Raw genomic sequence first — 72,089 nt, forward strand, 5'->3', positions numbered from 1 at the left:
GACATGCGAGGGGTCCCCAATGGTTGTCTGATGAGTGTCACTTATCCAGGGCGTCCCCAAAGGTCTCATCTGGCTGCTGTGGGACTCGGGAAGGCCACTGGAGTGCTGAGCACTGCTTGGAGCAGAAGCCAAATATTTCATCACCATCATTTTGCAGCTAAGTGGGAAGGAGGGCCCCATTGTGTCAGGTGTGACCAGGTCTAGGTCATTCTGTCTTATGAAGGAGAAACTGGAACATGCCTCGTTTTTCTTCGAGGGGATCCTTAAAAACAAATTAGGGTTCATGTTGACCGAGAGATGCTTAATCTCAAGAAGTTCTTCTTTTTAAAAATATTTATTTTTATTTACTCATTTTTTCTTTGGCTGGACTGGGTCTAAGTTGTGGCACACGGGATCTTTGATCTTCATTGTGGCATGCAAACTCTTAGATGTGGCATGTGGGATCTAGTTCCCCGACCAGGGAGCAAACCTGGGCCCCCTGCATTGGGAATGCGGGAGTCTTAGCTACTGGACCACCAGGGAAGTCCCTCAAGTTAGCGAATGGTGAGGATGTGGAGAAAATGTCATTTGTCTCAACAGCAGGACTGCTGCCTCCTTTCCCCAGCTGAGACCACTTTTCAGAAGCACTTTGAAAAGCTCCTGTGAGTGGGAAGGAAGGCCTCCAAGGGCCAACTTGAATGTCAACAGTAACTGGTTGTTGTCACTTCCCCTGGGGTGGGAGTTGGCAGATGACCGCAGGGCTTTTGTTTCCAGTTTTGTGGGTGGAGGAAGGTGAGCCAGGAGGAGGCCTGAGCTCTGTCCTCCTTGAGGTCCCCAGGACCCACCCACTTCTCACGGATGCCCAACGAAGGGGCTCAGCTTCGGGATGGGGTGTCATTCTACCCTGAAGCTGGGACAGGCAGATTCAGGGGCCACCTCAGCTGGGTTGCAGAAATGAGGGGACAAAATGCAAATCTGCATCTTTCTCCTAATTGTCAATCTTCAGTGGATCAGAAACTCAAGAAGGAGAATTGGAGTGGGTACAGAAGGAGAGGTGGCTGTCCACCCGTGTCTGGTCTTACAAGGTCAACTCTGGGTAGTTTTCCTTCATGCAAAGGCAGAGGCAGGGATTCCCCTGTGAGGATGGTGCTAAATGTCAGAGATGAATCTTTTCCTTCCCTGGTTTATTTCTCTGTTCTAGTTTCAGATTTACTCCCCCACAGAGAAACTTACTTCAAGCCCAGTTGCCCCAGCCAGGTCTTTGTTTTCTGAATTAATCAAATAATAATAGTGCTCCCTGCCCCTACTGAAAGCCGGAGGCCACAGAAGATTCAGAGTGGGGAGGAGCCTGTCTCCTTCGAGGGGGATCCCAGTCGTTGGTGAATTTGGTGAATGAAGTTAGGCAGCTGGCAGCCTCCTGCTCCTCTGGCTCTCAGGCTGCAGCCTCAGCTCAGATTCCCGGCCAGGGAATCGCCCTGTCATTCTTGCCAACTCACTCTGGGGAGGCTGTGGGTTCTGGCAATTGGCCTGGCCCCGTCCCAAGTCTCGATGACAGCAGTCTTCGATGGAATCACAACTCCCTGCTCTGCCCTTTTATATTTAACTTTGGGCTTGCCTGGAGGCTCAGACAGTAAAGAATCTGCCTGCAATGTGGGAGACCGGGTTTGATCCCTGGGTCAGGAAGATCCCCTGGAGAAGGGAATGGCTACTCACTCCAGTATTCTTGCCCGGAGAATTCCATGGACAGAGGAGTCTGGCTGGCTACAGCCCATGGGGTTGCAAAGAGTCAGACACTACTGAGTGACTAACACACACACAGTTTATTCATTATTTTAAATTGGAGGATAATTGCTTTAGAGTATTGTGTTGGTTTCTGCTATACATCAATGTGAATCAGACAAAGGTATATGTATATCCCCTCCCTCTTGAACCTTCCTTTCACCTCCTACCCCATATATTTAACTTTTAAAATTGAAGTCTAATACATAGGCCAAAAAACCTTTAGATCTTGTTCAAGGAGAAATTTTTTAAATGGTGTAATCGTGACTTTCATACAAATATTAAATGAAGACATAAGGACTTCCCTGGCTGTCCAGTGGTAAGAGCACAAGGCTTTCATTGCAGGAAGCACAGGTTTGATTCCTGGTCAGGGAACTAAGATTCTGCATATTGCAGGTTGCAGTCAAAAAAAAGCATGTATTAGAGATCATATTTAACTCATTTAAGGAGAGAACCAGTAACACATTATAATCTGCTCAAAGGAGAATCCAAAGAACAGACAAACATATAGGTAGTCAGGAATGCTGGAATGAATTTGCTTAGTAGATACAAAATTGCTCAATATTGTAACTCCAAAACTCCACTGGACACAATATACGCATTTTTGTAGCCAAGAATCATTTGGGAAAAACATTTATTAGGCTGCACCAGGTCTTAGTTGCAGTGTGTGAGAGTTTTAGTTGCTACATGTGTGATCTAGTTCCTGGACCAAGGATTGAACCCAGGCCCTCTGCATTGGGAGCATGGAGTCTTAGCCACTGGACCACTGGAAGTCCCAGACAAGAATCATCTGATGAAAGGTACACAGAATCAAATAATCTAGAAGTGTGCACTAGACAACTCCCAGTTTTCCATTAAAGACACCTAATAATCTTGGAGATCTATTTCAAAGGATTTCAGTTTTCCCTTCAGCTCTAGTGTATGACTCCTCCATTTGTTGTTCCATAGTGAGTGCTCCTGTAAATACCATCCAGGACAAGAAACATACCACCACCATCATCATCTCTTTGGTGGCCCTTCTTGGGCTTCTTCTCATTCATTCATTCCTCTTGTCTTCCTCCCTGTAGGTAACTACTCTCAAGGTTTCCAAACTCAATGGCTATTTTTGTCTATGTTTGAACTTCTATCACTGTGATTGAAGAGCATATACTCTTCTATGTGTGGCTTCTTACCCTCAGCAAAATGTTGCTGAGATTCATCCATGCTATCAGCAACTCATTCCTTTTCATTACTCAATAGCTGTTCATTGGATGAACTTACCATTGTATAAATATCAATAACCTCAGATATGCAGGTGATATCACTCTTATGGAAGGAAGGGAAGAGGAACTAAAGAGCCTCTTGATAAAGGTGAAAGAGGAGAGTTAAAAATCTGGCTTAAAACTCAACATTCAAAAAATGAAGATCATGGCATCTGGTCTCATTACTTCATGGCATATAGATGGGGAAACAATGAAAAGTGAAAGATTTCATTTTCTTGGCCTCCAAAATCACTGTGGATGGTGACTGCAGCCATGAAATTAAAAGATGCTTGCTCCTTGGAAGAAAAGCTATGACCAACCCAGAGAGCATATTAAAAAGCAGAGACATTACTTTGCTGACAAAGGTCCATCTAGTCAAAACTATGGTTTTTCCAGTAGTCATGTATAGATGTGAGAGTTTGACCATAAAGAAAGCTGAGTGCCAAAGAACTGATGTTTCTGAACCGTGGTGTTGGAGAAGACTCTTGAGAGTCCCTTGGACTGCAAGGAGATCAAATCAGTCAATCCTGAAGGAAATAAAACCTGAAAATTCACTGGAAGAGCTGATGCTGAAGCTGAAGCTCCAATACTTTGGCCACAGGTTTCGAAGAGCGACTCATTGGAAAAGACCCTGATGCCAGGAAAGAAAGAAGGTGGGAGGAGAAGGGGATGACAGAGGATGAGATGGTTGGATGGCATCACCAAGTCAATGGATATGAGTTTGAGCAAGCTCTGGGAGATGGGGAAAGACAGGGAAGCCTGGTGTGCTGCAGTCCATGGGGTCGCAGAGTAGGACATGACTGAGCAACCGAATAGCAACAACCACTGTATCTGTTCTAGTATTGATGGGCATCTGAGCAGTTTCTAGTTTTAGGAAGTAATAGTGTTGCAGTGAATTCTTCTCTGTGTCTTTTGGTGCCTATGTGTCTGCACTTCTGTTGGAGTGGAATTGCTAGAGGTCAGAGGGTGGAGGTATGTTCGAGTTAGCAGATCCTACCAGGCTCCCAGGGGCTTCCCAGGTGGCACAGCGCTTGCCAATGCAGGAGACGCAAGAGACTCAGGTTTGATCCCTGGGTCAGGAAAATCACTTGGAGTAGGAATTGGCAACGTGCTCTAGTATTCTTGCCTGGAGAATTCCATGGACAGAGGAGGATGGTGGGCAATAGTCCATGGGGTCGCAAAGAGTTTGACGTGACTGACTGACTCCACAGACACACAACAGGCTCCTAAATTGGTCGAGCCAATCTCATTCCCACCAGAAGGCAGGACCTTTCTCACTGTACTGTATCCTGCTGTCTCTTACTGTTGTAATCAGTCCTTCTTTCTGGCTTCTAGCTCCAGGATTACTTTCTGAATTTCCCTAAGGAAAACTTCCTCCTAGGAAGCTTAGGTTTTTGCCTACAAGTCATTTTTATTTTTTTGGCTGCACCACGCAGCTTGTGGGATCTTAGTTCCCTGATCAGCTATCCAACCTGTGTCCCTTGCAATGGAAGCCCTTGAGTCCTAACCACTGGACCACCAAGGAATTCCCTACAAATAATTTTTTTTTGAACTTTTTAATTTTGTATTTGAGTATAGCCAATTAACAAAGCTGTGATAGTTTCAGGTGAACATCAAAGGAACTCAGCCATACGTATATATGTATCTATTCTCCCCCAAACTCCCCTCCCATCCAGGATGCCACATAACATTGAACAGAGTTCCTTGTGCTATATAATAGGTCCCTGTTGGTTATCCATTTTAAATATAGCAAGTGTATGTGATTATCCCAAACTCCCTAACTATCCTTTCCCCTTATCCTCCCCAGCAACAGTAAGTCTGTGTATCTCTTTCTGTTTTGTAAGTTCATTTGTATCTTTTTTTTTGTAGATTCCATATATAAGGGATATAAGTCAGTTATGGTCCAACTCTCACATCCATACATGACTACTGGAAAAACCATAGCTTTGACTAGATGGACATTTGTCAGCAAAGTAATGTCTCTGCTTTTAATATGCTGTCTAGGTTGGTCATGGCTTTTCTTCCATTTGACTGTGTGGATCACAACAAACTGTGGAAAATTCTTAAAGATATGGGGATAGCAGACCACCTTACCAGCCTCCTGAGAAACCTGTATGCAGGCCAAGAAGCAATAGTTAGAACCAGACATGGAATGACAGACTGGTTCAAAATTGGGAAAGGAGTATGTCAAGTCTGTACACTGTTGCTTTGCTTATTTAGCTTCTCTGCAGAGTACATCATATGAAATGCCAAGCCGGATGAATCACAAGCTGGAATCAAGATTGCTGAGAGAAATATTAACAAACTCAGATATGCAGATGACACCACCCTAATGGCAGAAATCAAAGAAGAACTAAAGAGCCTCTTGATAAAGGTGAAAGAAGGGAGTGAAAAGGTTGACTTAAAAACTCAACTTTCAAAAAACTAAGATCATGGCATCCAGTCCCATCACTTCATGGCCAATAGATGGGGAAACAATGGAAACAGTGACAGATTTTATTTACTTGGGCTCCAAAATCACTGCAGATGGTGATTGCAGCCACAAACTTAAAAGATGCTTGCTCCTTGGAAGAAAAACTATGACAAATGTAGACAGCATATTAAAAACCAAAGACATCACTTTGCTGACAAAGGTCTGTATAGTCAAAGCTATGGTTTTTCCAGTAGTCATGTACAATGTGAGAGTTGGACCATAAGGAAGGCTGAGCACTGAAGAACTGATGCTTTCAAATTGTGGTGCTGGAGAAGACTCTTGGGAGTCCCTTGGACAGCAAGGAGATCAAACCAATCAATCCTAGAGGAACTCGACCCTGAATATTCATTGGAAAGACTGATTCTGAAGCTGAAGCTCCAATCCTTTGGCCACCTGGTGGGAAGAGCTGACTCATGGGAAAAGACCCTGATGCTGGGAAAGATTGAGGGCAGTAGGGGAAGGGTGCGACAAAGGATGAGATGGTTGGGTGGCTTCACCAACCCAATGGACATGAGTTTGAGCAAATTCCAGGAGTTAGTGAAGGACAGGGAAGCCTGGTGTGCTGTAGTCAATAGGGTCTCAAAGAGTTGGACACAGACTAGCGACTGAACAACAACAGGCGCAGATAAGCTCGTCTCTCATTCAAGCGAAAACAAGCTCAGAAGGACAGTGACTGACTGTCTTGTTCACACTCTATTCCCAAGGCCAGTGTCTGGCACACAGTAGCTGCTTAGTAAATATTTCTCCAGTAAATGGTTCTGGCTGCAGCCTAGTCTGCCCAGGAGACAGGGAATGATGGACGAAGTAATGGTCTGGTGATTTGTCTATTTCCCTTTTTCCCCTGACCCATAAAATATAAGCTCCATGAAAAGGCATAAATTGTGTCTAACTTATTTACCATAGCACTCCAATCCCTTGCCCAGTCCCTGGTAAATAAATGTTAAATACATGTTTTCATTCCAAATACAGTACAGTTTTCTGGAACCACACGGGAAACAATACCAAATGAGATGGCAGAATCTTGTTGGACATAATGTGGTTCCTCGAACAGAGTCCTTCCCAGGCCTCCCTAATGCATAGAGTTGATAGAGACCTTAAATTAAATAGACTCTAAACATGACTTATCTGACAACTGGAGAAATCGGGAGATGGAAAAATCTTATCTCCTGGGTTAATTTCTCCCTCAACAGAGACATTAAAGCTGCTGGAATTAATAAAGATACATGGGGCCCCCGAGTTTCAGAACCTGGATATAGCTGTGTGACCTGGGCAAGTTATTTAACATCTCTGAGACTCCATTTCCTCTTGTGCAAAATGGGCACATGTTCAGACTTGCCTGGTAGTTCAGTGGTTAAGAACTGCCTGCCAACACAGGGGACACGGCTTCAACCCCTGGTCTGGGAAGATTCCACGTGCCTCACGGCAACTAAGCCCACATACCGCAACTACTGAGCCCATATGCTGCAACAACTGAAGACCACATGCCTAGAGTCCATGTTCTGCAACAGGAGAAGCCACTACAATAAGAAGCCCTCTTATCACAACCACTAACACAGCCAAAAATAAATCAATACATCTTTTAAATGGGCACATGTTCAGTAAAGGACTAATTTGCCCATAGAAGAGTTTGGCCCTTTGCCCCCAGTTTCTGGGAGATAAATTCTAAGCCCTTGGAATATTTCACCTAGTAAGTGTCTTTCTGTGTCCACCTGGGGGCCTTGGACCACACAAGATACTCTGTGCTAACTATGTGATATATGGTAGGGGACCTTGAACTTCGTGATACCAATTCAGCCTCTAGAGGGGCTGAAAACTAAGGTCAGTCACAAGAGTGGTCAGCCATGCCTATGTGACTGATCCCCAGTAAAAACTCTGGACCCCGAGGTTGGGGTGAGCTCTCCTGGTTGGCAGCACCCTGATACATTGTCACACATCATTGCTAGAAGGAGGTCATTCTGTCCGCATGACTCCACCAGGAGAGGATGACTAGACGCTTGTACCAGGATCTGTTCTGGGTTCTGCTCTGTGTGCCTCTTCCTTTGCCTGATCTCCATCTGTATCTTTTTCCCTGTGATGAATCAGAACACAAATGTAACAGCTTTTCTGAGTTCTGTGAGTCCTTCTAATGAATGACCGAACCCTCAACTTGAAGTTAGTGTCAAAAGCAAGGTTAGTCTTGGGGACTCCTGAGCCCAGCACCTCCCTCCTTGGGTACCAAGAAGAGAAAATGAGATGATGTACCTACAACATTCAGAATATGTGTTCAACAAAGATGTGCTACTTTTCTTTTTGGCCGAGCCATGTAGCAAGCAGGATCTTACTTCCCTGACCAGGGATCAAACCCAGGCCCACTGCAATGGCAGCAAAGAGTCTTAACCGTGGGACCGCCAGGAAAGTCCCATGACATGCTATTTTTCTAGTGTCCTCTATTTGGTGTGGTGGCAGGGCCTCAATTGCTGGGGTAAAATCCTCTGGCTCACTGCTGTGGGACCTCAGATAAGCCATTCCTTCCCCTAGACTTTGGTTTCCTCATCTAAAAGTCATGCTGTCATAAGGATGGGTTAATGGACACAAATCCCTGCAGGCAGGCCTGGCGCACGCTCTGTGGGCTGGTTTGCATTAGTAAAACAAGTGCTGAACTCTGATCCAGGTCCAACCCCAGTTCTGGCACTAGCCAGTCACATGACCACCAGCACTTGGCCTCCCAGTCCCTGGGAGAATGAGAAACTGAAATTCAGTCTTCTGAGACTTCGCTAGTGGTCGAGTGGTTGGGATTTTGCCTTCCAATGCAGGGGATGCGGGTTTGATCCCTTGTCAAGGAGGGAGCTAAGAGTCTACATGTCTCAGGGCCAAAAAACCAAAACATAAAGCAGAAGTAATATGGTAATAAATTCAATGAAGTCTTTAAAAATGGTCCACATCCAAAAAAAAAAAAAAAAATTTAAAAAAAAAAGGAAAGAAAAAAACTTAAAAAAAAGGAAAGAAAAATCCAGGCTCCTATAGAAGGCCTCTTACTTCCCAAGTGACCCAGTTTCACCAGGTTGCTTATTAGTCTACTTAGTGGGGAAATTGCCAGAGCCTGATGCAAGCCATAAAAACATCATTCATTTACCTGTGAAAACTTCAGACACAGGGATGGGCCTGTCCTGTTTGACCTGAAGGGGAGGAGCCCTAGGAACACCACAGGTGAACACAGATAAGACAAAGGAACAGGGAAGAGCCGTGGGTGAGAGACAGCTGCTAATGATCTAACTTCCTTCATTCAGTTCATTATATTTATTTGGAGTGCCCACCCTGTGCCATGACCAAGACAGGGAAAGACTCATCAAAAAACAAGTGAAGAAATAAATGAACAAAATAATCTCAGAAGATGATCCAGCTCTGAAGAAAGTAAAACAAAGCAATGCAATACGAGGAGTTTGGGTGGAGGAAGGTCAGTGTTAAAAGATAATTTAAAAAAAAGGTAACTTCATGACTCTTGTACTGATTTTTTTTAATGTTAATGATTTTATTTAACTAATTATTAATGAGGGAATCGGACAGAGGTTACAACCAGTTCAAAGGAGAAATCAAAGAATAGACACATTTATGGATGAAAAATGTTGGAATTAATTTAGAAATAGACTGAAATTGGCTTCTTCCACGGAGGGTGATGGAAGTCAATTGAACTGCCCTGGATGCAATTTATTTGTCCGTCCAAAGACAAGGATCACTCTCATTGCTATGGGTGCTCTACAACTTCCAAATGGTGTAAAATATCTCAGAAACAACGAAAGACGAGTCAGATAGCAGGAAGGGTGTCCTGTTAACACTGGAGACAGGCAGTAATCTTTTTTGCTTATTCTGAGTTTCCTGTATCAGGATGACAGAGGATGAGATGGTTGAATGGCATCACCAACTCATTGGACTTGAGTTTGTGCAAACTCTGGGAGATAGTAAAGAACAGAGAAACCTGGTGTGCTGCAGTCCATGGGGTCACAAGGAGTCAGACATGACAGTGACTGAACAATAATATCAGGGTAAAACGTTGCTAAGAAGTAGTATTTGAGCCAAGATGATGTGTCAAGTAGTCCCGAGAAAAACTCTGGGGAGTGGGTATCCCCAGCAGAGGGAACAGTAGGTGCAAAGACCCTAAAATAAGGAATAAGTCAGGTATGTTTAAGGAACTGAAAGAAGGTCAGTGGGGCTGGAGCCAGTAACTAGGGGCAGGTGGTGGGCACAAGGTGAGACGAGCAGGCAAGGGGCCAGAACAAAAAAAGTGTAGACTGGTATTTTATCTTAAGAATGGAGATTCTTGCCCTGGAGAATTCTGAGCAAGGAAGGGACAGGATCGCCCTCATATTTCAAAAGAATCTTGCTGTTGGAACTGTGGCTACTTAAAAATGACTTGTAGGTGCAAAAGCAGAGACATTATTTTGCTGACAAAGGTCCATATAGTCAAAGCTATGGTTTTTCCAGTAGTCATGTACGGATGTGAGAGTTGGACAATAAAGAAAGTTGACGCCAAAGAATTGATGCTTTTGAACTGTGGTGTTGGAAAAGACTCTTGAGAGTCTCTTGGACTGCAAGGAGATCAAATCAGTCAATCCTAAAGGAAATAAAGCCTGAATATTCATTGGAAGGACTGATGCTGAAGCTGAAGCTCCAAAGCTTTGGCCACTTGATGGGAAGAGCCGACTCACTGGAAAAGACCCTGATGTTGGGAAAGGTTGAAGGCAGGAGAAGGGCAAGTCGGAGGATGAGATGGTTGGATGGCATCACCAACTCAACAGACATGAGTTTGAGCAAGCTTCGGGAGTTGGTGATGGACAGGGAGGCCTGGCAGGCTGCAGTCCATGGGGTCGCCAAGAGCTGCACATGACTGAGTGACTGAACTGAACTGTAGGTGCACCCAGGTGTTCACTGAAGCACTGTTTACAACAGCCAAGGCATGGAAGCAAACTAAATGTCCATTGACAGAGGAATGGATAAAGAAGATGTGGTACATATAAACAATGGAATATTACTCAGCCATTAAAAAGAAATAATGCCATTCACAGCAACACAGATGGACCTAGAGAGTGTCATACTGAGTGAAGTAAGTCAGACAGAGAATGACTTATATGATTCATTGTATCATAGAAAAAGCGAGGGAATTTCAGGAAAACATCTATTTCTGCTTCACTAACTATGCTAAAGTCTTTGACTGTGTTCAGTAAAGTTCAGTTGCTCAGTCATGTCTGGCTCTTTGTGACCCCATGGTTGAATTAAAAATGACAGCTTTTTAGGTCTGTCTAGGTCTAGGCCATCATTATTACTACCATTATTACTACCATTACTACCATCATTATCACTACCACCATCATCACTACCACCATCATCACTATCACCACCATCATCACCATTATCACCACTATCTCTACCACCATTGTGACCATCATCATTGACATGTCATCATACAATCAGTTCATAGAAAGAAACTGAAACTAAGGAACTGGTACACGTGCACACACCCCCCCACACAGAGAACAGAAGTGGGATTCAAACCCAGGTGCTCTGTCTACTGTTACCATTAAGTCACATTGTTCTCCATCTTTCCCTATAAAACATGGTGGTGAGATTTAACGACCTCAAGGATCTTGCTGCTCAACGTGTGGTCCCTGGACCAGCAGCACTGGCATCACCTGGGAGCTTGTTAGAATTGCTGAATCTCAGGACCCACTTTGGACCTGCTGAATCAGAATCTGTATTTGAAAAAGACCCCCAGGTGATTTGTAGGCACCTAAAGATAGAGGAGCTGTGTCCTAAGACATATCCCCTCTGACTTTCTATGGTATGATCTCTGCATGGAGTAAAGGGTCCTTCTCAGTTATGACAGACAGTACGACTCCTCTGCGCCTCTTCCCAACCATTCCACTGAAGTAGGGCTAGGAGGAGAAGCATCTTATTGGTCAACAGATGAAGTAAAGTACATCTCAAACTATTGGGTTGACCAAAAAGATTGTTCTGGTTTCCACACGCTGATTTGGAAAAACCCAAACCATCTTTTTGACCAACTCAGTACATGCCTTTTGGATTCCAGGAGCCACTCTGGGGGGTTTGAGGCATGGCTGAGAGATCCTACATTTGCCAGGTAAGGGACAGTTGTTGTCTGGGCAGAGACCTCACCTAGGGAGAGATGCGTGTAGGTATACTGCACCCCAGGGCCTTTGCACTGCCTTTACCCTGCCAGGAATGTGTCTCATGGCTGGGACTTTCCTGTCACTCAAATCTCTGCTCAAAGGCCGCCTCCCCCAAGAAGACTTCCTGACTCTCCATCCAAAGCAGTCCCTGCCTACCTCCAGCACATATTACTTAAACAAACTTAAAATGATCTTCTATAATGTTCACCTGCTGTCATCTTCACTCCCCTCCAACAGAAGGGCTCTGCGAAGGCAAAGCACATGTGTTTCTGGTTTATTCCCGTGTCTCCAGAACCAAGAACACAGCCTGGTACTTAGTAGACACTCAATAAATATTTGTTGAAAGAGCGAAGAGCCCAAAGCCTTTCAAAGAAATGCCCATCTGGGGCTGATAATCTCCGCCATCAAAATTACCAAGAAAAATAAATGTATGATTTATTTTCAAGGGGTGATTTTTACACAGTTGAAGCAGGAAGCCATCTCATGCTTTGTGGGAGAACTGTGTCAGGAAAAATGGCAAAAAAAGGAGGAATGTTATCACAGAAAACTTTCAGCTATGGGATTGCCAACAGAAGAATGGGAGGAGGAGGGTGGGTACCACCAGGTGGTTGCCTGGAACCTTCCAGAAGGAACAAGGGTTGTTGTTTGGTTTTCAGTTGCTAATTTGTGTCTGACTCTTTATGACCCCGTGGACTGTAGCCTGCCAGGCTCCTCTGTTTGTGGGACAAGGCAAGAATACTGGAGTGGGTTGTGATTTCCTGCTCCAGGGGATCATCCTGACCCAGGGATCCCACCCGAGTCTCCTGCTTGGCAGGCAGATTCTTTACCACTGAGCCACCAGGGAAATCCAGGAACAACCGTAGAGTGTAAACTGCCTGCTTTCCTCTGTTCTCTCCATCTTGGGTACTGCAGAACAGATCCTTGAAATTCCTCTTCTCTTTTGCATGAAAAGAGAAAAATTGAGCAGAGTGGCTTTCTGGTCTCTTTCAGAGTCTAGCAACATCTCTCACGGCCCATGTTCATTCTGGAAATCCTTAAAGTACCCTGTGGGACTGGCCAAGCCTGAATCCGTCCTGGGAGGGTCAGCTGCACAATGACCGGCCAACCTGTGATGCCTGCGGAGTGGCATTTATGTATTAAAAGGCCACTTTTCGAGGAGAAATGCTGTGGATACATTAAGCTGTCGCCCATTCTTTGGAGAGCCATTATTAATGGAAAACAATAGATTAATAGTTTTAAAACGCTTGTTCAATAAGTAATTTTTATGGCTCTGGATAGAGCCCATTAAACATTTCTGTGTGTTATTATAAAGAAGTTTTAAGCGTAAAATCATAAAGTCAATAATCAGAGAATTAGTCACAGCGGCCAGCCACAGGCCATTAGTTTTAGGCGCTGTCAGAGACACCTGTGGCTTTCACAGGCGCGTTTCCTTTTCTTGCAGAAGCGCCAGGTGGGGCTGGAGAAATGACAGTGCCTGCTGCCTTCCATAAACTTGAGGGGACAGCAAGCAGGTGTGAGCAGCGGGATGCCAGGCAAATATTTACAAAGTGCAAACGTGAATGCAAAACTAAAACGATGCAGGTCAATTTGCACATCCAGGCTAAGACGCTTTATTTCCCCAGTGATCAACCTTTCAGAACTTCCCTCTGCCAGAGGCACGGCCTTGATCGCTTGCTAAAGATAGAGGTGGAAGCTGTGTGCATTTAAAAGGAAAGTATGTCACCAGAGAATCCCCTCCAGGTCCCCCAGAAAGGCTTCCAGAGCTGTTTTTTGAAATAGCACATTCATCTTCCATCAAATATACAATTGAGTCAAGGATTTGAAAAAGTAACCGTGAGCTTTTAAAAATGACAAAAAATCATGACAGAAGCAGTATGAAATAATTATGGAGACTAGAGAAAATTTAAAAACTACCTATAATCTCTCTATCCAGAGATAGTCCTTTGTGTGTTTCACTCATTCAACACGTATTTATTGACAGCCCTTTAGATGCCTGACTGCTCACAGCACCAGGGATGCATGTGTGCTCAATCATGTCTGACTCTTTGTGACCCCATGAACTCTAGCCCATCAGGCTCCTCTGTCCATGGGATTTCCCAGGCAAGAATATTGGAATGGGGTGCCATTTCCTCCTCCAGGGGATCTTCCCAATCCAGGGACTGAACCCATGTCTCCTGTATCTTCAGCATTACAGGCAGATTCTTTATCACTGAGCTGTTGGGGAAGCCCTGCTAGAGATGCAGCAATGAGCAAAAAGACTCCTTGGCCCCATGGAGCTGACATTTGTGGGGAGGGGGGAGGCGAACTTTAAATATAACAAAACAGATTAGAAGGTATCAAGTGCTACAGAATAAGGAAGCAGAGGTGTAGGATAAAGCAGGTCAGGGTGGGCCTCACTGAAAAGGCGACATTTTTGCAAAGACTTGAAGGAGGTGGGGGCGTGCGCTGTGCAGATAGCGAAGAGGAGTTCATGCAGAAGGCACAGCCAGTGCAAAGGCCCTGAAGAAGGAGTGTTCCTGGCATGCTTGAGAAGTAGCAGGAAGCCAATGAGGCTGGAGCAAGGGGAGGGAGGTGAGTAGCTGGGAGAGGAGGTCAGAGAGGTGAAGGGCCTTCAAGGACTTTGGCTTTTCTTTGGAGTGAAAAATGGGGAGGTTTAAGCAGAGCAGAGACATGATCTGATCTAGTTTTGAACTGGTTCCCACAGCTGTTGCATGGAATGAAGACAAATAGGTGTGAGGGAAGAAGCCAAGAGACAGGGAAGGGGAAGCTGCAGAAACCCAGGGCAAAAGTGGGGAGAAGGGGCTGGATTCTAGGTATATTTTGAAGGTAGAACCAATGGGAGGGCTTCCCTGGTGGCTCAGTGGTAAAGAATCTACCTGTCAGTGGAGGAGATGCAAATTCGATCCTTGGGTCAAGGAGATCCCCTGGAGGAGGAAATGGCAACCCACTCCAGTATTCTTGACTGGGAGACCCCATGGACAGAGGGGCCTGGTGGGCTACAGTCCATGGGGTCCCAAAAGAGTTGGACATGACTTGGCAACTAAACAACAACAACAACAACAAACCCATGGAATATCCTGTTGGTGTGTACCTTTCCAGACTTTCTCCTATTACTGCTATTTAAAAAATCTATTTCATGTAAGGGACTTCTAGGCAGAGCAGCCCTTTAGTTTCTATCTGGGTGTCTGAGATTTCCAGCCTCGCAGAGAAGTAGCCTGAGCAGTTTCAGCCCATGATTCTGTCCTCTTCTCATTTCAGGGACCTGGAGGCCCCCAAACGCTTGGATTCTTTTCCTGCCAAATGTGACCACTTCCTGCATGACAACCCTGATGGTAACTTCATTCTTTTTTTTTTTTTTTTAAATACATTTAGTTTTACTTATTTATTTGACTGAACCAGGTCTTAGTTTCGGCATGTGGGATCTTTAGTTGTGGCATGTGAACTCTTATTTGCAGCATGTGGGATCTAGTTCTCTGACCAGGGATGGAACCCAGGCCCCCTGCACTGGGAGCTCTGAATCTTAGCCACTGGATCATCAGGGAAACCCTGGTAACTTCATTTTACAAGCCTGATACTTAGCCTTCTTCATGCAGAAGAAGGTGGGTTTGGGCAGTACCAGACTTGGTGATGTCTCTTGGGTAGCTTCCATTCTAGGAGACCAAAGGTGCTAAGCCTGAGCTCAGAAGTCCAGAAAGGGGACACTGCTGCCCTTCCTCCATAGAAACCCAGCTGAGAAAGACGGACAGAGGGAAGATCAGGCCTTGCCTTCTCAGAGTTTATGGGCACAAATCTAGGAAGACTGCTAAGCCCAGATGCTGCCTTCACCAGGCAGTCTTCCTAATAATGGTTTACTCCTCTTCTGTGCACTGTACCTGCTTCTACCACAACATCTGCCACCCGGATGAATAACTTCTGCTCACACAGCTTTTCCTGGTAGGTCTGGAATGTGTTTGGGGAAGGGAGTCACCCCCACCATGCTTGCCTTAGGGCTTGGCACATAGTAGGTGCTCAATTAGTGCTTAATGGGAGGGTGAGTAAAATGCTGACTGACGGTGAAGCTGATGGAGCATAAGCTCAGGGTCCCGCACATGTGTGGTCTGTTACTCACAAGACCACATGACTCAGTACAATTTGCAAAAGTGTGATACATTTGTATTTTTTTCTTAAAAAAGCACCTTCTTCCAAATTGCACAAGCTGCAGACCCCGTACAACCTGGACCATGCCCAGGGAAGGCTCAGAGAAGCAGGTTTCAGAGCTGTGGTTGGAGGGGTGGGCTCATGCCAGCTAAAGGGACAGCAGATGCTTCTTTGAGAGTCAGGAAGACAAGAAGCCACCCTGATTTAGGCAGCAACTGATGGCCTAGGGGGCTTCCCTGGTGGCTCAGATGGTAAAGAATCTGCCTGCAATGAAGCAGACCCAGGTTCAATCCCTGGATGGGGAAGATCCCCTGGAGAAGGGAATGGCTACCCACTCCAGTATTCCTGCCTGGAGAATTCCATGGACAGAAGAGCCTGGTGGGCTACTGTAGTCCTTGGGGTTGCAAAAAATCAGACACGACTGAGTGGCTAACACTTTCACTTTCTTCTGATGGCCTGGGAGCCAGAGGGTTGCGGCTCCCTGAGCATGCCTGTTGCTTCATTCCATTGCTTGGCCCCCAGGAGGGTGTGAACTGCTTCTTGGACCCTCTTGTTTTCCTCTTCTGTTTTTCTCCTCACTTCCATTTCCTCTTTCCTTCATTTCCCTCCCTCCCTCGACCGAGCCCAGAATTTCTCCCAAGGGGATTGTGGTCCATAGTGGGTGAGAAATTTCAGTAACTCTCCTTTCCTTTCTCTTTCTCTTCCTTTCTGTAATCACTTTAATGTCCCCCACCCCACCAATACACACTCCTCTCAGGCCCCACCACATAGCACTGACCTGGGTATGTGCTGTGTGACTGACTGAGGTCAGCTCCAATATCCCTCATAGGAACCACTGCTTTGACGTCTTCGAAGATCTGTCTTGTTCTTGGTGAGTGCTGGAATGAGCCAGGCAGTCTCAGAGTGGCCATTTGCCTTTGGCTTGGTTATTTACCTACTCTGAGCCTCAACTGATTCATCTGTAAAATGGGAATAAGAAAGCCAACACTATGGGACATTGGTGAGGGTCAAGGGAGACAAGATATGAGGAGATGCTTGACACCAGTCAAGGGATGTTCATTCTGGCAAGGCTGGACTTTTCTGAAATCCACAAATGTCCCTTGGCTTTAAGGGCTTCTCTGGTGGGGGTTGAACTATGGGATTCTGGAAGCTGGACCCAGATTTTCATCCCTAGCAGCCTCAGCTCATTTCTTAGACTCTTCCTTGAGAACTGCCCAGCTTCCAATGGGTTGGTGTTAATCATATTTGCTATGAACAGTCACTGACCTATAATTGCAGCTTATTAATTATGTTTTCCTCTTTCATTTGCACACATGAATTTTGCTCTACTTCCAGAAAGCAAATTATGGGTTGGAAATCAGAATATTCCAAAGGAGGGGTGAAAAGGTTGAAGCAGAGTGACTGCTACATAATGAAGTGTCCAGTGATCATGTCCAGACGGTGGCAAGAATGTGTCTACTGCCAGCCCACATTCATTCAGCTAAAGGGCTCAGAGGCCTGAGAGTGGGGATGGGGTTCCCAGGCCGAGTTTCCCTCCCAGAGGCCATGGCTCCTGAGCCTCAAGATGTGGCTGGGTCCACAGGTGGCAGCTAGAGGTGACATGTGTTACAGTTCTTGTCTAGACATTCATGGGGACTGGCTGGATGCCTGGGTTCGCTGGGCTGTTGTCTGAGCAAGCTGGGAGGAAATGGGATGGAGTAGGGGTGGGGGTATTAAAGATTCTGAGCTAATTTCCTCCACTTCCCATCGTCGCTGGCACTGGAGATAGTTGGAAGACAGAGTTAAGCTATAGCTTCCCTAGTGGCTCAGATGGTAAAGAGTTTGCCCGCTATGCAGGAGACCCGGGTTTGATCCCTGGGTTGGGAAGATCCCCTGGAGAAGAGAATGGCGACCCACTCCAGTATTCTTGCCTAGAAAATCCCATGGATGGAGGAGCCTGGAGGGCTACAGTCCATGGGGTCGCAGAGTTGGACATGACTGAGCAACAAACACACTCACACTCATTGTGTCCTTGTCCTCTTTTTCCTCCATTGAAAAAAGTTGCTAGATTGCATGTTCCTTCTTGACCTAGGTAGTGTTGAGGAATTATAGACTTTTAGTCATAATACCTCCAATACAATCAGGTATAATGTCTCCATTTTAAAGAATAGGAAACAGAGAAATGAAAATAGTCTGGTGCAAAAATGCTGCTTATGACAGTCACCAGTCACTCAGCAAGTATTTATTAAACATCTACTATAAGCCAGGTGCTGTGCTGTTGCTAAGGGAATAGATTTGAATGAGACATGGAACCTTGCCCAGGAAGGGTTTATATTTGTGTTTTCTTTTATCGGCTACCTTACACAGCTTGCAGGGTCTCAGTTCCCTGACCAGGGATTCAATCTGTGCCCTCTGTAGTGTAAGTGCAAAGTCCAGACCACTGGACCACCAGAGAAGTGCTTGTAGTTGTGTTTTCCTCAAGTCTGAATTTTGAAACAAGTGTGCCTGGCAAGGAGAGTCCCCAGACCACAGCTCAGAGGGTCTGAGCTCCTCCAGCTCTGAGCCTGGCTCACTGCTGTCTTGGGCAGATGGGCCGGCCTCTCTGAGATTCTTTTGCTTCCCAATCTCAATGAGCAGGGGTAGAGCGGCAGGGCTTTCTCTGCTTACTTGTCTTTTTTTTTTTTCCCCCCTTTTCTCCAGATATTTATTTGGTTGCATGGGCTCTAAGTTGCGGCATGTGAAATCTACTTCCCTGACCAGGAATCAAACCCCAGCCCCCTGCTTTGGGAGCGTGGAGACTTCGCCACTGGACCACCAGGGAAACCCCGCCTACTTGCCTTCTTAGTGGCACAAATGGCCAGGCCAAGCCTTGTGCTAGTTCTCCTGAGAATGGCAGGGCCAGACCTCCAGAATCCCTAAGCATCGCCCCAGGGCGTTCTATTGACAGTCCTGCGCCGGTCACCTCTCCCCTGCAATGGGCCTGTAATTCTGGGAGCTGCCGCCAGGGGGACGGCATTGCCGGTGTCACGCGACATTGGGCCGAGTGACTGAGAAAAGCAGGACTCGCTCCCAGCCCAGGCGACCGCTTGGAAGCCTGGATACCCGAATCTCAGCATCCTTTTCCAAGCGAGGCGTGGGCGTGTGCGGTGGCCCCCCTCATCCCTGAACACAGATGCAGAGAGAAGGGCAGCAAGTACTCAACAGAGGACAGGTCTCCGCTGCCCTGGCCTCCCTCCCTACCACCCCCTTCCCCTACCTGAGGACCTCATCGAATTGACTGATTCATTCCTGGTGACTTCTGCAGCCCGCTTCCGCGTCTGCACCTTGAACTTGCTTTAAGTTTTAATTAAAGCCGTTTCACCGGCCTTGCCCTTGGCTAAATGCAGCTGTGGGCATGGGGCACATAGATATTTAATACTCTGCCTCTCCCCACTGAAGGCGCAGGGTGCCCAAGGGTGTACCCGAGCCATGCCCGCTCGCAGCGATCCGCGCGCTCACTTAAGTGTGCCCACAGGCCCCGAGCGGGAGGCCGAGCAATAACTATTCATTGCCCTGGGTTAAGTGTGCCCAAGGGCACCCGTAAACTCAATGCAGTGATTAGCGATTGCTCCCAGAGAAGACTGCCCGAGGTCCTGCGGAATGTCCTCGGCCCTAAATATAGCCTCCGCGTGGGGCCTTAAAGGGCACCGTGCATTTTTGCTTCGCTCTTGATCTGTCTTCCCTTCCTTCTTTAAGCAGAACTCTTTCCCTCCTCAAAGCCCAGCCTGCAGCGGCTCCCCTGCCTTCCTCCAGGTTGCAGCGGAGGACAAGATCCGGAACAGCGGGACAGCACTAGTGGTGGCAGAGGAAGCGCCGAATCCTCTCCATTCTCTCACCAAGCCTCAGGAATCTGCCCCACTCCTCTTTTTTTTTGGCCGTGGCACCCATCACGTGGTGTCTTAGTTCCCCGACCAGGGATCAAACCTGGGCCCCCTGCGTTGGAAGCACGTGTTCTAAACCACTGGACCACTAGGGAGGTTCCTCTGCTCCATTCCTGCCTCTCCAGTCCCCGAGCAAAGGCGGCACCTCCAAAGGAGACACTGGGGCTCACTGGAGGGGCTCCCTGGGGGCCGCTGTGAGCCTGCTGCAAGGACGGGCCCTCGGGGCCCAGGTGCAGCAGAGCTGGGGAGCTGAGAAGGCCGAGCTGGCTGGGGTCTCTTCAGGTCCCTTTTGTTTCTTTCTGCTCCTAGGAGCCCCTCTCTGTCCCTCCGTACGGAGGAGTTAGGGGGTGGTCTTGGATGGGGACGTCATCAAGGCAAGTCAGCCCCCTCTGGCCTCACGCCTCCCCACCTTGCCTGGGGGGTGGTCAGATGATCTCTGATGGACTCTTGTCTGTGACTCCCTTCTTGTGCGGAGACTGCCCTGCCAAAGTTTAAAGCAAATGCGAGGTGGAGTTTGGAGAAAGTAGAAAGAATTGAGAGGACGGCAGGGTGGAGGGCTTGGGCTGCAGCAGAAACTCCTGGGAAGGTGCCTGGCCCACACCATCCCTTCCCTTCATCTGTGATGAGAGAAGAATGGTTGCGTGAGGGCGTGGTCTTGAGGCTCACGGGGAGGACAGTGACCCACCATCCCAGTTCGCCTGGGACTGTTCCTGCTTTGGCACTAAGTCCCACACTGGGGGCACCTGCTAGTTCCCAGGAAACTGGGATGTGTGGCCACCCCGAGTTCAAGGCCAGTGGTGACTGTGCCAGCCTTTGGATGCACGCCCTCCACCCTTGCTTATTGGATTTGAAAAGGAAGGAGAAAGGGTGCAGGAGAAATGTGTGAACTCAGTGGGACCCAGAGAGACCCATCTCTGCCACATGCATGAGCTCTCAGCCTTGCCAGCCGTGCCAGGGACCTCCTCCCTGCCTGGGACCCCTGCCGCCCCCTTGGCCGGGCCCAGGGCAGCAGCTGAGGCAACGACATTTCCCTGGGTCTGTTGACACTGGCATCTCAGAACATAAATGATTTTCTTGTCTTAATGAGCAAACAACCCGGCCGCACAGCTCCCTCACCAGCCTCCCGCTGGGGTAATTGCCAGCACTTCTGTGCTCAGGCAGAGATGTTTATTCTCACCTTTGCTTACTGCTTGCCAGGAGAGGTTGCTTTCTTTCTGTTCTGCAGGTCTCCCCCTCAACCCTTGAGAAGTGCCCGTGGACAGATAGCTGGGGCAGGAGCAACTCTCCCGAAGGTTCTGCCAGGTCTGGTGTCCGGGGACGCCCCAGGGCGGGAGGCGTTGACTTCTGTTCTCCTTTGGAGAGTGTTAGTGGATGTGGCTGAGTGTGCTGGGCTTGGGTTGCAGTGGAGCTGGAAGCATCCATGGGTACCTGCAAGCAGAGGCTGAGACCATCCAAGAGAATCTGAGGAGGGGTCCTGGCTTTGATTGGGAGGCCTCCAAGGTCTCTCCAGTGCTATGATTCTCTCTGCACTGTCTCCAGTGATGGGAAGCTCATGTCTTTGCAAAGCCACCTGTTCCCACATTGCCCAGCTCTTTCCCCAAACTTTCCATTGGCTGGTCCTCTGGTCTCCGTGGCCACCTGGAAGGAGGCAGTCCCTTCTTCATTTCACATTCCTTTGAATATGTGAAGTCAGTGAGCTTTCCCTTCCTCAAATCTTCTCCTGAATGCCTCCTGCTAGTCCTCCTAGGATAGGGACTGGGGGCCCCTCCCCGTTCCCCTCCCACCATCCAGGTACCCAATTGCCAAGGTCCCGCTAGAACCTTGCAAAGGGAACTGAGGCAGCAAATAGACTGGGTGGAGTGTAGGTCACTTGCTGGCTTTGCTAGTCGGGGTCACAGTGCGTTGGCTCTTTCAGCCAGGTTGTCTATTGGCCCTACACCCAGTGGTCCCTCCAGGGGCCCCCTGGAGTTTAAGGAGTCAAGTGTCCAGTTTGCTTTCCTCTCTGAGTGGCCTTTTCATACTATTCATGGGGTTCTTGATGAACATGAGTTTGAGCAAGCTGCGGGAGTTGATGATGGACAGAGAATCCTGGCATGCTGTAGTCCATGGGGTTGCAAAGAGTCGGACATGACTGAGCTACTGAACTGAACTGAACTGAACTGAGTGGCCTGCTGCCTGGCCTCCCGGTCCTGCCCATCCTCCCCTTGACCCTGTGACCTTCCTGAGTGTGTCCCCCAAGTTCACCTTCTCCTTAACCCTCTGGTGACCCAGTCTCCTTGGCCAGACTGTTTAAGAGTGTATCCTGTTTATCCAGACCCTGTGTCTGCTCTCTCATAGAAGGGAGCTGGCAGCCTCTCTGGGCAGTGGCAGCCTGATGGGATTATCAGCACAATGATGACCAGTGTGGCCATCACCACCACCTTCCGTCCCTGACCAGAGCCCCAGGCAAGACCCTGTCCAGAGGTGGGAAGTCAGGGGTGGACAGCAACCATGCCAGGTGGGGAGCCCTGAGGCATGGCCCCCTGGAGAGGCCCCGGGGAACAATTCGCTGGGGCTCAAACACCAATTCGAATGTCCACCTGGAAACCGGACAGATTTAGGCAGGCGGCTTCGAAAATTGGGCTCCATTAGCATCAAGTGCTCTGTGAGGCAGACGGGGGGCTCCTGCAATCACGCATTCAGCTCGTCGTCCTGATCATGGTGGCAGGAGCGTAATTACCATCTCTTTAAATAGCCCAAAGTTGCCGTGTAAGAGAAGATGGCTCACATGACATTTGCTCTGAGCTGGCTTGCTGCTAAAAATATCTCAGCTAAATAATATTTCCTGGTGGTACTGGAGTCACAGTCCCTGACCTGAGCTCTGTGACACTTGGGGGTTCAGTCCAGAGGCTGGTCGGAAGGTTGGAGGGGGTCTGCTTCCGGAGGAGCAGTTTCCGAGGTCACGGGAGTCACTCCAGCCTCAGCAGGTGCTGCACATCACCCAGGGCTCCTGCTGCTTGTGGGGAGCGGCTTTATTTTTTGGCCGAGACACACTGCAGGCAGGATCTGAGTTCCCCCACCAGGGATCAAACCTTTACCCCCTGGGTTGGAACCTCTGAACTGCCAGGGAAGTCCCTACACCTAGTCTTTGGGAGCCGCTGGCCCACCGGGTGAGACCCAGGGGAGCCCCCAAGGTCCTGCTTTCCCGGCTGCATTGTTCTCTGGTCTCTTCTGTGTTCCTCCATCCTTGGGGCACCTTGTGCTGGTGGTCCCACCCCACCTCAGCCGTGCATTCCTGAATTGCTTGGCACAGACAGACCTTGGCTCTTCCTGGTGGGTGTGAGTGTGTGTGTGGAGTAGGGATGGAGTGTGGAGGCTGGATGAAAAGTGGAATCATCGGCTTTTCCAAACCCGGGGTCTTCGAACTCCTAGGAAGTCCCAAGATGGCCTCCAGGGGCTCTGAGAACATAGATGAGAGAGGGTCCTCTGTCTTCACCAGGCTCTCCAGGGCTCTGTGGTCTGACCGCGTTCGGGACCCCTGATCTAGACCCTGGATGTGATAGCTATTTCATCCAGCTTGGGGTGTGATACAGAGGGGCTGGGGGAATTAAATTTTAAGGAACTCTCTGTGCAGAGTTAGGTGGCTCCAAGGCTTCATCCTGAGCGGGTAGATCCGAGGCAACTAAGATGTGACATAGGTGTATTAGAATTTTATCATGGGCCAGATTTTTACAACGGGGCTCTGGGGACTTTAGGGCACTGGGGATGGCCTCACCAAGCCCTCAAACATCTCTTTCCTTATTCATGATGCTCGAAATCTGTTTACTCAGAGACAGATGCTTTCATTTAGCCACTGCAGAGCTGGCTTAAAACGGCCCCGTGAGAGGGCTGACACGACGAAATTCTTGCTAAAGTGTAAACAACTGATACAAGCTTTATTTCTTAAGAGCAGCTTTGGTAATGGAAGGGGCACCAGGCTAGGTCACCGTGCTAAAGACAGTCTTGGCTGAGACATCTCTGTAGCTTCCCACGGCAGAGCTGCTCTCTCAGCACCTGCTTCCTCGCGGGCCTTCGAGTATGGTGGGATCCCCAGTGTTGGCGATGGCTTTTCTTCTCTTGCTCAACAGTGCAGCCACATTCCAGCCCAGGCGGTGATACTCAACACCAAGTAATCTCATGTTGAGCGAGCAAGTGAGCTAAGTCACTTCAGTCATGTCCGACTCTGTTCAACCCTATGCACTGTAGCTGGCCAGGCTCCTCTATCCATGGGATTCTCCAAGCAAGAGTACTGGAGAGGGTTGCCATGCCCTCCTCCAGGGGATCTTTCTGACCCAGGGATAGAACCTGAGTCTCTTACCTCTCCTGCATTGGCAGGTGGGTTCTTTACCATTAGTGCCACCTGGGAAACCCAATCTCATGTCACTGATCCCGAAAATGTACTGTGCCGGCCACGGGCGTGGCCCCTGGCTGTGGTCCTGCCACCACCCTCTTGTCCATGTGACTGCAGAATATGTCACGTGTCCTTCCAGAGTCATCCCTTCAGTCAGAGTTGGGGGTCTTGTTCACATCCCAAAGCAGAGACTGGATCTGGTCTAAAGAGGCTCCTACTCAGAAGAGTGAGTGAAAGTCGCTCAGTTGGATCTGACTCTTTGTGACCCCATGGATTGTTGCCCACCCTGTTCCTCTGTCCATGAAATTCTCCAGGCCAGAGTACTGGAGCGGGTAGCCTGCTGTTCACTTTTCCAGGGGATCCTCCCAACGCAAGGATCAAACCCAAGTCTCCCGCACTGCAGGCGGATTCTTTACCGTCTGAGCCACAAGAGGAGAGCCTGAGCCTAAAATTCCCGAGTCTTCCAGTCCCACATCTTGAAACAGAGACTGTGGTGGTCTGTGTCCTGGAGGCTGGGGTGTACCGGGTCCAGGCCAGGGTCTTGGTAGTGGTGTTGGCTGTCCTGCCCCTTCTGAAGGCCCTTTCTGCTCAGGCCATTGAGGTGGTGAGGAGTCAGCGATGTGAGAGCAGCAGTGAGGCCAGCAGAAAATGGACCTTTGCCACTTACACCCTGGAAGCCTGCCACTCTTGTCAGGGTGGCTCCATGGGAGGGACCGCCACGGGGCCCAGGCTGCACCGTGACGCGTGCAAGTGACGCCTCATCGCCCCACAGCTTTGCGGGGAGGCCCAAGGAGCCCCCGAAAGCAGGCTTTCTACAGGATGGCCCTGAGCTGGAGGCTTGCTCCCCTACCCCATCCTCTGGGGTTTTTCCCGTGTGTGGGTGAGAGTCACGGAGAGGGCTGGCTCTGCCTGTGGCTCTTTCTCCCATGACAAGGCTTCCTATCCCCTGGCTTGACACATCCCGCACTCAACCAGGAAGGCAACAGCATTAGGCACACGGGCGGGAACTGGCCCAGGAACAGGAGAGCCGAGGGAACTGGTGGTGATGTGGTCACTGGCTGATGTGGTGATGTGGTCAAAGTGCCGGGGAGAGGGAAGGGGCACGTTAACTTTCTAGCTGCAGGACCTCGGCGCGTCACTTAACCTTGTTGAACCTTGTTTTTTTTTTTTTTTCACCTGCAAAATGAGAATAGGGGTACCTGCTCTGAGGACTGGAGCTGATGGTTCTTAGGAGCTCAGTGGGATTCCTGGCACAAAATAAGCCACTTCTGTTTTGACCCTCCAGCAATCTGTGTGGGCTCCAGTTTCTCGGGTCACCTACAGGAGGGAGTAGGCTCTTCGGCCAAGAATAGTACTTGATACCACTTATTTCTGAACCCAAGTAAGGCCCTCTTCTCCACGTGGTGTGTGTCCACTCCAAGATGCTGGGATTCTCGGCTTGAAAGGGGTTTTTGGTGAAAGCGCGGTTACCAGACAACCTGGCATTCGCAAAACCACCAGGAGCAAAACCCATTGAAATATAGCATAAGGAAATACACATAATTCACAAATGATGTCGATCACTTTCATCTTCGACTTCCTAACTGTCCTCAATAGAAGACAGACGCGAAGGAGATTTAACTCAGATGTTAATAGTGCAAGAATGCCCCGTTACCAGGATATGATGTTTCGGTGCTGCATAAAAATGTAATTATATTCAGAACTATATTTAAAGATTAAAAGGGGGACTGCCTACCATCTAGCCCCAAATTCAGAATTAGAAACAAAGGAAGAGGCGGGGCGGGGATGAGTTCTAACAGTCTGCTAAAAATGGAAAAGTTTCCTGAAAGTTTTTACACATTTCGGCTGTTTTTGTTTTAACAGTTTCCTGCAGTGATGACATTGATTTTGGAAAGGGAGGGCCAGAATTTTATCCAACAAATATTCACTAAGCATTTGCCACGCGTGAGGCCCCGTGGGAGGAAACGGAGTTCACCGGATTCTGTCCTTGCTTTCAAGTACTGGCCTGTCTGGAAGGGGAGAGAAGAAATGTCCAGAGAGTTGTAATGGAGGGCAGGCGGTTTGGGGAGGGAGACGCCAAGGAGCACGTGACCTCTGTCTTGGGTTTTGGAGAGAGGGTAGGTTCTTAGTAGGGACCTAGTACATAAAATACAAAAATAGCTGGCAACAGCAATAAGAACATTTTAGGAAGTCTTTTTGGCCTCTCTTGAAAGATTTACACGAGGAAAGAATGTTCTCTTCCTTGTTTTGTTAATTTAATACCAGCAGCCAGAATGAACCTCTCCCCTCCCTATTTTCCAGCATGCCTTCCCTGTATATCCCCCGCAGCGCCTAGGTCTTTCTATTCTTATAGTCATTGGTACATGCTCCTGTCTTGTTCTGCAGTCTGGGAACTCCTTGCCATCAGGGGCCCTGCCTGGTTCCGTATCTTGCTCTTTGTGGGCCTTATCAGACTGCCTTGGCCTTGGTAAACACTTAATAAATGCCTGTGGGATTGAATTTTCAGCAGGAATTTTTTTAAAGTTTTAGACAAAGAACATTTTTTTGGAGATAATATGTGGTTAATCTATTGGAATATTAGTGCCTAAGCACTTGGAGGTTACAGATTTTTTTTTTTTTAACTGTTAGTCTTTATTTACTTGGGCTTCCCAGGTGGCACAGCAGTAAAGAATCCACTGGCTAATACAGAAGACAAGGGAGACTTGGGTTAGACCCCTGGGTTGAGAAGATCCCCTGGAGTAGAAAATGGCAACCTACTCCAGTATTTCTTGCCTGGAAAATCCCATGGACAGAGGAGCCTGGCAGGCTACAGTTCGTGGGGCCACAGTCAGATATGAGTGAGTGAGCACACACGCATGCTTTATTTTTTTAATTTTTGGCTACACCTCATGGGGGATCTTAGTTCCTCGATGAGGGATCAAACCCAAGCCCTCTGCAGTGGAAGCACAGAGCCCTAACCACAGGACTGCAGGGAATTCCCCATTACAGATTTTTTAAAATCTCCTTCCTCCCCCACAAAAGGTGATTAGAACCTATGGGAGAAATCCTGATTATTTAAGATCAGAGGTGTCAAGGGCAGTGGAGGCAATGGAGTGCCCAGCCTGGAAAAGAAACCAAGAGGGTGGTTTAGCTACAGCTGTTTTACTTTTTAAAGCAGGAATTATGGGCAAACATGCGGGGAGTGTAAAGGAGTTAGAGTTAGAAAACCATCAGGGGCCCTGCCCTGTTCAGCATCTTGCTCTTCATCCACACCTGGCCCAAGTGTCGGATGACAAAGGCCATGAAGCTCAGCGTAGGAGCCACAGGGAGTGCTGGGGACTCTGGTGCACTGGCAGCCACGAGACCGCTTTAAACAGAACGGCCTTGGGTTTTCCTGGCAGTCTAGTGGTTAAAACTCTTCGCTTCCAATGCAGGGGCATGGGGTTGATCCCAGGCCATGGCACTAAGCGCCCACGTGTTGAGTGTTGTGGCCAGAAAAGAAAAAGAAAAAGTAGCTTCACTTTACTGGAGCCCATTCCTGCCTTGTAGGGAGGCAGGCTGGCGTGGCCAAATCTTCCGACTTTTCAGGAAAAGCTGTTTATGAAATTTTGCCAGTTAATTTTAAAAATATTTAAACCCTCTGCAGGCCAAACCAAACATGTCTAAGGGCTATATTTGACTCGTGAGCCAGAATTTGCAACTGGGTGGGGTGCATTTTTGCCTCCCCGGGGACAGTTAGTAGTCTGGAGATGTTTCTGATTGTGACAACACAAGGCGATGCTACTAGCACGTGAAGGGTAGAGGCCAGGGATGCTGCTGGGGTGCACAGGAGGCACCCCCCCCCACCACAACAAAGAACGATCTCGCCCATGATGTCGATGGGGTCGAGGCAGAGTCTGCTCTGTGTGGTTCCTGGGGTGGGGCTGATGGGTTTTGTCTTAACATAGGGAATGGCTCAGAGGTGGAACCAGCTGGTGGCATCAAACAGAGAGGCAGAGAGTTGGGACCAGGTGCAACTGACAGAAAACCTGGGACTTCCTGGTGGCTCGGTGGATAAGACTCCATCTCCGGGAAGATTCCACATGCTGTGGAGCAACTAGGCCCGTGTGGCACAGCTAATGAGCCCGTGGTCTTAAAGCCCACTAGCTGTAACTACCGAGCCTGCGAGCTGCAACTGCTGAAGCCTGTGTGTCTAGAGCCTGTGCTCTGCAACGAGGAGCCACCTCCATGAGAAGCCCAAGCACCATGAAGAGTCACCCCTGCTTGCTGCAACTAGAAAAAGTCCGTGTGCAGCAAGGAAGACCCAGCAACAAGAAACAAATAAATAAAAATTTACAGGAAAGCTGAAATTCTGTGATTCAATTTCAGAAATAGATTTTAATGTCCACGTGGTCTCAGTAAGGACTCCAGGTCAAGGGTCTGTGAAATTCAACCGATGAGGACAGTTTCTATTCCCATGCTTGAACCTGAACTCCAAAGCCTGTTTCCCTGTCTGTAAAAAGGGGGACCCTCATGGCTCCTCCAGCAGGGTTTTGGGAAGATTCTGTTCCCTTAGGAGGACTGAACCCTGCTTCCTTTCTGAGAGGTTCAGGAAGGAGTTGTCTGCTTCAGCTGCCATGCGGAGGACCACTCCCCACCATCCCCAGGACCCCCTCCGGCAGGAATGGCATCTGCCACTTTCTCCCAGTTCCAAACTGAGGACCAGCTGCATTTGGAGGCCTCCAGGAAGGGCCTTCTTTCTTTCTTTTTTTTTTTTTTGTTTGTTAACTTTAGACATTTTATTTTGTATTGGGGTATAGCCAATTAACGGGGTTTCCTGGGTGGCTCAGATGGTAAAGAATCTGCCTGCAATATGGGAGACCCAGGTTCGATCCCCAGGTTGAGAAGATCCCGTGGAGAAGGGAATGGCAACCCACTCCAATATACTTGCTTGGGAAGTCCCATGGACAGAGGAACCTGGTGAGCTATAGTCTATGGGGTAGCAAAGAGTCAGACACAGCTGAGCAACTTAACCCCACCCCCCCACACAGCCAATTAACAACGTTGTGGTAGTTTTAGGTGAACAGCAAAGAGACTCAGCCATACATACACATGTATCTTTTCTTCTTCCCCCAAACCCCTCCCATCCAGGCTGCCATAGAACATTGAGCAGAGTGCCATGTGGTATACAATAGATCCTTGTTGGGAAGGGCTTTGTCAGAGCTTCGCTCACCCACCTTCCCATGGACTGGCTGATGGAAGTCCCTCACCCTGACTTCCACTCAGTTTCCCCTAAAGGGCATAGCCTCATGAGCCATCAATGGACCCAACCAGGCACAAGGCCCCCCTCTCTCACCACCATTCTTCCAAAGGGAGCCCCACTCGGATCTCTGGCCATGTCTCCTCCTCCTCAACCTCCAGCCAATCCCTGGAGAAAGCTCCCCAACACCACCCACCCCAACCCTCGCCGAGAGCTCCCACCTGAGTGCAGCCCAGCTGTCCTGCCTGCTCACAGCCCCCCAGGGCCTCGGGACTGGGCACAAGGAGGCAGTAGGGAGGGTCTGTGGCTGTGCACACAAACAGGGGGAAACTGAGGCACGTCTCAAAGGACTTGCGGCCGGAGCCCGGGAGCTGGGCCTAGAGAACCAGCCTGAGATCACAGCTGCCACCAGCCCTTCCTCAAGCTGAGACCACATCTTTCTGGAGATTTCTCTATCCACTGCTCTCACTGCAGAAGGGGCTTGGACCATTTCTGCAAATAGCCAGACCTGTGCAAGAAGATGCTCACCTACTGGCTTCCTTTTTTCCTTTCCCAGAGGATCAGCTCCCCCAGGGAAAGTGGGGTGACCCGGTCCCCTGGTCTCCCCATAGTAGTTTTCCAGTCTTCCTGCCCCCCCAGGAAAATTTGTCTTCAGCTGTCTCCTTTCCACCTACCTCTCTGGGGGTCTCAGGCTATCTGGGACCATGACAGTCTAGGCCTGAGCAGATCCTCCCTCTCCCCAGCTACCAGGAAGTCTTCTCCTACTGGAGGACTGTCATAGGGGGAGGTGGCTGCCAACTAGACCATGCCCAGGGCTCTGGCCAGGCCAGCAGAAGGTCCAGGCATTGACAAGGCCCTTGAAGACCAGCCCAGCTGGAGAGGTATTGGCTTCCCACTGTCCCCTGAGAAAGTGCTAGCAAACCAACTCCAGAATGGAAGCTGTGGGGCCACCTGGGGAGGGGTCAGAGGGCACCTGGATCTGTCATTCCCAGAACCAAGTCGGGACCTGGAGGGGATTCACCCTCCTGCTGGGGGCGCATGCCACCATCACTGCCCCAACAGTTACTTCCAAGGTGCAGTGCCAGGCCTTGGTGCCCGTCTGAAGGGCTCAGACCTGAGCCCAAGCCAGAGCAGAGGGAGGGCCCAGCAGCCCTCCTGCCAGTTCTTACTGCTGAGAAGCTGCCAGCAGAGTGCAGCCACCTGACAGCCCTTCCTGAGAGTCATCCATCCTCTGCCTCCGAGAAGCCCATCGCCTCATCCCTGGGACAGTCATATAGACTCCAAGGCCTCAAGTCAGCACACAGCAGGCTGGTGGAGCAGGCTGAGTGGGGCCAGCACACACACATGCAGCAAACAAAGAACCCACGAGCACCCATTTCCTCACCCAGCCTAGCTCAGCCTAGAGACCCTTTCCCGCTGGCCTGGGGAGCCCCCAGCAGGAGCCAACAGAACCCATGTTGGCATCAATCCCTGGAGGGCACAGGCCTCCTGAGCTCCAGAACTTCACGAGGGACTTTGACAGACTCCCTTAGTGGGGTGAGTCCTAGCAGTGACCCAAGGGATGACTAGTGCAAGGGGGGGTGGGCATCATCTGGGCATGCCTCCCACCTGCCTGGGGCTTCCCAGGTGGCTCAGTGACCTGCCAATGCAGGAGACGTGGGTTGCATCCTGGGGTTGGGAAGATCCCCTGGAGAAGGGAATGGCTACCCATTCCAGTATTCTTGCCTGGAGAATTCCATGTTCAGAGGAGCCTGGTGGGCTACAGTCCACAGGGTCACAAAAGAGTCAGACAAGACTGAGCACACATGCGTGCACACCCACCTGCTTGGACGACCCATGAGTGCACACCCAGGGCTTTTGTGTTTATCTTTTTGCTGTTAAAAGTGTGAGGCATGGGAAAGGAGGAGGGTTGTAGGCTTTGCAGCCAGGCTGCTGTGGTTCAAGTCCCAGTCCTTTCACTCTTTAGCTGGGTGACTTTGGGCAAGGCACTAACTTCTCTGTGCTTCAGTTTCCAGATCAGTTACATAGGGGGTGACAATGGTTCTTCCCAACGGGTCTGTTTAGGGGCCACTGAGAAGATGTACACAGGCTTCAAACTCAGAGCCTGTGAGCCATTCTTGAGGTCATTTCTGCTGCCATCCAGAGAAGCTGAACAGTCAGGCTCAGGCAGAGAGGATGTTTGCTTATTCCAGCGGAGCATGATAAGCCTTCAGCCATAGCTCAGGATGTGAGAGTTGGACCATAAAGAAGACTGAACGCCAAAGGACCAAGGCTTTTGAACTGTGGAGCTGGAGAAGACTCTTGTGAGTCTCTTCTAGTGCAAGGAGATCAAACCCGTCAATCCTAGAGGAACTCAACCCTGAATATTCATTGGAAAGGCTGATTCTGAAGCTGTAGCTCCAGTCCTTTGGTCACCTGATGGGAAGAGCCAACTCACCGGCAAAGACCCTGATGCTGGGAAAGATTGTAGGCAGGAGGAAAACAGGACGACAGAGGAGGAGACAGGTGGGTGGCATCACTGACTCAATGGACTTGAGTTTGAGCAAGCTCCGGGAGATGGTGAAGGACAGGGAAGCCTGGTGTGCTGCAGTCCATGGGGTCACAAAGAGTTGGACATGACTTAGCAATTGAACAATAGTTCAGACATCTTCTGAGAAGGTAGGTGTTGATAAGGTGCTGTGATGTGAGAAGTCCTCTCTCCTGGGCCTCAGAGGACCACAACCCCAGGTCATTAAAGAACCTCGTGGGAGGAACCCCAGGAGAGGAATGCGGAGTGCTCCTGCTTTGTTTTCATGACTCACCACTCCCTTCCTCTGGTTCCCAAGGCAGCAGCTGGTACCCTGCTGGCTCGGACAGCTCCGGTGACCCCTGTTGACCCCCAGGGATGCCAGTGTTCCCAGGCTCTCTAGCCCAGAAGCCCAGCTGCGGCCTGAGCCAGAGCGGGTACTCAGCGCTTCCCCGGAAGGGTAGCAGCCCCACCCCCACCCTGAGGCTGGCCCATCACTGGAAGTGGGATTTGAAATGCAGCCAAGAAGAGGAGGCCTTCGGCAACGCCCGGAACGTGAAATAAATAAATAAATAAATAATCAGGGTTGTCTTGGCTGATAAACGGTCTCTACCTCGAGGATGACTTCTCCCCCCACCCGCCCTCCCTCCTTCCTACTTCTCCGGGCAGATCCATCCCATGCAAAAGCTTAATAGCCCCATTTAAGGCTTTTCCTTTTCACCACGGAATTGAGCTGCTCCTGCCATTACGAGGTTTTCAGCTTCTCTCTGAAATCAAATTACCGACTCCATTTAATTTTTTAAAAGCTCAGATGATTTCCCTTTTTGAATCGGAGCCGTGACTCCAAGGCCTGCCCCCTCCGCAACCCCCCTGCCCTGCCAGGCGTTTCCCCTGTGGGTAGCCGCTGCCCAGGGACGGCGGCCCCCCATGCCAGGGCAAGCCTGACACCTAGAGGGGAAGTCGGCAGGAGGAGGACCAAGCCTCTGACCGCTGCCCTGGACAGCTGGCTGGGTGGCCTGGACTGGTGAGGAAAGAAGGCCTGACCTCTTCAAAGCCTGGAGCAACTCACAGGAAACCAGGGCTTGGGGGGCTAGAAGGTCTGCAGAGGCTGGTAGGGAAATGGTGGGAGCCCAGCACTGCTGTCGTGGGTTCACTGTTGGCTGGTTCCCCAGATCACTCCCTTTCCTGTAGAGCATCTCCTGGACCGCATCACTTAGTTACGGAGTGCATCTTCTGTGCAGGCACCGGTCCCCTTGCAGAGGAAGGGGGAATGGGACAGAGAAAGCCCCACGTGTGTGCATGTGAGGGGCAGGCAGAACAACAATAAATACAGGCATGGACAATTCTAGATCATACCAAGTGCTCTGAAGAGCCCTAAATGGACAACGTGGGCAGGCACATCCTAGGCTGCTTTGGATAGGATGGTGGGGCTGGACCCTCTGAGGAAGTTGGTCTGGAAAGAAGTGGGGTAGGGGGCATCCAGGCAGAGGCAAGGCAAGTGCCAGGGTCCTGAGGAGGGTGGAAGGGACAGAAAGACGGCCTTCCAGTGGGAGGAAGTTGGGGGGGCTGGCCAGCACAGTCTGAAGGCCGAAGCAGGAGCCTTGGTTTGTTATGGTTTTAAAAAGCTGGACATCAGATGGACAAGAGCAGCAGGGAGGGGACAAGAGGAGGGCGAGAGAGGCGCCACGAGAAGGAGAGGTGATCCAAGGGCTCCTCGTTTAGGGCTTGGACCACTCTCGCCCTGCGCCAGGAGGACTCGGGGTGGTTGGAGTGGTGGAGGTGACTGCTGGTGACAATTGAGACGTGTCACATCTTCTATCCCAAAACACCAGCCTGCAATCTTTTTTTCTTCTTCTTTTCTGAAATATATTTTCTTGGTTGCCCTCAAAGCACATGGGATTTTAGTTTCCAGATCAGGGATCAAACCTCTTACACTGGAAGCATGGAGTCTTAACCACTGGACCATCCGGGGAAACCCCAGGCCTGCAGTGTTTCTGTCTGGAATCAGTCTCTGACTCAGTTTATCCTTCCTCCGCCCCGTGCCCCTGCCCCACACCCACCTCTTCCCCTCTCCACCTCTGCAGAGCCACTCAGCCTCAGGACCTCGAAGGCCAGAGGCGCACAGCCCTCAGCAAGTCCTGCCAACCAGGCTGACCCTTTACCAAGTCCGGCTCACATTTAACCACCCGCGCCCTTGGAGACAAGACACAGGGAACGGAGTTAATGAAATCGCCCTCCTTTACCTGGCATAAATGGCTCTTCACCCCCCAGGCGGGCGGCGATTTGCAAGGCTGAAAGGGTCTGGACATTAACTGCTCTGGGCACTCTTCCCAGCTCAGCGCACTGCACGGCAGGAACAAACCACTTTCCTTCTCTTCCTTCCCTTTGCTCCGCTCTGCATCGGCTCAAAACCGGGACAGTCGTGCTTAATTAGAAAGTGATCCCGCTTCTCTGGAGGTCTCCTGTTCTCCCTCAATATAGGACAACCCTGGATCTGGAACCGGGGCTCCAGGTCTGGCAGGGCCTGGGTGGCACCTGGCTCTGACCCGCAGCTGTGCGTACACGTGCACCAGTGTGTTCTCTGCCCTGGGGACCTCTGGTTTTCCTGTCGAGACCTCCCCCATGGTCAGGCAGTCATTTGTTTATGGCTGACAGCTGACACGACTGCGATCGGTGAGATCCTGGCAGACAGCGGCTCTGCCCCTCCCGGTCAGTTCCCTGCTGGGTGGGATCTCAGACAACCTGAGATTTGGGGATAGTTAGAATTCTGGGGTCCCCCCACCCTCAGCAGCTTGGATCCTCAGCATTCCCCCCACAATTCTGTGTGTAAAATCCAGCGTCTGTGATGTGTTTATTGTCCTTTTCTCCTGTACAGGAACAGTCAGCGATCCAGTTTCCCTTTTGGGTTTTCCCTCCTTGAGCACAAAGCCATTTTTCATGCCCTGAAACATCCCGGCTCCTTGTTTTTCCCTCATGGAAGGTCTCGAATTTCCAGATTTTAGATGCTTCCCACGTCAGACCTCTTCCATCACAACATGCTCTTTCAGCCTTAGCTGCAAGTCTCTGTTGGGTATTTGAATATTACTTAAACTGGAATTGGAGTCATCAATTTAGTAATCCTCCAAATTACTGCATAACCAGAGAGGCAGTGTGGTGAGGAGAGCTCTCTTCTGGGTGTCCTGCCCAAGCCGTGTGACCTTGAGCAAGTCAGTTCACTTCTCTGAGCTCCTGCTTTGGCATGGGGCTGTTTGCAGACAGGAACCGGTGCTCCAGGGCAGCGTCCCCAACCACTGGACAAGTTTCGTGGAAGACAGTTTTTCCATGGACCAGGTTGGTGGGTTGGTTGGGGGGATGGTCTCTGGATGATTCAAGCACATTACCTGTATTGTGTACTTTATTTCTATCATTGGTACATCAGTTGAACCTCAGATCATCAGACATTAAATCCAGGAGATTGGGGACCCCTGCTCTAGGGCAACTTGGCAGTCAACCCCTGACGATGGCAATCAAGAATCTCTAAGGCAGCTCTGAGAGAACCCATCCCCTTCCAAGTGTTGCCCAGGTCAGTCAGTCCACCTACTGACATTCATGCTCACAGGTCTGGACTCTGGGTTGGGGGCTGGCCAAGCCAGTGGGGGAACAAGATGGGGTGCTGTGGACTGATCCTCATTCCCATGGAGCTGGCTACAGCTCAGATCTACCTGGCCCCACAGGTGACCTCCCACCTGCTCCTCATGCCTTCCCTGAGGCCCAAGCTGAGTTGCCTCACAGCTTAGATTTTAAAACCTTCAGAATAGTGTTTCTCAAAGTGGAGCTCCCAGACCAACAGCATCAACTTTACCTGCTAACTTGTGAGAAATGCAAATTCTTGACTCTACCGTTCAAAAACTCACAGGGCAGGACCCAGCAGACTGTGTTGTAATAAGTCCTCCAAGTGATTCTGATGCACAACGCAGTTGAAGACCACCACCTGGGAGAATCTGTGCCAGGGACCCCCTGCCTCCACCCCTAAGAGTCAGAGAATTCCTCTGCCTCCATATACCCTCAATACTTGCACTCAACAGCATCCAAGAAATTTCTGCCTCCATCTGCTCACTGCATCTAGCACCATCCTTCTGAGGAAGAGAGGACTTTTTCTTCCCATTTTATAGATGACAAAACCCGGCTTCATCACTTGGCTGATAAAGGTCTGTATAGTCAAAGCCATGGTTTTTCCAGTAGTCATGTACAGATGTGAGAGTTGTACCATAAAGAAGGCTGGGTGCCGAAGAACTGCTGCTTTTGAACTGTGGTGCTGGAGAAGACTCTTGAGAGTCCCTTGGACTGCAAGGAGATCAAACTGGTGAATCCTAAAAGAAATCAACCCTGAAGATTCATTGGAAGGACAGATACTGAAGCTCTAATACTTTGGCCACCTGATATGAAGAACTGACTCATTAGAAAAGACCCTGATGCCGGGAAAAGATTGAAGGCAGGAGGAGAAGGGGATGACAGGGGATGAGGTGGTTGGGTGATATCATCTACTCAGTGGACATGAATCTGAGCAGACTCAGAGACGGTGAAGGACAAGGAAGCCTGGCATGCTGTAGTCCATGGGGGTCTCAGAGTCAGACATGGCTTAGTGACTGAACAACAAACTCGGCCCCGCTCAAGGTCACAGCTAATAGGTGGCAGAACCAGGGCTTGAACCCTGGTCTTCTCATTCCAAGGCCAAGGCTCCCTCCTGGACACCTTGGGTTTCTGGGGATCCTTAGGGCAAAGGAACAAATACATGTCCATCGGCCAGAAAGGAAATTCCCCCTTCCGGCCCCTTCTCCCCAATTTCCAGTTGCAATCCCAGGAGAAAGCCTCCAGGAAACATAAATTTTGCCTGGCAGCTGAATAAGAGCTCTGAAAGGAGTTACACGTCAGGGAGATGGGACTTTATTTCTCAATGAAATAGCCTTTTTATGGTCGGAATAAAAGTGCCAGCGGGAGCCTAATGCCAGGAAGTAGCGAGCACATTTGATAAACTCCTTCAGCCAGGGGTGGGGCGGCCTGGGTGGGGGTGGCCAGAGAGCGGGCCCATGGCCTACACACCATGCTTCCAGAGGTGTGTTTCTCTCTAGGCTAGAGCCTGGAGGATCCTGGACTCTGTCATATGGACCTGCAGCTGGAGAAGGACTGACCCTGGACGAGCCCCGCTGCTTTGCTCAGCCGCCGGTCCCGGGAGCGGGACTGCAGTGTGAAGAGCAGCCAGCAGGGGGCAGCATAACCCACCGTTCCAGCCGGGAGAGTGGGCGCTAGGTGGGGGGCGTTGGCAGGGGGCCTCGGAGGCTTAGCCCTCAGAGGGGGTCAGCAGCAGCCCCCTCCCTGGGACCTCTTCCTCCTCCCTTGGCCCTTCCTATCTCCAGCCCCTTCCGAGGACTCTTTGTCATCCTTACCCTGGCTGCAGCCCCCGCCAGACCCAAATCATAACAGGGGTGGGCATGAGTAGGGGGATGGTAGCTTCTCCATCTCCAGGCCCACCCTCTGGCCAGTTTCTAGAAGCTTCTCCAGACTTGTCATGAACCTGATTAACCCATTCACTTCCTTCTGAGAGTCCTCTTGCAGGGTTCAGAGTGTCTCTGTGTGGGCAGATGGCTGGGGGACCACAGCCTTCATGGTACCTGGGAGCAGGAGAAAACCCTGAAGGACAAAGAGAAAGTGGGGAAATCTCCTCATTTGAGAATGTGTGTGATTGGCAGGTTTACGGCCTCGGGAAGGTGCGTGGTATTCTGCACAATCAAGTCATTTTTAAAAATAATCTCCCTGCTTAAGTCGTACACGCTGCTAATTGCATTTTAATAAGTCTCTTAAAATCTTGCCATATTTTTTAATATCCTAATATTAGGTAAGTGATTGCGGGGGACACTGGAGGGCATGGGGAGTTTATATAAGGGAAGGAGGGCTGTAATGAAGCTGGGGGTGGCCCCCAAGTGGCCTGTGATGTGTGTCCGTGTGTGTATGACGTGTGTGGTGGGGGGTGAGTGTGTGTCCATTCAGGATTGGATATAATGTCTGTCCATAGGCCAGGCTTCCCCTCTGGCCCAGCCCATCCTATCCTCTTTTTTTCAAGGATGATGACCCTGAGCCCAGAGAGGGAAAGTGATGAGCCCAAGATCACATACATAGCAAGAGGGAGACCCATGGGAACTCCAACCCCAGTCTTGTAAGAGCGGGAGAAGGACCACCTTTGCATCATCCCAGTCACAGCATCTTTGCGCACAGTATCCCTCACGCTGTAGGGGATAGTGGGAGCTTCCAATGGTAGCTTGTGGTCATCCCATGAGCGAAGAAGGGCAGAGCTAGGATTTGAACTCATAATCGGTTCCTGTGCCTTAGAGAGGCTCTTAGTTATGCTAGGACAGGAAGCTGAGCTGGGGTTCAAACATTTCCTGCCTCTACGAGGCTCCGGGGCCAGCGAAGACCACATTGGGAATAGCAGGGGAAACTGGCAGAAACTGGGAGGGAGGTCTGTGGTGGTTGGCTGGGGTCTCATTTGCTCACCTGATCCCTCTATTATGACAAGAGAGGGTGTCCAAGGGCAAGGGCAACAGGGTGTCTTCTCAGAACCCCCAGAGTTGGAGGCCTGGGAGGGCCATGACTGAGGTTGGCAGGCTTTGGACCTCAGGGAGCACTGGGTTTCTGGGGGCCCTCTGCGACCTCCGCGGGCCCAGCCTTCCTCTTCCCTCCTCCTCCTCGCTCCATGCCACCGGCCGGGTGGGAGGCACATGGCGAGCGAACTTCTGAACAGGAAGTCAGGGTGCAGGTCGTCCCAAATCCCTTTTCATGTGGTTTCTTTAATCCCCCGGGCTGGGTTTCAGAAGCGTTTTACAGTTTCAGTTTTACAAAGCTACGCTCCCTTTAATGTTGGCGTTTTTCAGGAGGTGGGGGGAGAAGAGCTTCAGTCAAAACATGTGTGGTTTACATCAGCCAGCTGTGGACTGCGTGGCCCGGGGAGGGAGGCGGCAATGTGGCCTCCAGGCTCAGAGGCCTGGGTGGATGAGGCAGGCCAGCCAGCCGGGCTGAGCCTAGAGCCCCGCTGGCGTCTCCCCCTCTTCCCGCCTCCCTGCCTGCTTCCCTCTCCCGTCCCAGCCTCCATGGGGCTCGCCCCAGCCAATTGGGCCAGGGTACCCTGCGTCCAGCCCCTAGCCACTCTGATGATGCTGGTCATTGTATCAGCTCTTGCTCCCAGATTCGGGCAGCTGATAAGTCACATCCTCCTTCCACCTGTGTTTTTAGTTGCTTAGTATCATCTATCATCCCTTAAGTCAACTCACCTTTCTCACTTATGTAGACACCACCTAAGCCAAAATATCTGTGAAACTGTGATTTGGGTGTGCTAGTTACATCTCTCTGGTCTGCTACAGAATAGAACAAATCTGTAACAACTGAAGTAGAAAGAAAAGGCAATGTAGGAGCTTTCCTGGTGGCTCAGTGAGTAAGAATCCGCCTGCCAATGCAGGAGACACGGGTTTGATCCCTGATCCAGGAAGATCCCACATGCCATGGAGCAACTAACCTCATGTGCCACAACTATTGAGCCTGCGCTCTAGAGCCTGGAGGCCGCAACTGCTGAGCCCACGCGCCCAAGTACGGAAACCCGGCCGCCCTGGAGTGTGTGTTTGTCAGCAACATAAGCCCCTGCAATGAGAACCCCATGCGCCACGACCAGAGAGTAGCCCCCGCTAGAGAAAACCCCGAACAGCAGTGAAGACCCAGCACAGCCAAAAATGGATAAATAAACAAAATTGTATTTTTTTTTAAAAAGCTGTTTAACACCTAAAGTCATCCTGCCAACCATGCATGTTTCGGGAAATCCCTGGAAGAGAAGAAGAAGGTCTCGAGGTGAGGCCACCTACCCGAGGCTCCAGGGTTGGTGATTTCCCCAGCCAGCTTGTCTGTCTGCAAGGCCAGTGTATTTCTGCTCCAGCACATCTATCTACAGGGCAGACTCTCAGCCCTGGAGTTTCAGACTAGGCTGCTCTGAGTGCGCTGAGAGAGCTGGGTTCCTTGGCAGGTTGGGTGTAAAGAACACGGACTTTGGAAACAATCAGACCTGGCACCCAATGCAGCTGCCTTCCCTCCTAAGTGTGTGTCTGTGAAACAGTCTTGATCCCCCCATCTGTGAAATGGGTATGATCATGTGTGAGGATCGAGATGCACCTGGGAATGACCTGCATCTGTTGTTGTTCAGTCACTCAGCTGTGGCCAACTCTTTGTGACCCCATGGGCTGCAGCATGCCAGGCTTCCCTGTCCTTCACCATCCCCTGGAGTTTGCTCAAACTCATCATGTCCACTGAGTTGGTGATGCCATCCAACCATCTCATCTTCTGTCACCCTCTTCTCCTCCTGCCCTCAATCTTTCCCATCTTCATGGTCTCTTCCAATGAATTGGCTCTTCCAATCAGGTGGCCAAAATATAGGAGCTTCGGCTTCAGTATCAGTCTTTCCAATGAATATTCAGGGTTGATTTCCTTTAGGATTGACTAGTTTGATCCAGCAATCCAAGGGACTCTCAAGAGTCTTCTCCAGCACCACAGTTCAAAAGCATCAATTCTTTGGTGCTCAGACTTCTTTATGGTACAACTCTCACATCCATACATGACTACTGGAAAAACCATAGCTTTGGCTTTACAGACTTTTGTCAGCAAAGTGATGTCTGTGCTTTTTAATACACTGTCTAGTTTTCTCGTAACTTTTCTTCCAAGGAGCAAGCATCTTTTAATTTCATGGATGCAGTCACCATCCACAGTGATTTTGGAGCCCAAGAAAATAAAATCTGTCACTGCTTCTACCTTTTCTCCTTCTATTTGCCTTCATCTGTGCCCCTGCAAACCCAGTGGTTGTCCAGGAGCCCTCAGGACATGGGTCTTACTCGCTTGGCTCTCATCTGCAGCCCTGGCTCCACCACATCTCCTCTCTGACCCGAGAGAGGCAGCAAGATGTCAAGAAGGAGAGGAGCAGGATTGAGGGACTGACCCCTGAGGGCTCACAGGCCCAAGAACCAGCAGTGTGTGTGTGGAGGGGCGGGGGGGGGGATGAAGTGAGCAACATGGTGCAGATGGTGCCCTGTGCCAGAGGAAGTGGGCAAAGGTGATTCTTCCTCTGAGGTAAGGCAGCAGCTGGGAGACTCCAGAAACTGTTTGGACAGGGATTAGGGCTGAGGACACCCTATCCATGCTGCCAGGATGATACAAGGTCTGGAATCACAGAAGCCACACCCCTGGTACAGCAGATGCCCCAAGCCCCACTGCTCTAAAGAATTCTGCAGCCCCTGGGCCTCCAGTTGCCTGAGGAGGGGTCTGCAGGCCTGAGTTAGGAGAGGGGACCACCAAGGTCCTGGATGTGACTTTGAGTCTATTATAGCCAAGAGGTCCCTGAGCATGATACCTGTGATCTGAGCTGCTATTCTTGGACCAGAGACATCAGTGGTCTTGGTCAATGTTCCTGCGTTCCTTCTAGGCCAGGACCTGCTGCAAAGGACCTAGGAGAGAGGAAGAAGGAGAGCTCAGGTCGAAGCATGGGGATGGGCACTCTTCCAGAAGCTGATCCTCTTCTCTCAGTGCCTGGGAGAGGTTAAGAGACCCTGCAGAACTTGGCAGTAATGATGGTGATACTGGTTGACACGTACTGAGCAATTTCCACATGCCAGTCACCATGCTAAGCACTTTACACGCATCATTTCCTTTCATCTGCTCCGTGATATTTAATCGGAGAGGACCTAGAACAGTGCCTGGCACACAGTCGTTCTTATTCAGTCACTGAATCATGTCTGACTCTTTGTGACCCCATGGACTGCAGCACGCCAGGTTTCTCTGTCCTTCACCATCTACCAGAGTTTGCTCAAACTCATGTCCGTGAACTTGGTGATGCCATCCAACCATCTCATCCTCTGTCACCCTCTTCTCCTGCCCTCAATCTTTCCCAGCATCAGGGTCTTTTCCAATGAGTCAGCTGTTTGCATCAGGTGGTCAAAGGATTGGAGAGAGGCAGCTTCAGCATCAGTCCTTCCAGTGACTATTCAGGGTTGATTTCCTTTAGGATGGACAGGTTGGATCTCCTTGCTATCCAAGGGACTCTCAGGAGTCTTCTCCAGCACCACAGTTTGAAAGCACACAGTAGGTCCTCAATAAACATTTGTTGGATTAAGAGGCTTAGGGAGGTATCCCCCCAACACTCAACCGCCACACTCTTGTTGTGTTTTTTCATAAGGCCTGACCACTGACAGTGGGTGCTCAGGCATTAGCAGAAGAGAGATTCGAGTCTGCAGGCGCCCCTGCATCTTACACATCACACCTGCCCCATCCTCTCCAGGGAAGCTGTCACTCTTCCCTTGGGTGGGTCTGTCTATGGAAGGGTAGATGCTCCACGACGGAGGGTACTTCCTCTGCTTACACTCCAAGCCACCCAGGGGAGAAACACCCTTGGCCTGGGGCAGCTTCTGCTCCCCAGGGTGCAGCGAAGGACTGGCCCTGGCCCTTTTGCAGCTGCGAGGGCCCAGAGAGGAGGGAATCAAAGCAGCCATGTGGGCCCGGCTTTCATCTCCCGGCTTCAAAGAGGTGCAAACAAACTCTGTCCCCGTGCCAGGCGGCAGCAGCTCCCTACTCGAGGCCCCAGACTGCTCTCCCCCTCCTCCTCCTGCTTCTTCCCGGAAAGCCAGCAGCGTCTCAGCCTCAGGGGCACCCCAGAGGGGCCTCCCCTCCTCCTGGAGTAGGAAAGAGGAGGCTCTGCCAGGCCGAGGGAAGGAAGGGGCTGGGACCCTCACACCTGGATGTGTTCCCACCTTGTACCCAACTGGGAGCTGGAGGCTAACACACCGGTGTCCTCTGATCTCTACTGAACCTTTCAGCCCGAAGATGTGCTGCCCAGTATGACAACCACACGTGGCCACTGAGCCCTGAATGTATGGCAAGTTCATAGGAAGGAATGCCAGAAAGGGGATATGCACAGGATTTCTCAGGGCCAGTACAAACAAAAGCATGTCAAATATCTCATTCATCAGTTTTACATCAATTGCATACTAAAATGATAGTATTTTGGAGATATTGGGTTCTAAAGTATGCTATTAAAATTAATTTCACCTGTCATTTTTCACTCCTTTAAATGTGGCTACTAGAAGATTTAAAATTACATTAATGGCCTGCAATATCTTATTTGGACCCCTTTGCTCAGACAACATTTGAATTTTGGAGATGAGGGATTGGAGGCTCAGAGGATTTTTGGCATGTGACTTCCTCGAAACTCTATGGAATGAATGAATGGATGGATGTCTAGTGCTAGCTGTCGGGGAGGCATCGAGGAACCTCAGCCACTTTTCCTGCCCTGAAGGAGCTCCCAGTCCAGAGTCTGGTCCAGTCATGGGGGATGTAGTGATGGAATCAGAGACACCAGCTCTCTGGGGGCCTCCTGGCCTCTGAGATTAAGAGGCTCCTGGGCCCAGATCCTGGCTTCACAGTTTACCAGTTGTGTGACCTTGGGCCAGTTACTTAACCTCCTCCCAACTCAACTTTCTCATCTGTAAAATGGGATGATGTTGGCAACGATGATAGCTCCTTCACGGGGTTGCCAAGAGGATTAAAGGAGTTAACACACTTTAGAGGCTTGGCTTATGACAAGCGTCGTTTGTCACTGATTAGTGATCATTTGGGACAAATGCTACAGAGCATGTTTCACCAGGGCCCGGTTTGGGTTTGGTACTGGAGAGGAAGCTGCACTCCCAGCTGATCCCAGAGGTGGAAGCAGAGGGCACTCTCTGACTTTCCCTCCAAAGCACTTTGCTGGCTCCATGTGGGTGGGTGTCTGAAGTGCCTGCGTTCTGGAGTCATTCGTCCCATCTCCTGTGTCATCAGCCCTTTGCTCCCTGACACCCCCACTCCCACCCTATCCAGCTCTGTCTCTGAGGTTCAGCAACCCCTGGAAGTGGCTTTAGGGACTATTTTCTTTTGGAGAGAATTTTGCCCTGCAGGTAGACACACCTTCTCTGGCTCACTCTTACCAAGGACCTCCCAGAGAGGCCTGGATGTGGGGACAGAGGAACCTGGCACAGTGCCTGACATGGAATGCCCCTCCCCAGGAGCTGAGGCGGACCAGGCAAAGGGGATAATGGGGTTTCTAGAAGTCTGGGCCAGACCTAGAAGGATGTGGGTGGGTATTATCAGAGCCAGGGCACCCCAGAATAATGGGCAGAAGGCACATTGGGGGACTGTGACATGACCCATCATGCTCATGAGAGGAGTCTAGGGGAGATCCACAAGGCTGTTGGGGACCCTCACCCCCAGGGATCCTCCCCCCACCAAGGCCTTATTGCAGGCTGAGGGAAGGGGAGAGGGAGGGGTCTGTTCCCACTGGTAGGGGGGCAGGGGTTGGGATGCCCAGAGACGGTAGCAGGAAGTGAGACAATTGGAACCAAACAGGACCAATGTGAACCAGATGGGATTAGGGTTGGGGGCTCTCGCAGGAGGGCTGGGGGAAGAGATGGGAGCGAAGCATCTGTTTCCCCCACCCCCAGGCCAGGGAGGCTCTGCAGCTGCCAGTCCCTGCTCTTGCTACACCCAGGAGGTGATTTGCATAACTGCTCCCATCCTGCCAGTCTCTGGGGAGAGGGCTGGAACTGTGTCTTTGTGGTGGTGAGACCAACGGCCTCCAGCTCAGAGTGCTTGGGATTCCATTCTCTGGGCTGCAGAGGATGCTGCCTCCAAGTCTCCTGCTGCTACTGTTCAGCTGAGTTGCTCACAGTCCTTACTCCTAGCTCCAGTCACTTCTCCCAGGAAGTCCTCCATGATACTCTGGGTAGATTAAGCACCTTCTCTGGGGTCCCAGAGCTCCTAATGTTTACTGCACTGGATTATAACCTCCTCGTCCAGTGAGCTACTTGACATCCTCCTGCCCTCAAGATTGGTCTTGATAAGGTAACCCCTTTGGCCATACCCTCCAGCTCCTCCAGGCCTCTCTGGACCTTAACCCCTCCCTCATCCCCACCCTCTAATCCTCCTATGCCCACCTGATCTTTATATATATATTTAATTGGTTTTTTAAAAATCATATGAGTTATTCAAGAATTACAAACAATACAGAAGCATAGAGAGTAAAATGTGAAAGACCCCCTTTACCTGCACTAACCCTAGTTTACTCCCCTCCCCATGGCAATCACGGTTAGATCTGGTGTGAAAGTGAAGTGAAAGTGTTTGTCGCTCAGTCATGTCCAATCCCACGGACCATAGCCCACTGGGCTCCTCTGTCCATGGATTCTCCAGGCAAAAATACTGGAATGGATAGCTATTCCCTTCTTCAGGGGATCTTCCTGATCCAGAGATCTAACGTGCATTGCAGGCAGATTCTTTATCATCTGAGCCACCAGGAAAGCCTGAGATCTGGTGTAGGGCCTTCTAAATCATTTTTGGTATATGTGGTAAGATACAAATAACACAGAATTTACCATTTTAACCAATTTTAAGAATACAATTCAGTGGCGTTAAGTAGATTCACATTGTTATGCAAACATCACCACCATCCATCTTCAGAACTTCTTCTTCCCAAACTGAAACTCTCCCTGTAAACCACTAGCTCTGCATCCTCCCTCCAACCAGCCACCAGCAACCACAATTCTACTTTCTGTCTCCATGAAGCTGACTACTCTTGGTCCTTCCTAAATGTAGAATCGCATATCTGTCCTTTTGTGATTGGCTTATTTCACTAGCATAATGTTACCAAACTTCATCCATGTGGTAGCATGTGTCTGAATTTCCTTTTAGATCTTTTAAAAAGTCATCCATGGGGCTTCCTTAGTAGCTCAGATGGTAAAGCATCAGCCTGCAATGCGGGAGACCCGGGTTCAATCCCTGGGTCGGGAAGATGCCCTGAAGAAGGAAATGGCAATCCACTCCAGTATCCTTGCCTGGAAAATCGCATGGACAGACTAGCCTGGCGGGCTACAATCCATGGGGGTCACAAAGAGTCAGACACGACTGAGTGATTAACACACAAAAAGTGATCCACACATGTAAATGTGCATACACATGTACAAATGTGTTTTATCCAAAACTGAAAGCAAACCACAGATCTGGGGATGATTTGATCGTCCCCCCGTAGAATGTCCTGGAAATCTCTCCACAATAAAGACTGACTTCATTCTTTTGAAGGGCTGCATAGTATTCCACATTTAGCTGCTTCCAGTTTTTCCAGTGAGAAGCAATGTGGCAGCAAATATTCTATTGTGAACTCCTTGGTGGGTGTTTCTGCAGGCTGCATTCCTAGAAGTGGAATTGCTGGGTCAAATACTCTGTGCATTTTAAAGATCGATAGATGGTATATATTAATCTTTTCAAATCACAACTCCACACAAGACCTCTGGGATCAAGAATCTACAGGGAAAAGTCCAAATGTTTGGGAATTGCCTGGCAGTTCAGTGGTTGAATGATTCACTGATTCAATGAACATGAACTTGAGCAAACTCTGGGAGGCAGTGAGGGACTGGGAGGCCTGGAGCGCTGCCGTCCATGGGTTGCAAAGAGTCGGACACGACTTAGTGACTGAACAACAATAACAACCAGTGGTTAAGACTTGGCACTTTCAGACCTGGTTCAATCCCTGGTTGAGGAACTAATGTCCTGCAAGCCTTGTGGTGTGGTCAAAAACAAAACAAAATGCCATGGTTTGGTGTGCAAGGCCCTTCACAGCCCCACCCCTGCTTCTTCCTCCAGATCTGTGGCCCCTGCATCTGTGATTTTCAGGTTGTGGCTCACTGATGGGTCATGAAGTCAATTTAATGAGTGATGACCAGCATTTGGAAAAAATAAAAAGTAATGAAAAGGGATAAATTAGAATAGAAAACATCAAAGTGCACTGCATGTAGTAGGGTAGGCACTGCTTTGTGAAAATTTTACTTATTTGTATATTATATATGCGTATGTTGCAAGTAAAATGTATTATTTCTTACTTTGAAGCTATGGTCGAGAATTCTGAGAAGCACTGACTACATTTCTGCACTAGCCAAACCCCTTAGCACTAGGAGAACTTTCCTGACCCAAGCCTTTGCCCTAAAGCCTCTTCCTATGAGGTACCCTCATCCTCGGCTACCCATGTCTAAGTCTTTCCCACTCTTCAAAGCTCAGCTCAAATGCCCCCTCCTCCAGGAAGTCTTCCCTTTCCTTCCGAGTCCCTGTGGACCTCTCCTTCTGGCTCCCCCAGCCCTCCTTGTCTCAGCCCCCCCTGTGGCAGCTGAGCACACACTGCCCTGTAGGATGGATGACCAGGACTTCCGATCAGGAGGTAAGCTTCTCTATAAGGGGCCTCTGACACCTGTCTCCACATGGGTTCTAACGGTCTGTGTGGCCTTCACATGGAAGGGCTGGGACCAGATTTATAACAGTAACTGAGATGACATCGTTGCTGGTGTCCGTAGTCATGTGCTGTTGACAGTAGCTGGTGTCATTGTAGGGGACAGTTTTCTTGCTTGTGGGGCCATTCTGTATCCTGTTACTCTCTTCCTAGGTTCAAGGTGTCTCCCACACTACGAGTCTTATTCCACAAAGGTAGAAATCAGAAATTCACTATCTAGGGACTACCTTGGCAGTCCCATGGTTAAAACTCTGTGTTTCCACTGCAAGAGGCGCAGGTTTGATTCCTGGTCAGGGAACTAAGATCCTGCATGCCTCATGGTGTGACCAAAAAAAAGAAAGTGAAATTCATTTTCCAGCCTCCCTTGCAGCCAGTGTAGCTGTGCTCTCGCCTCTGTCAATCAGATGCAGACACAGGGTTCTGATGGAGCAGAGGTACTTGACAGGCTCAGTGTGGGTGGGTTTGTCGGGGCAGGGTGGAGAGACAGCCAGAGTCCAGTGGCAACACGGGTGGGGTCCCACCAGGGGCTTCCCTGCCCGCCTTGGCGGTGGAAGTCCCTACACCTTGTGTTCAGTGACAGCAGCAGAAGCCTCTCCCGTAGCTCTGGGTGCTGTTCCAGGCCCCAAGTCTGATTCTATGGAAAATTTGTTTGTTCCCAAATACCCACTTATTTCAGGTTTATTGAAGTATAACGGACATCCTGCAAAATTACCCTGTTTATGTTCACAATTTTATATATCTGAGCAAACTTACACAGTCTTATAGCCACAGCCACAATCAAGATATGGAACATTTTTGTCACCCTCAGAAGTTTCCCCACGCCACTCTGTAGTCCATCCTAGTGGTGTGCCAGAGCTGGCTAGTGTCACTTTCTGAGAGTCAGTTGTTGAATTTTCAGGAAATTTGTAAGCTGATTGTTAAACATAACCTTCATTAAATGTTAAATTATATAAACTAACAAATAACTTATATTAAAAGCAGCAGTAATAAACTCATTACTTCCTAATGATTTTGCTACCTTTTGCTACTTATGCTTGTGAGATTATGTTTATTATATCTGGTAGAAATACTATATAATGATAGCTCTTTTCTGCTCCAAGTCCAGCGACCTCATGTTGGTGGGAGAATTTGCACCAGAGAAATTGATAGTTACAAATTGGAATTTGACTTATTGTTTTGTTGATTATCTAGACATAAGAAAATCATGGAGAAAATACAACTAATGCAGATTAAACTTAAAAGTGTGCTTGTCTGTAACCATTACATTGCAAATGGCACAAAAATTAAGGAAATATTCTTCTGGTATTTAAGCACGAACTTCCCTAGTAGCTCAGACAGTAAAGCATCTGTCTGCAATGCAGGAGACCCAGGTTCGATCCCTGGTTGGGAAAATCTCCTGGAGAAGGAATGGCAACCCACTCCAGTATCCTTGCCTGGAAAATTCCATGGACAGAGGAGCCTGGCAGACTATAGTCCTTGGAATTGCAAAGAGTTGGACACAACTGAGTGACTAACACACATTTAAGCACTATTATCTGATTCAGCAAAGAAGTCATTCACATCATTGGTGAGTGCAAAAAGTTCTCGTTTTTCAAAATTCAATTAATTTTTAAATTGAAGCTGATTTATAGTGTTTCAGGTGTATACAGCAAAGTGATTCAGGTTTACATATGCATGTATTCTTTTTCAGATTCTTTTCTATTATAGGTTACTATTAGATATTGTATACTGTTCCCTGTGCTGTACTGTAGATTGTTACTGTTTATCTAGCTTTATGGATTAGTTTTTATCTGTTAATCCCCAATTCCCAATTTATCCCTCCTTTTCTTTCCCCTTTGGTGACCATAAATTTGTTTTCTGTCTGTGAGTCAATTTCTGTTCTGTATATAAGTTCATTTATATAATTTTTTTAAGATTCCATCCACATATAAGTGATGTCCACATGCTATTTGTCTTTCTTGAAGGAAGTTTTGACATATATATTAGTTGTTTTCTTCTTGTCTTACTCCCCGAATATCACCCCAATATCCCATTGATAAGACAAAGCTGAATTTATTTCTCACCATGGTAGAAAAAACCACTGCACCGACAGATTTTACTGTGTGTCAAGGTGGGGAGGCAAAGTCAGAATGTATTAAGAATTAGAAGTTTGTTTTATGGAGGATCTTTCAATGCAGGGCCTGGCGTATCGAGAAGTCTTATTACTGTAGGCTGGGTTGGGGGGAGTGGAGAGGGCTTGAGTCTTCAGTTTCCAAGCTGTGTGAGCGTAGGTGGTTTCAACCTCACCCTTTAATGTGAAGGAAAATATCAACCGACATTCAAGTTGGAGCAACACATGTTTGTCAGTTGCAACCACAATTTGGCTACAGATAGGTGAGTTTGGTGAAATTAACTACAACATTCTGTGAGAATCCACTGGCTATATGAAATTTACTATTTTATTATCTGTAAATTGCATGCTATAAATTCAGCAAAATTACAGGGTATAGGATCAACATACAAAAATCAGTGTGTTTCTGTAAAAGCAATAAACTATTGCAAAGGAAATAAAGAAAATTCCATTTACAATAGCATCCAAAGATGAAAATACCTAGAGGGAAAAACTCAAGGAGGTGAAATACTCATACACTGAAAACTACAAAACTTAGCTGAAAGAAATCAAAGACTTATTTAAATAGAAAGACATCCCATGTTCATAGATTGAGACACTTAATATGTTTAAGCTGGCAATTTCCCCCAAAGAGATGCACAGATTTTGTGTGATCTTATCAAAACTCCAATGGCCTTTTTTGGGGGGTAAAATTGAAAAGCTGACCTTTAAATTCATACAGAATTGCAAGGGTCCCCAAATAGCCAAAACAATATTGAAAAAGAAAAATGAACTTAGAGGAATGTAATAGCTTGCTAGGGCTGCCATAACAGAGCACCACGGAATGGGTGGGTTGGACAATGGAAATGTAGTTTCTCACCATTTTGGAGGCTAGAGGTGAGGAAGGTGTCAGGCAGGTTCGGTTTCTCCTGAAGTCTCTCTCATTGGCTTGTATGTGGCCTTCTCTTGCTGTCTTCACGTGGTCTTCCCTCTGTGCATTGCTGGTGTTGTTCAGTTGCTCAGCTGTGTCCGACTCTTTGCGACCCCATGGACTGCAGCACACCAGGCTTCCCTGTCCACTATCTCCCGGAGTTTGCTCCAACTCATGTCCATTGAGTCGGTGATGCCATCCAACCATCTCATCCTCTGCTGCCCTCTTCTCCTCCCGACTTCAATCTTTCCCAGCATCAGGTCTTTTCCAATGAGTTGGCTCTTCGCATTAGGTGGCCAAAGTATTGGAACTTCAGCTTTAGCATCAGACCTTCCAGTGAATATTCAGGGTTGATTTCCTTTAGGATTGACTGGTTTGATCTCCTTGCTATCCTAGGGACTCTGAAGAGTTTCCTCCAGCACCACAGTTTGAAAGCATCAATTCTACAGCGTTCAGCCTTCTTTATGGTCCAAGTCTCACATCTATACACGACTACAGGAAAAGCCATAACTTTGACTATATGGACCTTTGTCAGCAAAGTGATGTCTCTGTTTTTTAATACACTGTCTAGGTTTGTCATAGTGTTCCTTCCAAGAAGCAAGTGTCTTTTAATTTCACAGCTGCTGTCCCCATCCACAGCAATTTTGAAGCCCAAGAAAATAAAATCTGTTACTGTTTCCACTTTCCCCCCTTCTATTTGCCATACAGTGATGGGACCAGATGGCATAATCTTAGTTTTTTGAATGTTGAGTTTTAAGTCAGCTTTTTCACTCTTTTCTTTCACCTTCATCAAGAGGTTCTTCAGTTCCTCTTCACTTTCTGCCATTTGAGTGGTATCATCTGTATGTCTGAGGTTGTTGGTATTTCTCCCAGCAATCTTGATTCCAGCTTGTGCTTCATCCAACCTGGCATTTTGCATGATGTACTCTGCATGTAAGTTAAATAAATAGGGTGACAATATATAGCCTTGTGATACTCCTTTCCCAATTTTGAGTCAGTCAGTTCTTTCATATAAGGTTCTAATTGTTGCTTCTTAACCCACATACAGGTTTCTCAGGAGAGAGGTAAGCCCCGGTATTTCCATCTCTTTATGAATTTTCCACAGTTTGTTGTGATCTGTACCGTCAAAGGCATTAGCGGAGTCAATGAAGCAGAAGTAGATGTTTTTCTGAAATTCCCTTGCTTTCTCTGTGATACAATGAGTGCTGGAAATTTAATCTCTTGTTCCTCTGCCTTTTCTAAATCCACCTTGTACATGTAGAAGTTCTCGGTTCACATACTGCTTCAGCCTATCTTGAAGGATTTTGAGCATAACCTTGCTAGCCTGGAAAATGAGTGCAATTGTACGATAGTTTGAGTTGGAATTGAATTGAACTGGAATGAAAACTGACCTTTTCCAGTTCTGTGGCCACTGCTGAGTTTTCCAAATTTGCTAACATATTCAGTGTGGCATTTTCACAGCATCATCTTTAAGGATTTTAAATAGCTCACCTGTAATTCTGTCACCTCCACTAGCTTTGTTTGTAGTAAGGCTTCCTAAGGTCCACTTGACTTCACACTCAAGGATGTCTGACTCTAAGTGAGTGAACATACCATTATGGTTATCCTGGTCATTAATACCTTTTTTTGTATAGTTCTCCTGTGAATTCTTGCCACCTCTTCCTAATCTCTTCTATTTCTGTCAGGTCCATACCAATTCTGTCCATTATCCTGCCCATCCTTGCATGACATATTCCCTTGAAATCTCCAATTTTCTAAAAGAGATCTCTAGTCCTCCCCATTCTATTGTTTTCCTCTGCTTTTTAAAGAAGGCCTTCTTATCTCTTCTTGCTATTCTCTGGAACTCTGCATTCAGTTGGATATTTCTTTCCCTTTCTCCCTTGCTTTTTGCTTCTCTTCTCTCCTCAACTATTTGTAAAGCCTCCTTAGATAACCACTTTGCCTTCTTGCATTTCTTTCTGCTTTCTTGCAGTGGTGATTTTGGTCACTGCCTCCTGTACAATGTTATGAACCTCTGTCCATAGTTCTTCAGGCACTCTGTCTACCAGATCTAGTCCTTTGAGTCTATTCATCTCCTCTACTCTATAATCATAAGGGATTTGATTTAGGTCATACCTAAATGGCCTAGTGGTTTCCCCTGCTTTCTTTAATTTAAGCCTGAATTTTGCACCAAGTGGCTCACAATCTGAGCCACAGTCAGCTCCAGGTGTTTTTTGCTGAATGCATGGAGCTTCTCCATCTTCGGCTCCGAACAATGCAATTAATCTGATTTCATTATTGATCATTTGGTGATACCCATGTGTAGAGTTGTCTCCTGTGTTGTTGGAAAAGGTGTTTGCTGTGACCAGTGTATCCTCTTGACAAAACTCTGTTGGCGTTTGCCCTGCTTCATTTTGTACTCCAAGGCCAAACTTGCCTGTTACTCCAGGTATCTCTTGACTTTCTACTTTTGCATTCCAGTACCCTAGAATGAAAAAGAAATGTTTTCTTGGTGTTAGTTTTAGAAGGTCTTGTAGGTCTTCATGGAACCATTCAACTTCAGCCTCTTCAGCATCAGTGGTTGTGGCATAGACTTGGAATACTGTGATGTTGAACGGGTTGTCTTGGAAACGACCAAGGTCATTCTGTCATTTTTGAGATTGCATACAAGTACTATATTTCAGACTCTTTTGTTGGCTATGAGGGCTTCTCCATTTCTTCTAAGAGATTCTTGCCCACAGCAGTAGATATAAGGGTCATCTGAATTAAATTCACCCATTCCCATCCACTTTAGTTCACTGCTTCCTAAGATATCAATGTTCACTCTTGCCATTTCCTGCTTGGCAATTTATCTTGATTCATGGACCTAACATTCCAGGTTCTTATGCAATATTTTTCTTTATAGCATCGGACTTTATTTTCACCACCAAAACATCCACAATTGAGCATCATTTTCTCTTTGGCCCAGCTGCTTCTTTCTTCCTGGAGCTGTTAATAATTGTCCTCTAATTTTTCCCAGTAACATATTGGACACCTTCCAACCTGGGGGGCTTATCTTCTGGTGTCATATATTTTTGCCTTTTCATGCTATTCATGGGGTTCTCGCACCAAGAATACTGGGGTAGTTTGTCATTCCCTCCTCCAGTGGACCATATTTTGTCAGAACTCTCCACTATGACCCATCTGTCTTGGGTGGCCCTGCACGGCATGGCTCAGAGCTTCATTGAGTTATGCAAGCCCCTTCACAAGGCTGTGATCCTTGTAGGGGCCCTCTGTGCATGTCCATGTCCAAATTTCCTTTTTGTGTAGAGACACCAACCATATTAGATTAGGGTCTGCCTGGCTTCCCTGTGGTTCAGATGGTAAAGAATCTGACTGAAATGTGGAAGACCTGTGTTTGATCCCTGGGTTGGGAAGATACCCTGGAGAAGGGAATGGTAACTCATTCCAGTATTCTTGCCTAAAGAATTCCACGGACAGAGGAGCCTGGCAGGCTACCGTCCATGGGATCACAAAGAGTCAGACCCAGCTGAGCATCTAACATTAGTGACCTCATATCAGTTTGATAACCTCTCTAATGACTATTCCAAATGTAGCTGCAGTCTGAGGTACTAGAGCTTAGGACTTCAACATGTGAATGGGAGGGGGGCAGTTCAGACCATTTGAAGAGATCATGCTTCTCGATTTTAAAAGTTACTACAAGTGAAAGTAATAAAAAACAGTGACATAAGGATACATATATAAACAAATGGGATAGAATTGACAGTTTAGAAACAAAGTGGACATCTATGAGCAATTGATTTTCCACTAGGGTGCCCAGACCATTTAACTGGAGAAAGACCAGTCTTTTCAACAAGTAGTTCCAGGTCTGGGACTTGATTGGTGGTCCAGCAGTTGAGAGTCTGAACATCCACTGCAGGGAGAACAAGTACCAATTCTGGTCCAGGGAACTGCGATCCTGCATGCCACCAGCTGCAGTGCTACCCCACCCCCATCTTCCCCTGCTCCCCACCAAAAAACCACAAAAAACCAAGTAGTTCTGGGACAACTGGATAACCACATGTAAAATAATGAATTTGGACACTTACCTCTCTTCTTGTGCCAAAATTAACTCAAAATGGATCAGTGACCTACATATAAGAGCTAAATTGTAACATTATTATAAGAAACATAGGAGTACTTCTTCATTATTTCAGATTTGGTAACAGAGTCTTTGATTTGATACTGAAAGTGCAAGCAGTAAATGAAAAAATATAGATACATTGAATTTCACCAAGTTAAAAACTTTGGTACATTAAAGGGAATTATCAAGAATATCAAAGACAACCAATGGAATGGGAGAAAATGTTTGCAAAGCATGTATCTGGTAAGGGTGTAATATCCAGACTAGCTAAAGAACTCTTACAACTCCATGACAAAAAGACATAAATTCCAGTTTAAAGTGGGTAAAGAATTAAGTAGACGCTTCTTCAAAGAAAATATACAAATGGCCAATGAGCACATGAAAAGATATTCAATACCATTTGTCACTAACAAAATGCAAATTAAATCCCAGTGAAATACCACTTCATACTCATTAAAATGGCTATAGTAAAAAAGTGGGGGGGGGGGGTGCGCGCAAAGTAACAGATGTTGACGAGGATATGGAGAAATAGGAATCTGTACATTGCGGGTGGGAATATAAAGTGGTACAACCACTGTGGAAAACAGTTTGGTGGTCCCTCAAAAAGTTAAACATAGAATTACCATATGACCCAGCAATTCCATGCCTAGGTATATGCATGTGTGCTAAGTCGCCTCAGTCGTGTCTGACTCTTTGCCACCCTATAAAATGTAACCAGTCAGGCTCCTCTGTCCATGGAGATTCTCCAGGCAAGAATACTGGAGTGGGTTGCTCTGCCTTCCGCCACCTAGATATATACCAAAGAGAGATGTATATATGACTACTGGAAAAAACATAGCTTTGAGAAGACGGACCTTTGTCAGCAAAGTAATGTCTCTGTTTTTTAATATGCTGTCTATGTTTGTCATAGTTTTTCTTCCAAGGAGCAAGTATTTCTTAATTTTGTGGCCACAGTCACCATCTGCAGTGATTTTAGAGCCCAAGAAAATAAAATCTGTCACTGTTTTGATTGTTTCACCATCTATTTGCCATGAAGTGATGGGACTGGATGTCATGATCTTAGTTTTTTGAATGTTGAGTTTTAAGTCAGTTTTTTCACTTTCCTCTTTCACTTTCATCAAGAGATTGTTTTAGTTCCTCTTTGCTTTCTGTTGTTATAGTTTTGCCTTTTCTGGAATGTCATATAAATTGAGTCATACAATATGTAGCCTGTTGAGTCTGGCTTCCTTAACTTAGCATATTGCTTTTGAGCGTCTCTGTGTCATTGCATATGCCAGTAATTTGTTCTTTTTTATTGTTGCATAGTATTCCGCTGAATGGATGTACCATATTTGTTTATCCATCCATCTGCTGATGGACATTTGGGTTGTATCCAATTTTGGGTATGAATAAAGCTTCTATAAACATTCACATACCATGTTTTTTTTTTTTTTCCTGACAAGGACATATATCTCAATTTCTCTTTGGTAAATACCTAGGAGCAGGATTGGTGAGCATGTGTTAAGTATATGTTCAACTTTACAAGAAGCTGCCTAACAGTGGGTGCGTCATTCTGCATTACCACCAGCAATGTATGAGAATTATAACTGGTCTGCATCCTTGCTAGCATTTTGTATTGTCAGTTTTAAAAATTGGAATGGTTCAAATAAGTATGCAGTGATATCTCATTATGGTTTTAATTTTCATTTTCCTAATGACTACTGATGCTGAGCGCGTTATCAAGTGCTTATTTTCCACCCATATACCTTCTTTGGTAATGTGTCTATGCAGATCTTAGGCTCATAATTTTGTTGTATTGTCTCTTTTCTTATTTTTGAGTTTTGAGTGTTGCTTGTTTATCTGGTTACCAGTCTTTTGTGAGATATGCATTTTGGAAAATATTTTTTCATAGTCTGTAGCTTGTCTTTTCATCTTCATTGCAATGTCGTCAAAAGCAGACATTTTAAATTTTGGTGAAGTTAGATTCATCAACTTTCTTCTTTTATGATCTGTGCTTTTGTCTTAAGGAATCTTTGCCTAACCCAAGGTCTTGAAGAAGTTTTCTTATTTTTTTTTAGGAGTTTCATGGTTTTGGATTTTACATTTAGATGTTTGTCTAATACCTTTTAATAGTACCTTTCCAGTTAAATCAGAGTAGGTTCTGTTGTCTGCAACTGAAATGGGTAGCCATTCCCTGATGTGGAAATGATGGTCATGGTGGTTTTGGTCATGGGGTTGGTGTCGATGGTCTGGCTGGTGGTGCTGGCAGCCAAGACTTGACAATAGTGTGAGTGGAAAGAAGGGAGATGTTAATTAGTGTCTACATGAAATCCTGTTGTTGTGAAAACCCATGACAGTCCCGTCCACTTTTAGACAGAGTTACTGTTTGTTATCAACTTGTCTCTTCTCATTAAAGATCCACAGGTTTTGTAAAGTTCAGCTTTTTAGTCTCTGTTAAAATGAGAGAGAAAGTTGAGTGAGCCTTAACGTTACTCCTAGGAATGTACTAGGGACACACTTGTAGAAGTATTCAGAGGCACTCATATAATGATGTCTGTTGCATTATCATCTATTGTAGTCAAAAAAGTGAAAATGGCCTAAACATCCACCAATAGAAGAATGGTGAATAAACAATGGTATATCAGAACTGTGGAATATTATGCAACCTTCAAATAGAATGAGATAGATCCTGTGGATTTCCAAGGAACGGTACCTATAATATATTGCTAGGTGTAAAAAACAAATTGCAACAACATATACGATCTCATTTTTTAAAAGGTGCACACAGAGGTTTGCTTGTACATGCACAGAAATTGTCTGGAAACACACAAGAGACTATTAACAGTGGTTCCTCCAAAAGAGACTCCTCACTTCACATGCTTCTGATCTGTTTGAATTCATTGCCTTGAGTACTTACTACTTTAATCTAAAAAGAAAACACACACAATCACACACACACAGTGGGGTGGGGTAAGATTATTCTCTTTATTTAGGATGTTGTCCTAACTTGCCCAGGTGGGTGGTGCAGGGAGCCAGGGGGAGGAATCGGCTAGACAGGAGTCCTCCTGTCTGGGTTTCCAGTCTCTGCCCCACCCTGCCTTCCTCAGAAGCCAGGAGTCCTCCTTGCCTGCCTGTCACAGGATGGAGCCGACCTTTGAGCGCCGGTCAGCCACAGAGGGGTGACAGAAGGCTGCAGCCTGGACTAACCCATCTTCAGCCTCACCTCTAGTCTCCCTCTGCAGCTTTCTCATCTCCCCTTGTGGGGGTTTCCCAGAGTCCTAAGGAGTGGAGTCCCACTAGCCCAGGGAATACTTCTTGTGGGCGGAGGTGGGATGCTGTATAGAGAGATCAGCTGGGCGGGGGCTGAGGATGAGGAAGGTGGAGGATTCTGAGGCCCACCTACACCAGATCCTGTGGGAAGGGCATTAAGAGTGCTAACTCCTGGCTCCCACCTCAGACTCGATGAATGCAAAACTCTGAAGAAGCCTAAGTTCAATGGAATCTGGCAACTGGTGGCTCTGATGACAAAGAATCTATTGCAGGAAACCTGGGTTCGATCCTTGGGTCTAGATATCCTTGGAGAAGGGAATGGCTACCCATTCCAGTATTCTTGCCTGGAGCATTCCAGGGACAGAAGAGCCTGGCAGACTATAGTCCATGGGATCATAAAGAATCAGACACCACTGAGCGACTAACACTTTCACTTTTCAAACACTGAGTGACTAACACTTTCACTTTTCAAACACTATGTGAGATGCAAACCAAAGCTCTAGTCCTCAAGACTGGCTGTTTGTCAGAATCACCGGGTGCTTTGAAAAATTCAGGTTCCCAAGTGCCAGGCCAGAGACTCATTTAATTGGCCAAGGATGTGGCCTAGGCATTGGTATTTTTTCAAAGCACACCCCAACACCACCCAGTTGCTAGTCTTCCTTTCAAATGATATCAGAATCTCTGGGTTGGGACCCAGGTATTCAAACTTCTTCACACTCCACAGATGATTGGAATATACAGACATGTTAAAGAGGTGTTGGTGTGGAGCTTCTATACTCAAAGCTCAGAGGAGTAGCCTCTGAGGAGTGATCCTCAGAGAAGTAGCCTCAGCTTCTTAGAAATGCAGAATCCCAGGCCCCAACCCAGAGATATCTGCAACAAAGGCTGCATTTTATCAGGATCCCCAGGTGATTCCATTAATCACATACAAATATGAGAATTGGGCTATAAAGAAGGCTGAGCACTGAAGAATTGATGCTTTTGAATTGTGGTGCTGGAGAAGACTCTTGAGAGTCCTTTGGACAGCAAGGAGATCAAACCAGTCAACCCTAAAGGAAATAAAGCCTGAATATTCATTGGAAGAACTGATACTGAAGCTGGAGCTCCAATACTTGGGCCACCTGATGCAAAGAACCAAATCATTAGAAAAGATCCTGATGCTGGGAAAGATTGATGGTAGGAGTAGAAGCGAACAACAGAGGATGAAGATGGTTGGATGGCATCCCCAACTCAATAGACATGAGTTTGAGCCAGCTCCGGGAGATAGTGAAGGACAGGGAAGCCTGACGTGCTGCAGTGCATGGGGTCGCAAAGAACAGGACACAACTTAGTGACTGAACAACAACCAGGTGATTCGTGTACATGTTACAGTTGAAGAAGCTCAGGAAGATTTAGCTGAAACAGGAGGAATGTCCTCAGTGTTAGGACAACCTGGGAGTTTATAAAAAAATCCTGTTGCCCAGATACGACCCAGGCCACTTCAAAACTTGGCCATCAGTGGTTTTAAAGGTCCCCAGATGATTCCAATGTTTGGGGCCAAGGGCCACTTTGTAGAAGGCGTAGCTGGGGCAGACGTGCAGGATAAGGGCAGCGATTGAGGAGATGGTCCCTTCTGAGGGCAGGGCTCCTCTGGAGTCAGCCTGGATTTCTTTCCACGTCCCACGTCCTGTGACCTGGAGCAAGTCAACCTCCCAGAGCCACAGCCTCCTCATGTCTAAGACTGGGATACCAGTGGTGCCTGCTTCCGAGGGCGGTTAGGATGAAGTGGGGTAAAGCAGGACGTCTGACTCTCAGTAAAGTGCTTCATGTCAGCTCTGGCTTTTGTTATTATTTGGCAGAATCTTCTGGTCTGTTTAATGGAGCACAGAGGGTTAAAAGTGGACAGTGGGAAGATAAACCCACCACACCAAAGTGTGAAGTACGGGCCCATCACTTAATCTCTCTGAGCCCTGCTTTCGCATTACAAAACATTAATAACAGTAACAGGGGACTTGGTGGTGGTCCAGTGGCTGAGACTTCAGCTCCCAATGCAGGGGGCCCGTGTTTGATTCCCGATGGGGAAACTAAGATCCCACATACCGGTTTGTATGCTGAAACTAAAGATCCCCCAGGCCACTATGAAGACCGCAGATCTTTATGTCGCAACTAAGACCCAGTACAGTCGAATAAATAAATAACAGTACCCACCTCTGAACGTAGTCACCTCTCACAGGAGATGCTCAGGTCTTTGCCCACCTGGAGGCCATATAACCCAAACAGACACAACTCCATATCATGTATCGAGAGACAGATGACATTTTATTAAAGATTTCCTAAGGAGTCAAGAAGGTATTCTTGTCATGTCCCTAATGGCACAAACTTTTCCGAACTGTCCCCTGGAAATCTCTGTTTTGTCACTCCAGGTTCCTGCGCCATGCTGGCCACCCTTTCTCTCTTTGTCTTTTATAGCCTCTGGAAATTCCTTTTGACGAGCCATTCAACAAAGCCACACCTCCCTCACCTCTCTTAGCAAAACAAAAGCTACCTGCCAGGCACTGTTGAGAGCACTTTATGCCTCCAAGAATCTCACCCAGAGTTCACAGTCATCCCTGGAGGTAGATCTATTATTGTGCCCATTATGCAGGTGAGGAAACTGAGGCATGGTTTTGGCAATTGTCTCAAGGTTATAGTGCTTAAAAGTGTGGAATCACCAACCTAATCCAGGCTTAGCACTTGTCCTTTTAGCTTCTCGAATGTCTCCTGTGCTGGGGTCCCTCTTGGTCCACACAGAGTTAGAGTGAGAAGCAATTTGAGCTTGTTTCATAGTACATTCAGGTAACAAATATTTACTGAGCACATACTATGTGCTAGATCCAGGGACACAGCTGAGCAAGCAAGATGTGGCCCCTGTCCTCACAGAAAGAGTTGATTAAATTGTTTGAAAAGAAAAGAGGGACTTCCCTGGTGATCCAGTGGTCAAGACTTCTTCTGATGCAGAGTGTGCAGGTTCCATCCCACCCGAATCAGGGAGCTAAGATTCCACATGCCTCGTAGTCAAAAAAAAAAACAAAAACATAAAACAGAAGTGATACTGTAACAAATTCAATAAAGACTTTTAAAGTGGTCCACATGAACAGAAAAGAAAAAGGCCTTCTTAAATCAGGAAGGGGACAGGCATTGTTTCCAGACCATCTGAGATTGGCAGATCTGCTCGGCGAGTGGCCAAAACTCACCCCCTCCACACGATTCACCCAGAGAGTCGGCGGGGACAAGTGCCCTCCTCCCGCTGACCCTGATTGAGGGGGTGGTCTCTGGTGACAGAAGAACACGGTCGGGTCACCTGGCAGCAGAACGTTGGTGCTCAGGTGAGCCACAGACCCTGCCCAGACCTTGGCAGCTTTCTGCCGAGGTGCCCCCCTCCGACTTCCTTTCTGCCTCCCTCTCCCCAGATGCTGGTAATTGGAAGACAAAGGAGTTTCAGACAGTTGGGGACCCACGTCCTGTGAGTCTCTGAAAACATGCTATCATTAATTAAAGACTTTGGCTTCTGCAGGGCCCGGGCCTGCCTTTTTCTGGCTGGGCCTCAGACTTATGTCTCTCCAGCAGTGTCTTCTTGCTAAATTTTTCAGTGTTTTTAACATCAGACTGATGTTACGTATAATTACCAACTTTGCACCCAAATTATATTTGACATGGCTTGTGCGGGAAATTAGACCATTTCAGCGCCTACAAATTCACCTGGGGAAGCCAAGGCAGGCATGAGGGCGTGCTGCGGGGAAGTAATTTAAATATTACATGCACCCTCGCGAAAATGCCAAAACTCTTTAAACTGCCAAGAAGAATTTTATCTCCCCCTCCACTTGGCCCCCCTCACCAACCCTGACTTACTGAGTGCTCAGAGGGTCGGGAAGCAGGGCTCTGCAGGTGCGGGGCCGTGGGGAGCCCTTTGCACGGAGGGGACGCATTAGGATGACCAGGTTTGTCAGGGGAAGGGCCTCCTGGGACACTGTGGGGGCCCTGTGTCCCCTCTGTGTGGAGGACCCGCTGCAGTGGTGTCTGTCTGACAGTCTGCCTTTCCCCTCTCTCCCTCCTGCCTTTGACCCATTAATTTCTGTGCCAAGGGAGCCAAAGTTCCCCACCCCACCCCATTCTGGACAAGGAGGAGGATGGGGTTGGGGAGATCGTGGGGTGTGCGCAGAACCCAGGCCCTCCCAGGATGCTGAGGCTGGGGCCAGTCTAAGCAGAAGCCTATCACTGGAGTCCCCCTTGGACCAGACAGGCCCTTAGGAGTTTTGCTTTGTCATAAAAGAAATAATTTTATGTATTTATTTATGTGGCTGTGCTGGGACTTCTTTGCTTCGCAGGCTTTTCTCTAGTTGCGGAGAGTGGGGGCTACTCTTCAGTAACAGTTCTCAGGCTTCTTTTGTTGCAGAGCAGGGGCTCTAGGGCACACAAGCTTCAGTAGCTGCAGCACGTGGGCTCAGTAGTTGAGGCTCCCCGGGTCTAGAACGCAGGCTTAGTAGTTGTGGCATGTGACTTTAGTTGCTCTGTGAGATCTTCCCGGATCAGGGACTGAATCCGTGTCTCCTGGATTGGAAGGCAGATTGTTTTACCATTGAGCCACCAGGGAAGCCCACTTTGTCATTACAAAAAATTATTCGTTTACTTTTGGCTGCTCTGGGTCTTGGTTGCTGTGTACAGGCTTTCTCTAGTTGCAGTGCTCAGGTTTCTCATTGTGGTGGCTTCCCTTGTTTTGGAGTAGGTGCTCTAGTACGTGGGCTCGGTAGTTAAGGTATACAGGCTTAGTTGCTCCATGGTACGTGGGATCCTCCCGGATCAGAGATGGAACCCATGTCTCCTGCATTGGAAGGCAGATTCTTAACTAGTGAACCACCAGGGAAGTCCTGCATTGTCACTTCCACCAGGAAGTTCTGTTGAAATGGCAATAGATCCTAAATACCTACTATGTGTTGGGCATTAGGGATCCAGAGAAGGATAAAACTCATTCATTTAACAAATGATTATTGGTGTTACGCATTGGGAATACCAACACTGAAAATATTCATTCATTCATTTGTTTGTCCATTCAGTGTATGCTAACTAAAAATCAACGATGTGCCAGGTGCTGTGCTGGGTCACAGAGATGAAACAGGCTGTGCCAACCCTCAGTTGCTCACAGTGAAACTGAGAAAACAGACTTCCAGGCAAATTCACTGCGTTCATCAGGCTGGAAGCCCAGACTCTGCCTCAGTTGTCTCCTTGCTGATGGAGGCTGCCCAGTGAACGGAGGGAGACCCTGCCGGCTGCTGACACTTTGCTATAAGTCTGATGACAAGGCCGGGGCTCTGCTGCTGACAGGCATGCAACACCATGTCCCAGTCCATGGGGGTGGGGAGATGCGAAGCCCAGCCTGGCAGTGTCCGGATGTGAAGCTTCCTATTTTCCCACTTCTTGCACACTGATCCCTGTCTTAGACGACTGAAGGACAGCTGGCCCTTTGGTGAGGTTTGCCACCTGCTGGGAGGCATCCTGGGCCCTTCAGAGGCAGGAGTGAGAGCAAGGATGCAGGAGCAGAGAGGCTGCAGGAGACTGAGGCTTGCTACCGTTCTCTTTCCCTGGTACCTAGGAAGGTCCAGCACCTGACACAAGGCAGCCTGATGCAGGGACCCTCACCCTAGAATAAAGGGGCTCCATGGGGATCCCAGGTGGTGCAGTGGTAAAGACTCTGCCTGCCAATACAGGAGACGCAGGAGACCTGGGTTTGATCCCTGGGTCGGGAAGATTCTCTGGAGGAGGGCATGAATCTGCCCAGAAGTATGTTTTCCCAGCTTCACTGTGAGCAACTGAGGTTTGGCACAGCCTGTTTCATCTCTGTGAGCCAGCACAGCACCTGGCACATCGTCGATTTTTACTTAGCGTACACTGAACGGACAAACGAATGAATGAATCGTTTCAATGTTTGTATTCCCAATGCATAGCACTGTGCTTGACACATAGGTGCCCAATAATCATTTGTTAAATGAATAAGTTTTATTCTTCTCTGGATCCCTAATGCCCAACACATAGTAGGTATTTAGGATCTATTGAGTTGAAATGACAATGCAGGACTTCCCTGGTGGTCCAGTATTCTTGCCTGGGAAGTCCCATAGACAGAAGGAACCTGGTGGGCTATAGTCCATGGGGTTGTGAAGAATTGAACATGACTGAGCATACATGCACACAAGGGCATATCCTGCCCAGGCCTCAGAGCCTTCCGAAGTTTGGAAGGGCCCTGGAACCTCAGCCTTGGGTGGTGGCAAGGAAGTCTAGGCAGCATCCTTGCTAGACTATCCAGGAAATCCTAATCCAGAGTATCAGCCTCTGTCCCTGAATGGGAACTAGACCTTCAAAATTTTCTCTCTTCTTTTCTGTCTATTCCCTGGTGTCTTTTTCTTTCCTTCCACAGGCACACATGGCCTTGCACATTCAGGGCCTTGCACACCTGTCCAGGTGTAGCCCTGATTCCTGAGATCACCTGGGCATGTCTACACAGATATGGATATGGCCTCCAGTGTTCCTGAGCTCTGTGTGTGTGTGTGTGTGTGTGTGTGTGTGTGTGTGTGTGGTGATGCTAGAGCGGGGTCTTGAGAAGCAGAGGGCCCTGGAGCTGTTGCCAAGATTAAAGTCTCGGATTTTCCCTGTGTTCTGAGTTTCATTCAGTCCTGGGGACAAACCCACCCATCGGGTAGTAAGATAGTAGCTCTTGTTATTCCTCATTTCATCAACAATGAAACAGGCCCAGAGAAGTTCAATAACTCATCCAAAGCCTCACAGCTAGGTTAGAGTCAGGCATCCTGGAAGCTTTGAGCCTGAAGCCCTAACCACCAGGTGATGCTGTGGGCCCCACACCCTGCTACACCACAACCTCCCCTGCTTGCCCTCCCCCCTGCTTTGTAACCCATAGTACTTTTAGCCATCTGTGCTGGTTAAACACACAGTGAATTTCTGCTATTTGCTTTTCTGTCTCTTACTCTCTCTCTCCCCACCTGTTGCCCGCACCCCACCCCCACCCCCACCCAATACAAGTTCATTTACTTTCAAATAAGCAAGGTACATATAGTCAAAGCTATGGTTTTTTCAGTAGTCACATATGGAAGTAAGAGTTGGACCATAAAGAAGGCTGAGCGCCGAAGAATTGATGCTTTCAAATTGTGTGTTGAAGACTCTTGAGAGTCTCTTGGACAGCAAGGAGATAAAACCAATCAATCCTAAAGGAAATAAAGCCTGAATATTCATTGGAAGGGCTGATACTGAAGCTGAAGCTCCAATACTTGGGCCACCTGATTCAAAGAGCTGACTCATTGGGAAAGACCCTGATTCTGGGAAAGATCAAAGGCAGGAGGAAAAGGGGACAACAGAGGATGAGATGATTGGATGGCATCACCAACTCGATGGACATGAGTTTGAGCAAACTCTGGGAGATAGTGAAGGACAGGGAAACCTGGTGTGCTGCAGTCCATGGGGTCACAAAGAGTTGGACACGACTGAGCAACTGAACAACAACAAGCATCTGCCCTTTTTTGTTTGGCTGCACTGGATCTTAGTCGCAACATATGGGATCTTTAGTTGTGGCATATAGGAACTAGTTCTCTGATCAGGGATCCAACCCAGGCTGCCTGCACTGGGAACCTGGAGTCTTAGCCACTGGACCACCAGGGAAGTCCCAGGGTTTTGTCTTGTTCTCTCTGCTTCCCCAGTGTCCTGCCACACAGTAGGGACTCAACAGGCATGTGTTGCATGGAAGGACTTGGTGCCTGAATGGACAGGGTCATCCAGCCCTGACACCCACGACCTCCTGCTGTCCTGGGTCCTGAGGAGGGAGGGAATGTGATGGGCAGGAGGCTGGGCCACTTGAGGGCTGCAGAGGACATTCCCAGCTCCTCCCCTGCCTCACTTGTATTCTCCCTCAATGATAGCACAGGCATCTGAGCTATGGCTGGCAGGGATGGCGGGGACTCCTGAGCTGGCACAGGGTGCCCTGGAGGTGGCTCCTCCCTGCTCTGTTCTCCCAGGAAGGCTGCCAGGCCTGGGGTGGGGAGGCCTCTTGAGTGTACGCTGGCCCCAGATAGTGCCCAGCAAGACAGGTGAATAACTGCTCCTGACTACTTCTCCCCTCTCTGGTATCCATCTCTGGTATCTACAGCCCCACCCTGCCCCCGCCAGGCCCCCTGATGCTCCCACCCACCACTAGGTGGCACCAAGAGCCCTGAGACAGTGGGAGCTGCCCCAGTAGGGCTCATGGGTGGGGGTGGGTGGACGGGCTGGTCCCAGCATCCCTCATCCTGGCACTGGCTGGACTTCCTGCTCCCACGGCCCTTCATTTGAATGGCATGGTGGCCCCAAAGCTCTGTACTAAAGGATGTTCATACTTTACCTTACATTCCCCCACAAGCCTTGCAAAGGCCCAATGAGGAAGACATCATTCCTGTCCCCATTTTACAGATGAGGAAACTGAGGCACAAGGTGGATAAAACAATGTATCCAAGACACAAAGCTAGCAAGGAGACCCAGGATTCAAACTCTGTCTTCCTTTTTCCACTCTTAACTACTGCTTCCCTAAATCTCTTTCATTAGGGTCAGTGGCCCCCCAGAGTGAACCGTGGGGCCCTAGAGCTATCTGGCCAGAGGCTCTGAGGAAGCTTTCAGATAGGGGGGCTGACTTGGAGGGCTGGGGTAGGTTTGGGAGGGGAGAAGCTAGGGTCTGAGAGCAGGATGCATGGGAGGATGGAAGAGCCATGCTCCTGACCCCCCAGCAGCTGCCTGACCAAAGGTCCAGGAAATGGAGGAGAGAATACTGGAGATACCCACAGGGGAATCCCGGGGTGGGGAAGCAAAGCCACTTTTCCCAGAGGGCAAAGGAGAGCTGGGAGAAACTTGAGGGTCAGGTACAGGATGGGGGAGGCACTGCCCCTCGTGTTATAGGGAGTGCTGGGTCCAGGTGGTGCTGAAATCCAGAGACCCTGTTTTCAGCTGTGTGGGCTGCAGTGCCCAGGTCTAGCTCTGGTGGGCTGGAAGAGTCCCCATACGTGGGAAGCTGGGCCTGCCCTGGGAACTCTGGGGATTGAAGGAGGATAAAAGGCTCAAATGGGTTCCAGCCTCAACCCACCATGACATCCAAGTGGCAGTGCTGCCTACCCATCAGTCTGTCCATCCTCCCATGGACATATTGATTGTGCATGTGCCACAAACCGGAGACCTTGCAATGAATAAGGTCCCTTCCTTCTTGGGACATAAGCTCTAGTTTTGAGAAAATAGGCAATAAACAAGAAACAAAGAGATAAGACAAAAAGTGATGGAGGTTCAGGTTTCAATTGGGTAATCTGGGAGGACTCCTCAGAGGAGGTGGTATTTGATGTAAAAGGCCAGAAAAGACTTTCCAGGCAGAGGGAACCACAGAAGTCCAGGCCCTAAGGCAGAAGCGACCTTGAGGCGAAGACAGAGATCGAAGGTCAGTGGATCTGCTGCAGAGTGAGCACTGGGCAGGGGGAAGGGGAAGGATGTGGCAAAGGAGGTCAGAGCCAGAAGAAGGAGGACCCTGCCAAGGTACAGATGGTTTCCTAGGTGGGAGAGAACGTGTTTGAAAGATTTTAGCACAGGAGAGGCAAGGTTTGGTTCGCATTTTGGAAGATTATACTTGTTGATATCGGAGAATGTATTACAGAGGGCAAGGGTGGGGCAGATCACCCCAGGCTGGAGAGGGTCACCACCTGGGTAGCTAGAACTGTGGGAGGGGCACTGAACTGGGACTCTGTGCTCTGCACTGGATTCTAGCCCTGACCACATCCCTCACTTGTTCTGTAACTTAGAAATCACTGTCCTTCTCTGAGTCCCAGTGTCTTTATCCGCAAAATAGGGACAAGAATAGCTGCCCAAGCTCCTTCCGTGGGATACAGTGATGGTCAGGGTGGGGGAAGGACAAAGGGCCAGAGTTTTATAAACCACAGGTGAGAAGGATATATCCAGAAGAAGGGAGGTCCTTGAACCTGGAGCTACTCTGGGGGCAGATTTTTCCTGGGGGAGCTGTAAAAGGGGGGGAACATTATGATTGAAGTTATCACTGGAGGTCAGCCCCCACCCCTGCTTCGGGTTCCCCAGTCCTGGTCTGCGAACCCAGCTCTACTCTCATTCCCAGAGGCTGCCGGCACCCCTCCCCCACCCTCGGTCCCTCGATATATTTTTTTTCTTGCATCTTCTTTTTAAAATAAAAACGCCGACCGCTCGCGGCTCGCTGATGTTTATGCCTCAGTAATACATTATGTATTATTTTGTTTTAAGCACAGCTTTTGCATCCTGACAGTAACAATAAAATGTGACTATGGGATTGCTAATACAGACAGACTAATGTTTCCATCGCCCGCCTCTTTTTTTTGCGTCCTAAGCACTTTTGAAAAGGCTCCTTTTATATTCCTAATAAAATTATAGCAAAATACATCGATTTACTGGAAAAGAGTTTAGGGTCGAGGTTGAGTTTTTTTCCTCCCCCTCCCCCTGTGTGGGCTTCATCTCCCCTCCCCAATGACTGATGAATATTCTGAATCAAAGCTTCTAAGTGCTTTTTGACCCCTGACCCCAGGTTGCCTTCACCAGTGGTGGGACAGACTGTACTGATCACCTGGCCCCCTGCCAGCTTCAGGACAGGCGTGTGCGTGAGCTGAGGACTTGGGGTGTCAGAAGTGGGGGGGGTGTCTCTGTGTTGGGGCGTCCGTGTGTTGAAGTGTGTGTGTGGCTACATGTAAAGATGATGGTGGTCTGACTGTGTTCAAGAGTGTGTGCTAGTGTGTGTACCCATTTGATTACTTCTGTGTGGGAGAGGTAGGGAGTTGTGAGTGTCAAGGTGTGTGGGCTTGTGTGTTACATTATTTGTAGGGGGGAATCCCCTGGAGGCAACATATGGTGAGTGTCGGGCTGTGGAGTATTTGTGGGTTTATGGATGGGGGGTCATGGATCTATTTGGAAGATAGTGTGGCCACTGACCATCAGAGTCAGGATTGTGTGACCATGAGGGGAGGACTGAGGTGTCAGCTTACATCAGGGATAGTAACTGTATTTCTGTATTAGTTCTTTGCAAATGCGTGTTGCATGTTGTCCGAAAGACTACAGATCCAGAAGTCACTTTCCACCTAAAGGATGGGGTCTCACTCCCACCGCCCACTGTGTCTTCACTCTAGTTGTGTGTACATGTGCGCCTGTGTGTGTCTACACAGGGTTCCGTGAGGTCCGGGCATGTACGAATGGGTCATGGCATGTATGGGACCACTGCTCACTGTGACTGGACAGGCTGGGTGTCACCTAAGCCCACAAGCAGACATCAGATCTCTGGAAGGATTTCCTGGGGCAGCCCTGCAGCTGCAGGTGGCCTCCTGGCAGGGGTGGCTTGGGGGCAGCAGGCAGGGGCCACAGGAAAGAGATGCTGTGGATGAACAGACGAGAAGGGGGCCCAGGAAGGGCAGGGGCTGGCACACTCATTCCCTTTGCCAGCATCAGTGCCCACATCTAGGCAGCAGGTCCTGGTAGGCTGAGCAGGAGAAGGTGGCCTAGACCCACCTGGGGTATGCACTTGGGGACCCGACTCAGAATCTGGGGGGTAAAAGCTCTCTTTCTAGCTCTTTGTGTCTGGGTTTCCTGGACCCAGATCCCACCAGTTTACACCCTGCCCCCAGAATCAAAAGTCTCAGAAATAAAGAGACCCTCAGGTGCCCCCCCCTCCCCAACCCCCTCTTGGGAGTGGGAGCAGCACATCCCTTGAGACCCTCTGGACCCCTTGGCCAGGGGGCTGCTTTGCAGACCCAGAGGTCAAGGGAGACCCCCACAGAGAACCCTGGATCCCCTGCACCCCATCCTGGATGAGCTAAGCGCCCGCAGCCACTCCTGCCACTTCGGCTGAGCCACCTGCCCTCCCCACTCTGCCCCGCCGCCTTCTCTGATGAGTGTATGTGGATTTGCACGATTCAGAAACAGGGAAGGAAAAAAAAAAAAAAAAAGAATTGGGTTTTGTGTACTAAGCACTTTTGAGGGCAATCTGGGGCCCCCTAATCCAGAGGTTTATAACCTCCCCAGCTAATGCTCTCTGACACTGTGTTTTGATATCATTACTACATTATACTCACAATTTTTGAGTGAAAAAATACAGTACTTAGAAAGTCGAAATTCATAAATAAATTCATGTCAAACCGCACTTAATATTGATTTTGTTAGTGTTCAGATTCAATAATAAGGTACTGCGTGCATGAATATTTAAATATAATCATCATTTCTGCATCTCCTAATGGCCTCTGCTCCTCTACACTCAATTTAAACACAATTTAAAAACTATAATGTATTGAAAAATACTAGGATTTAGCAATAAATCATCATCGGGAGATTCCAGGCCTCTTATAGGGTGGCTCGATATGGGTTTCTCCGGGGACTGTACAATTAGATTCATGTTTTTAAACTTCTCAATTATCCATATACCATAATTTTATGTGAAAGTTTGTTTCGCTTCCCCCCTCCGCCCCCGCCTGCTGCCGCCCCCACCCCTTGACGCCCCCCCCACCAGCCTCTCTCTGTAGGAAGCGGTAGGACATCGCTTAAGTGTTCTCTTAGCCAGAGTGGAGTGGGGTCAGAGGTGGCCGTCCTCAAACTGAATTAGAGGCCAGGCCTGCCAGAGGCAGCCGGCGCTGAGTCACTTAATCACATTATTTGGGAAAAATATAGGGGGGAAAGAGATAAAATGACTTAAAATGAACTTGCCAAGGAGGAAGTGGAGTTTTTTAGATTTATTTAAAAAGCAATCCTTGGCCTGATGAAATAGAGGCAGGGCTGCGGCAGGATGTGGTACAAGCAGCGGAGGGGCAGGAGGGGCGGGGCCCTGCTGTGGGAATAGAGGGGCTTCCAGCCCAGTCCCTGGGCCCCAGGCCTTGGTGAGGAGCCCCTGGGGATGCAGAAAAGCCCTGGGATGAGGATAAAGGGGGTGCTCTCGGGATTTGGGGAGGCTGCTGGAGCCCGAAGGCAGGCTGAGGCGGTGGGGGTGGGGGACAGAGGGTATGGCAGGGCCCCCGGGCCTCGTGTGGTGCCCTGGTGGCGGGAGGCAGCAGCTGGTGCTGACAGATGGCTGTAGAACCGGCCCAGCAGTGCTGATTGATGATCACAAGAGTGGATGGGACCCAGGGCCCCGGGGATGGCGCCCACTGGCTCAGAGCACTGAAATGCACCTCCAGTCGATAGAACGGTCATAGACCATCTCCCACTCAGCAAGCCCCTACCGTGTGCCTGGTGCTTTGCATATAGTTCATGAGAGCCCCTTACTCACTGTGAATATGAGGCATGGTCATGCCCATTTTACAGACGAGAAAGCTGGAGTTCAGAGCCGTGAGGTAATCAGTCCAAGGACACACAGCTGAGACAACAGGGGGATTTAAACCCAGAGCCAGCTCCCTCTAGAGTCAAGGCTCTTGTTGCCTGGTTCCATGCTTCTCTTGAGGGGGCTTCCCAGGTGGCACTAGTGGTAAAGAACCCTTCTGCCAACGCAGGAGACATAAGAGATGTGGGTTTGATCCCTGGGTTGGGAAGATCCCCTGGAGTAGGAAATGGCAACCCACTCCAGAATTCTTGCCTGGAGAATCCCATGCACTGAGTAGCCTGGTGGGCTACAGTCCAAAGGGTTGCAAAGAGTTGGACATGACCAAAGTGGCTTAGCACACACAAATGCTTCTCTTGGAAGGTGCAGTTGGAGGGTGGGTAGGATGTTGGCCCTAAGCCATGGCCTCTGACGTGCTCCAGAGTTGCCGGGCAGCTGTTTACAGCCGAGGGAGACAGGGCCAATATCCGCCCATATGGCGAAGGGGCAGGGACTTGGCACTTCTTGATTCTGGAAAACTGCCTGGTCCCTGGGGAGCCAGGGAGGGTCGCTCAAGGGAACCCGGAGCTGGACCTCTGGCCTTGTTGCTGATGAAATCCACATGCTGGACAGTGAGGGATGCCCCACAGCAGTGGTGTCTCTGGACTGCTCTGGGACCGATGGACAGGCAGTCAATAGGAGTGGACTCTAGCATTCGAGGTGAGGCTTCCCCCGCTGGACAAAAATGCCACAGGAGCTTCAACTGGGGAGAAGAGGACCACAAGAGGAGTAGCACTCTGTTGCTTCATGAGCTGAGAAGCGATTTGGCAAGAGGATCAGAGTCATCACCAGGGATGTTTTTGGGTACATGGACTGCAGTCCCAACCTGTCTCAGTCTGAGTCTTCTTCTGTGTGTGCTCAGTTGCTCAGTTGTGTCCGACTCTTGCAACCCTAAGGGCTGTAGCCCTCCAGGCTCCTTTGTCCATGGGATTCTCCAGGCAGGAGTGGGTTGCCATTTCCTCCTCCAGGGGATCTTCCCGACCCAGGGATTGAACCTGGGTCTCTTGCGTCTCCTTCATTGGCAGGCAGATTCTTTACCACCTGGGAAGCCCGAGTCTTGTTCTACATCTGTGAAATGGGGAGAAAGGCAGCACCTCCCTTGCAGGTGGGCTGTTCTGGAGAGGAAATATAAGCTTGGTGTAGGCCACAGTAGCTGCTATTATGACGGCATATCTGGGGTCCAACTTGGGCTCTAGACC

This window comes from Muntiacus reevesi, chromosome 5, assembly GCF_963930625.1.
Source record: "Muntiacus reevesi chromosome 5, mMunRee1.1, whole genome shotgun sequence".
Taxonomy (NCBI): Eukaryota; Metazoa; Chordata; class Mammalia; order Artiodactyla; family Cervidae; genus Muntiacus; species Muntiacus reevesi.